We start from the raw sequence: 72,089 nt of genomic DNA on the forward strand, positions 1-72,089 counted from the left end.
GTGCTGGAAATGATACTTAAAAACAAAGACAAAATTAAACCTATTCCCAAGCATGTACCCATTAACTAATTCCATTTGTAGGTTCCTCAGTTGCCTTACTGACCAACAGGAAGAGGATTAGGTGAATGTGTGAACACCAAAACCAGGTTAAGATATCACTGTCATCACTAAGGAGTAGCGAAAGGAATTTACTCTTTAAAGTCATGTCTCAGTGATATTTAAGTTCCAGACATAAGTTAGTGCTGGAGATGGTTGTAGGAATTCAAAGGTTGCATGGACATGGTGCTGGATGTCTTGTTTGTCCCTCTAGATACTCTCTTCTCTTTTCTGTACCCTGTTGACCTGCATGGGTTACATCAGTGGGCTCCCTTGCCCTCTGGCTTCTGGTTGGGTTTGGGCCAATGCAAGAATAGGCAAGAGATTAGAAGGAGGAGGAGAGTGAGGTCAGGGCGTTTCCCTGGGCTCTCTCCTTGGGAGGTACCTCAGGCTGGGTGCACCCCTCTATTGAACATTACAGCTCCCATTAGACAGTCTTCTCCACATGGTGTTCTCTCTTTCTCTCTAGTTTCCTCTAACAGGTCCCCTTCAAGTTTAGGAATAGTAGGGGCTCCCGATGTTACTAGCAAGCCCTAGGGTATTGCTTTTATCCCTTGGGACTTCCCTACACCCTACTTACACTTTTGTAAATAGTTCCTCTGTTAAGCTCTCTTCAAATGACTCCTTTTCAATGTGCTATCTGCTTAATGCCAGTTCTGACACTTGTAGATCATCATCTTAAGTGAATCACTAAATTGTGGGCTTAAACTATTTCTTGCAACTAGGAAAAGATGATGATAGCATCTTGCTAAACGGAACACTTCTGGATTTCAAACTGAACGATTTCCTCCCTCCACTAATGAAAGGAAATGTACTTTTTGACTTACTTGGAACGTCTTCAGTGGTGACGCAGGACGCTCAGACCATAAAGGCTGCCTTAGAGTTGGAAACTTGGCTACAATATTGTGGTGATAGTGGACATACATATTTAAGTTTTAAAAATACAGAGAGTATTTAGAGTGAGACTAATAATACACATATTTTAATTGGAGCTGGGCTTCTTGACAATGCAGAAGATGAAAAAATAAAATATTTCAGTGCATGTGAATTCTTTTCTAGTATGTCCCAAGTTGTGCAACAGAGACCTTTGGAGGAGCAAGGATATAAAAATAAGTGAGGAAAAAAAGTAAAATTTTAAAAAAAGAAATGTTAGTGTGTTTAACAAATGACCTTCCCTTTGATATGCCTGAGAGCTTTTTTGCTAATCCACATTCCAAATAGCCAGAAGCAGAATATCTTACAGCTTGCAAAGCTCATTTGTTCAGGCCGCCATTTGTTTTGGGAGTATTGGTTAACATTTTCTTTTGAACACTGAGTTGGGAAACTGCTGCATCATAATGATCTAATCAATGGTTTTCAAGGTGACAGTTTAAAAAAATTCGGATTGCCTTCTCATTCTAGGCTCTGTCTCATTTGGGAGATAGAATATGCAACTTGGAGAGACCTCTTGGGGGGCTCTGTTCAAACTGAGAACTTCTGGCCTGTGGAATAGTAAATTGTTAATATTTAAATCTCACATTCAAAGTTTCTATTTTTCAAGACCAAATTCCATGGATCTAAGGAAAATATAAAGCTAAATAGGTACCGAGAATGATGATAGATCAATGTGCTTGTCAAATTTATCCAGCATAATTTGGCTACTTTTTAATTCATGAAAGGAGCACTCATACACATTTGTCACTCTGCTCTTCCTTGGGAAAGTGGACCTGGATTATTATAATGTGAAAAACAGATTTTGTGTGTTAAAATGTTTTGAAATTTTAACTTTTACCCTAAAATGATAGAAATCAGATACCAAAACTAGGTGATAAACAAAAATGCATATTTCAAAGTAAACGTCCACAAACCAATTAGACAATTGACCTAAAATAAAGACATAAAAGGGTTGACAGCATGGAGAAGGAATGGGCACACTTTTTCTGTAAAAAGCCAGATAGTAAGTATTTTAGATTTGCAGGCTATAGGGTCTCAGTTGCAACTACTCAACTCTGTTGTTGCAGTGCAAAAGCAGCCAAAGCCAATACTTAAACACATGAGCATGGTTGTGCCCCAATAAAACTTTATTTAAAAGACAGCCTAGATTTGGCCCACAGGCTGTAGTTTGCCTCCTGCTCGCATTGGGGAAGAGAGGGTTTATGAAAAAGTTCTTTCGGTGAAAGTTCTCCCAACCACCACGAGAATCTCATCTCGAGGCTAGAGGGAGAGGGGCTTGAAGTGGACCATCTGGACTGCTTGACCTGTGTCCTTCTGACTTTATGGGGCATGCTGTTCCCCAGACTGGAAATTAGCTGCACCCCCTACCAATGGCAGAACAAACATCCATGAGTGTTTCTTGTGCACCCAAGGAAGGTCATGGGGAGAGAGCATCTACTGAAGCTGGTCTAATTTGAGTTCAAAAGAATCACCCAGGAAGGCAAGAGGACTCCAACAGGGACAGTTCTGTATAAAGTAGACTGAAATCTGGGATAGTGGGAAGCAGGCCCAGAGAAAACTGTGACTAGACATTCTTATTTCTAAATTGACACTGTGTTTGACTAGAGCATTTTTATTTTTCTATTTTTTTTTAACCAAGAGTAAGCTGATAAGTTGTGAAGCTGAAATTTCATGGAGGAGCAAGGGAAAAACCTCCCTCAGTGAAAAAATTGGAATGAAATTGTGAAGATAAAAACAAATTGCACTTTTTATTTTACAAATGTTTTATAACAGAAAATTTCAAAAGCACAGTCCAAAGAAGAGAGGAGTATAATTAACTCTCATGCATTCATCATGACGTACTTGTTAACTCAGCTATCCTGCCCCTTCACTTTCCTTTCACTATCCCCATAACCCATACATGGAATTACTTAGGAGCATATCTAACATCTGTATTTCCTTTAAATTGGAAGCAAGATCCAGAGGCTTGATCAGATTCAGGTTCAATTATTTGGCAAGACTATCTCCAGGTGATGTGTGCACTCCTGTAGCACTTCGAGGCCCACAATGTCTGGCTGTCTCTCTGCAGTGTTAACATTGACCAGGATTTAGGACAGTCTGATTCGTCTGTTATAAAATTTTTTATCAGCTTTTATCAGTTTTGGCAACCATTGACAATTGCCCATATCCATAATTTTATTAGGGAAAATTACATTTTGATTACATCTCAGTGATTGTGCTCGTTCAGTGTGTAGGTTATATGTATACTTGCTAGTACGTTGGGATCTCCTGGATGGGTGACTCATTAGCCTTTTCACAGGAATCCTTTTTATTCATTAGCCTTGGAGCTTGGGTGTATTTTTGTTTGTAAGTCTATAAGCTCATTAGCTGCAGAGACAAATTTCACTTTTGCTCAACTGCCTCCTACTGCGTGAAAAGGTAGTCTAATTCTCCAGCTTATTATGGTAAGATCAGCTGACTTCTATGGGTGTGACCTTCAGAGAATTGGTTGGTTCTCTTCTTTGAAAGACCTGTGAGTGCCAAATACAAGTACATTTCTGTTCTGCCTGGAAGAATAAATGTTGCTCCTCGTTTGGAGAGGTTTTCACTTTTTTTGTGAAATAGTTTCTCACATGTTGTAATGTCTTGGAATGATAACTATTTTTTCCTGTTCTGAAAAATTTTCACCTTTGAGAAGAAAGTAGGCAATCTTCCTCAATCCATGCCTTGGTTGGGTAATTGGGGGAAGTGGTGGGGTTCTGTGTGGCTCAATTATTACATTCACCTCTCTTAATTCCATCCACAGCTCCTTCTTATCTTGTCTTCAATGGTGTTATCCAAACCAACGAAGATATTTGATACTTTCCACGTCTCTTACTTCTTCCTTTTTGACCACAGTCTGTGTAGGACTCATAACACACTTAAAAGGAAATATAAATATTGTATGTACAGGGCTGAAAAGCCAGGGACTATATCTATAAATTTGCCAATTTAAAGTATAGATCTTGGGTCTAAAAAAAATTAAGTGCTATTGAGATCATATTCCTGGAGAGAGAGGGTCAGGTTCTTAAATAATCTCAATGTCATAAGCAAGTGGGCCGCCAATGGAAAATCCCAGGTAAAAAGACACTTTTTCTATGCTTCTGCCACTTCTAAGTTGACCAAAGAAAGCAGGTGTGATGGGTATTGTGATTTTATCATTGACCCCATATTCTATGTACAAACAATTATTTTCAGCTCGTCCCTTTAAACGAAGCAAAAGTTCTTGCACATTTCTCTCCTTCCACACATCTCCACTCTGCCACAAGGAATTAATATCAGATGTATTTCTAAAGCATTGATCAATTTTTCCTTTGTGAACAAGTCTGGTCATATTGTTACCTTTCCCAAGAAAGAAATATGCAATTGGTTGCTTCGTGCGATACATATGTTTATATTGCCCCCTGAAAGAATTTTCCAATGACCGAGCATACTTTTCCATTTGTTTAGAATCTTGATCTAGGTGTTGGTTTTCTGGCCAGAATAAGAGGGAAGCCAGGAAATAAGGTTCTGAAAATCGATAAGTCAGCCCTATTTGTTGCAAGACTTCTCGAAGCTGATCTTTCAACTTTCTAATTGGCTTCACTATTTTGGAGGTAGGTTTAATACAGTAGAGAATGATGTTAGCCAAGATGAAATTTTGCTTTTCTTTTGGCTGGATTTTGACAGTGCCCTGTTCAAAGAGAAAAGTATATTTGTTCACTATATCGTCCATGGTCCTTATAGCATCTTCTTGATTTTTGATAAGATTTTCCAAGAGCCCAGAAAACTTGTCTGCTTTTAAAACTTCTAGGCTTTTCCGATACAGCTCTACTTGAAGTGGGATACTAAGCTTTGCTCCGAGATCTTTGTTTTGTGATTCCACTGAGGGACCAAATATATCTACATACTTCTTAAAATGTCCAGCCACCTTTCTCCGAGTTCTTGCCTCTTCATTTTGCTTAATGTTGTTCCTTGGTTTTAGAAGGACAAAGTAATCATCAAAAAAATCAAAGCACCTTTTCAAAGAACATTTCAAATTAGTTAGATAAGGAATAAAGTTCTTGAGGGCTAATTTAAATTCATTGCTTGAATCCCCAGGAATATCACTACTTCCTGATATAAAATTGATCATATCTCTTTTAGACAATTCATTTTTGCTGTCAAAAAAAGGAATTAATTGAAGAATCTGGATTGTATAGAGCCCAGCTTCTATCTCCCCTTGATAACCAGCTATATTGTAAGTGTCATACCGCCTTTTTGACTTCTGATAAAACCTCTCCTTCCCCTCGTACTGTCTGTCTTCACTTTGCTGTTGAGATTCTTTGAAGGCATTTGTGGCTTCTACTGCTAATTCCAAAAGATCAGTTAGATTATCAACTGAAATGTTCCTGTTTTTTCCATTATCCTCTATCCACCATCTTATTTTACTTTTGTAGACTTGGCCTAGTGTATCTGAAATATAAGAATTGTCTGGTTCTATCTTTTTTGCTTGATTTGCCCATTTTAGAGCACTGCTAAAGTCCTTCTCTTTAAGGTAGAAATGTCTTGCCAAGGCTTGGCAAATGAATGCATTTGAGTTAAACCGACGAATACCTTCAAGCAATACCTCTTTAACTGCCACATTCCCTTCATCTTTATGTAATGCTTCAATGAATGGGGAAAACAAAGTTCCTGTTTCACCTTCATGTTCATTGCGCTGCCTTGTGAGCAGCAGTGTTTGTATATGTTCTGAAAATCTGCTTTTTCCTAGACCAGTTTCATAGAACAAATTTTCTGTTAACATATCCAGCATAATTTGACTTTTATCCAGGTGATAGCTTGTCCTCAATTCTTCCAGTGAGCGATCGGCAATCAAAGGGTGAATAATGCGCACTCCACAGTACTTCCCGCATTCCACCACCTCTGTTCTTATCAGAATTGTAGAGTAGGTGCCCATCTTGTCTTCAAATTTTTCTACTCCCCAGAAAGCCTTCTTGTTTGTGATTCCTAAGAAATTTTCACACTGTGATAGTGAAATGGTGGTATCAGGCACATATGAATTAAGAAGAGCTAGAAAAGAAAAGAGTTTTGCTTCCTTGGTGGAAATATTTTGTCCTTTCAGGATATTCCTGACTACATTTTCTATGTACTTTTCATTAAAATTGGTTTTCATGATCATGAAGGAATAAAAATCTTTAAAGTTTTCATGTTGCTCTTCAATTTCTTTCAATTTAAACTCAAAAGCTCTCTGTTCTTTGGGAGATAGGTTTTGTATCAGGGCGATACCATCCAAATTCTTTGCACATTTTTCAGGATTCTGTGATCTCATGCAATTTAGGATGATCACGAGAGGTTTCTCATATCGAATGTACTTATTAGCTACAGCTGTTTGAATAGAGGACTGCAGAAGATAGACATTATCTTCTTCTTCAAAATCGTCAACAAGGAGCAGTAAAGGTAGGTATTCTTGCTGGTTTGTTGCCCCATAGGTGATTAAAGTAGCTACTTGTTCTCCAATTTCAGAAAAATCCATTGTCTTGTTTTTCAGCACAGCACACCTGAATTTCTTTCTTAGTTCCCAGAGAATATGCATAGCCAAGGTAGTCCCACCACAGCCTGGATGGTGATACAGATGAATAATTTTGACACATGTTGGTTTAGAAGAATCTGCCCAGTTTTGAATCATTTCTTCAAGTATTTCATATTTATCCCTTTTGACAAAAGGTAAAGAATAGCTTTTAGAAGAAAAGTAGAAGTTCCACCATGATACTTTACCACCTCGATAGAAGTCTTCCTCTTTTGATGTCTTGAAGTCAAGGAATTTTTTTTTATCCTTCTCTAAGAGAGTACCTTCACATTCATTTTCACAGAGAATTTCCAGAGAGGTCATGATATCTTCTTCCTTTTTCAGAAGGACAGTAGATGAACCAATAGATGGCAAAAATCTCTTTAAAGATTGAGTCACAGATTTTAGTTTAAGAATGGTTCCATTTATCTCTTCAAGACTTAAAGCAGAAATACATTGGTTTGATAATTCATCTTGCTGTTTTGTTAATCTTGCTTCAAGTAGATCTTTCCATCTCTGACATATGTGTGAGTGTACACAAATACACAATATATTTTCCATTCCTTTGAGATCTTGGTAGAAAGCACAGAAGGTCTCAATAAGAGGGTCTCTTGGGTCATCCACGGAGGAGAGTAATAGAAATACCACCAAAAACTTCCCTCTTGGCATTATATCTTCATGAGTAAGAAACGAAATCAGTTTCCTGACTTCAGATGCTTTTTCTCTTTGCCAGGAACTTGGGTCTAAGGGTTTATATTTTTCACTGTCAAGGTCTATCCTACCATTGCAGAAAATCCAGCTGGGTTGTTGATAAAGATTCAGACTAGTAATCTTCTCATTTGATGTGGTTTTCCCCTCCATGTATAAACTTGGAAAGTGAAGGTTTGTTATTCGGCTTTCTTTGTAAGCTTTGACTACCCCATTGCTCACAGATTCAGGATCAAACTCTAAGACAGCAAACCATTTAATTTCCTTTAGGAAATCTAAGTGTTTTATTTGATTTGGATGGCATTTATTTGTTACAAGAATATACCAGTCGTAGTATGAATTATCTAGCAAATCCTGATTTCCTGTCAACAATTTAACAAGCTTTGGTCCCTCATTCTCTTTTTTGCTTGTTTTTAGTCTGTATTTTTCTTCTGCCTCTTTTCTAGCCTCTGCCAGTGTTTTTAAATCTAATTTAAACTCTTTGAAATCTGCATTATTTTTCATGATATCCTTGGAGCTGGCCCCATCTCGCACAAAGATTGAGAATTTTGAACTCTGTTTCCATGTGTTGTTGTCGCAATTTTGTATTTTAATCCGGAAATAATCATCTTCACATTCAGAGTATTTTGGAATGACATCCACTTCAATAACAAATCTATCAGATGGAGTACTGTTTGGCAGTAAAACTTCTACAAATCTTGGTTCTCGAATGCACTTCTTTGCTTTTTGGACCTGATGGTCTTCAAAGTACTGCTGAATCATCAGATTGAAGTGGTCAATGAGGGTTTCCTTGGTGACTGTGGTGACTTTCACGCCAACAATTTTTCCATGGGGTTTATCTTTGACGCCAAAATGAATGGTGCCATTGGTACGTGAATTCATGCAAGCTGAAGCAAACCGGAAAACCTCATTGCTAAATTTCATCTTAATGTCCTCTTCTCTGGCTCGTTCTGTGTTCGTGAATGCTTTGAATTCATGTATTGGATCAATGAGATTGAGCGGTCCTGTTTCAGGCTGTAGACTAAAATTCAATTTGTAACGATATGGATCACTGAATTCATCAAAAGGGTATGATACACATGTTAGTTCTACGGATGGCTGCTTTTCTTTTGTGTCATCTATTTCATTTACCTTGAATTCATTTTTTAGTGACTTAGAATCTTTAGTAACTGTGCTCATTGTAGGGGCATTAGCCATATCTGATTTCTCTTTGTTCTTTTGTTTTTGTTTTGAAGTTTCCCCATTTTCCTCTTGCATCACCGTTTGTGTTTTAGGAACATTTTTACTGCCTTTTTTCTTCTTACTTGTCTGCAAAGAACCTTCAGAAGATGTTTTCTGCAATTCTTTGAATAGATTTTCTATTTGGATAGCTGGTCCATGTGTTATGCCCATTTCGATAAGGTTATTTTTAGTTAACCACTTCAAGATTGCTCCACTGACATCTTGTGCAATCAAGATTTCTCTGTGCTTTTGGTCAATTTTATGACTTTCTAACCACCGATTTACATCCTCTTTTGTCCAGTCATCTGTATTTTCTGGCAGGTTCAGTTGCGCTGCCATTCTGATACCTGTGTACAGAAAAAGAAAAATGATTTAGTATATTTATAAGTAAATTTTTAAAATAATCAATTAATTCTTCAATGGGTAATATATGCATGTCCTATAAAATTTAAAAAGATCAAAAGGATATGCACACCATCTAATTATCTTCCTGAGAGGAAATTACCATTACCAGTTTCCTCTGTATTCTTCCAGAGAAATACTACCAAATACAAATACATAACTTTTTCCCCTACACAAACGGCAACATACTATACACAATTCTCTTTACCTTATTTATTTACTAACTGTATCTTGGGGATGCTTCTAGTCAATGTATAGAGAGATGTTTCATCCTTCTTAATGAATGTTTGCTATAATGTGTATTAGTTGTATTGTTTAAAAATACTCAATTCTTCTATAAAAAATAAGAGAAACAAAGGAGGATATATAAAACTAAATAGAGAAAGATGTATGAAATAAGGAGAATATATAAAACTAAATAGAGAAAGATGTATGAAATAAGGAGGATATATGAAACTAAGTATAGAAGCAAGTAGTTTGTGAAAAATGCTAGATGTTGCTAAAGTAAATAGTGCACCTGAATGTTAAACATAGTTAGGAAGAAATAGAAGGGCCAAATTAATATTAAATATTCATGAGACACACTGAAGCACTTAATATTTTTGAAGTCTTAATTGGTCACCTATTGTGACACCCATTCTGATCCTTTGTGTCCTCTACTCAAGAAACATAAATAAAATCCAGATTAGTTTATCAGGCTAATTGATGAGCTATAGCTATGGTCAGGCATATGTGCCCCTCTGCATCTCTCTGATTAGAGCAAGTGTATGTCACTCACCCAGGGTGTCTTCTATCTGTTGATCCCCCTTGGACAGACCTCAACTCTGCTTCTCAAAATTACACAATCAGTGGAGAATGCTGATATAGCAGAGCAGGAGAGAAAGGACAGATGAGCTTGCATAACTCAGGTAGTGAGATCCTTCTACCCCTCTTGTACATCATTCAAAATATGTTACCCATCTCTTTTCCCTTGCTTTTTGTTGTGTATTTTAATTGATTTAATAATGCTTGTGCCTCAAGCATCTTAAATTGGTCTGTGAGCCATTTTGTTCCATGATTTCTATGAGAGCTTGCTGGTAGTAAACTTGGAGGCTACTATTATATCAAAGCAATTTTTCACATAATAATTGATAATAGCTGATTCTTGAGCAGTAACAAATGACATCACTATTTGGTCTACAAATGGGCAGACTACTATCTGGAAAATTAATGGCAATCTGGATTACAGAAATATAGCAATGGTCAGAAAAAACAAAATCCAAATAATAATAGTCCATTTTAAGTATGGTCCAAAAATGGCTCCCAAAATGTGAGCCATTCCAATGAATTCATCATGGGAGAAACCAAATTAACAGAAGAAGAGATAAGCCTGGGGAATTGTGGCAAATAGACTATATAGGCCCACTTCCAAGAACGAATACATAGGAATATTGCCTCCCAGTGGTAGATACAAACTCAAGATTAGGATTTACTTTCCCTTCTACACATAGAGAGGACAGAGCAATGGTCCAAGTTTAAAGCTAGTATTTTTTTGGTTAGTAGCTCCTATATGCATAGGAAGTGAATAAAAAACACACTTTACAGCTACATTAACATAAAAATAGGCAAAGAAATGCAAAATTGATGGAAATTGTACTCCCCTACAATACTGTAACTATCAGAAACATAGAAGATTTAATGCCATCTAAAAAGAAGTGAATTAGATGAAGTTTCTGTCAGTAATTTGGCTTATAGAGATTAAGAGGCTCAAATTTAAAATAAGCTGGAGAAAGAAAAAAGAGTGGTGGGGGGAGACTGCTTTAGGTGTACTAATCTTTAAAGTAAACCCCTTTTGTGAGACTACATCAAACTTAAAAATTGTGCATCAAAAGGCACAACATAATGAAAAAGCAAGCTATGGAATGGGAGAAAATATTTGCAAATCATATTATGATAAAGAGTTAATATCCAGAATATATATTTAAAAAGCTCCTACAAGTCAACAATAACAACAAAACAAATAACCCAATTAAAAAATTGGCAAAGGTTGGGGGCCAGGGTTAAGTTCGTGCACTCTGCTGCAGTGGCCCAGGGTTTTGCTGGTTCAGATCCTGGGCTCGGACGTGGCACCACTCATCAGGCCATGCTGAGGTGGTGTCCCACGTGCTACAACTAGAAGGACCCACAGCTAAAATATACAACTATGTACTGGGGGAATTTGGGGAGAAAAAGCAGAAAGAAAAAAAAAGATTGGCAACAGTTGTTAGCTCAGGTGCCAATCTTTAAAAAAAAAAAATCGGCAAAGGACTTGAACAGACATTTCTTCAAAGATGATATGCATGACCAACAAGCACATGAAAAGATGCTCAACGTCACTAATCATTAGAGAAATGCAAACCAAAACCACAATGATATATCATCGCACAACCATTATGATGACTACTATTAAAAACCCCAGAAAATAGCAAGTATTGCCAAGGATCTGGAGAAACTGGGAGGAGCCCTTGTGCACTACTAGTAGGAATGTAAGCCAGCCAACTCACCAATTGGGAGAAAACATTTGCAAATCATATATCTGACAATATATATATTTGTATATACATATATATATATATGTATATGTATAATATACAAGGAACTCACACAACTGAACAACAAAAAAACAGCCCAATCAAAAACTGGGCAGAGGATATAAACAGACATTTTTCCAATGAAGATATAGAGATGGCCAATAAACACATGAAAAGATGTTCGACATCACTAATCACCAGGGAAATGCAAATCAAAGCTACACTAAGATACAACCTAACACCCATTAAAATGGTTATAATCACTAAGACTAAAAATAACAAATGTTGGAAAGAGTGTGGAGAAAAGAGAAGCCTCATACACTGCTGGTGGGGATGCAAACTGATGCAGCCACTATGGAAAACAGTATGGAGATTCCTCAAAAAACTAAAAATAGAAATGCCATATGACCCAGCTATCCTATACTGGGTATCTACCCAAACAACTCGAAATCAACAATCCAAAGTGACATATGTAACCTTATGTTCACTGCATCACTATTCACAATAGCTAAGACATGGAAGCAATCCAAGTGCCCATTGACCGATGAATGGATAAAGATGTGGTATATATATAGAATGGAATACTACTCAGCCATAACAAAAGACAAATTCATCCCATTTGCAATAACATGGAAGGACCTGGAGGGAATTATGCTAAGTGAAATAAGCCAGACTGAGAAAGACACACACCATATGATTTCACTCATATGTGGAATATAAACAAACACATGGAAAAAGAATATAGTTCAGTGGTTACCAGGAGAAGGGTAGTGGGGCGTGGACACAGGGGGTGAAGGGGAGCACTTATGTGGTGATGGACAAGAAATTATGTACAACTGAAATTTCACAATGATGCAACCTATTTTGAACTCAATAAAAAAAGACAAAAAAAGTTACTATATAATGATAAAGGTGTCAACTCATCAAGATGATATAACAATTGCAAATATATAAAGCACTCAATTTCAGAGTACCTATAATATAGCAAATATTAACAAAACTAAATGGAGAAACAGACATATATGATAATAGTAGGTGACTGCAATATGCTGCGCTAAAAAATGGATAGATCATCCAGACAGAACATCAATAAGGAAACAGCAGACCTGAACAACACTATAGACCAAATGGACCTAACAGATATATACAGAACAGACCATCCAATAACAACAGAATACACATTCAAGTGCACAGGGAACATTTTCCAGGATAGATCATATATTAATCCACAAAACAAGTCTTAACAAATTTAAGAAGCTTGAAATCAAATCAAGTATGTTTTCTGACTACAATGATGTGAAACTAGAAATCAGTAATAGAAAAAAAATTGAAAATTCCTAAATAGGTGGAAACTGAATGACACTCTTCTGAATAACCAATGAGTCAAAGGAGAAATCAAAAGGGATATCAAAAAATATCTTGAAACAAAATTAAATGGAAATACAACATACTAAAATTTATGAGATGCAGCAAAAGCAGTTCTAACAGGAAGTTTATAGTGATAAATGCCTACATTAAGAGGACAGAAAGATTATAAATAAACAACATAGGGGTTGGCCCCATGGCCGAGTGGTTAAGTTCACGCACTCCGCTGCAGGCGGCCCAGTGTTTCGTTGATTCGAATCCTGGGTGCAGACATGGCACTGCTCATCAAACCACGCTGAGGCGGCGTCCCACATGCCACAACTAGAAGGACCCACAACGAAGAATATACAACTATGTACTGGGGGGCTTTGGGGAGAAAAAGGAAAAAATAAAATCTTTAAAAAAAAAATAAACAACATAACTTCATACCTCAAGGAACTAGAAAAAGAAGAACAAACTATACCCAAAATTAGCAGAAGACATGAAATAATAAAGATCAGAGCAGGAATAAATAAAATAGAAGCTAGAAAAACAATAGAAAAGATTAATGAAAGTAAGAGTTGGTTTTTTGAAAAGTAAACAAAATTGACAAAACTTTAGCTAGACTAATGGGGAAAAAAAGAGGGAAGACTCAAGTAAATAAAATTATAAATGAAAGAGGAGATACTACAACTGATACCACACAAATACAAAGGATCATAAGGGACTACTATAAGCAATTATACACCAACAAATTGGACAGCCAAGAAGAAGTGAATAAATTCCTAGAAACATACCAAGACTGATTCATGAAGAAATAAAGAGGGCCAGCCCTGTGGCACAGCAGTTAAGTTCACACATTTTACTTTGGTCACCTGGGGTTTGCCTGTTTGGATCCTGGGGGCAGACCTATGTACCACTTGTCAAGCCATGTTGTGGCAGGTGTCCCACATATAAAGCAGAGGATGATGGGCATGGATATTAGCTCAGGGCCAGTCTTCCTCAGCAAAAAGAGGAGGATTGGTGGTAGATGTTAGCTCATGGCTCATCTTCCTCACACACACACACACACAAATAAAAGAATCTGAATAGACAAATAATGAATGAGGAGATGGAATCAGTAATTGAAACCTCCCAAGAAAGAAAAATCCAGGACCTGATGGCTTCACTGGTGAATTCTGTGAAAGATTTAAAGAAAAATTAATGCCAATCCTTCTCAAACTCCTCCAAAAAATAGGGAGAAACACTTCTAAACTTATTTTACAAGGCCAGCATCACCCTGCAAGATACCAAAGCCAGAAAAGAACACTAGAAGAAAAGAAAGTTACAGGCCAATATCCCTGATAAGTATAGATGCAAAAATCCTTAACAACAAATACTAGTAGGGGCCTGCCCCTTGGCTGAGTGGTTAAGTTTGTGTGCTCTGCTTCAGCGGCCCAGGGTTTCACTGGTTTGGATCCTGGGCATGGACATGGCACCACTTGTCAGGCCATGTTGAGGCAGCATCCCACATACCACAACTAGAGGGACCTGAAACTAGAATATACAACTATTTACTAGGGGGCTTTGTGGAGAAGAAGAGAGGAAAAAAAGAAGATTGGAAATAGATGTTAGTTCAGGTGCCAATCTCTATGAAAAAACAAACACTAGCAAACCAAATTCAACAGCACATTAAAAGGATCATACACAATTATCAAATGGGATTTATCCCTGGGATGCAAGGATGGTTCAATGTACATAACTCAATAAATATGTTACACCACATTAAGAGAATGAAGGATAAATATCATGTGAGCATTCCAATAATCCAAAAAAAGCATTTGACAAAATTCAACACCATTACATGATAAGAACTCTTAACAATTAGGTATAAAAGGAATGTACCTCAATATAATAAAGGTCATATATGACAAGCCCACAGCTAACATCACATTCAATGGTGAAAAGCTAAATGCTTTCCTCTAAGAGCAAGAACAAGATAAGAATGCCCACTCTCACCACTTTTATTCAGTAGAGTACTGGAAGTCCTAGCCAGAGCAACTAGCAAGAAAAATAAATAAAAGCCATCCAAATTGGAAAAGGAAGAAGTAAAATTGTCTGTTTGCAATGATATTATACTCAGATAACCTTACAGACTCCACCAAAAAACTGTTAGAACTAATAAACAAATTCAGTAAAGGTACAGGATACAAAATCAATAAACAAAAATCAGTTGCATTTGTTTATATTAACAGCAAACTATCTGAAAAAGAAATTAAGAAATCAATCCCTTTTATAATAGCATCAAAAAAATACTCAGGGCGGGCCTGGTGGCGCAGTGGTTAAGTTTGCATGCTCTGCTTTAGTGGCCCAGAGTTTGCCAGTTCAGATCTTGGGTGTGGACCTAAGCACTGCTTGTCAAGCTGTGCTCTAGCAGACATCCCACATATAAAGTAGAGGAAGATGGATACAGATGTTAGCTCAGGGCTAATCTTTCTAAAAAAAAAAATATTCAGAATAAATTTAACTAAGGAGGTGAAAAATCTGTACACTGAACACTAGAAAATATTGATGAAAGAAACTGAAGAAGAGACAAATAAATGGAAAGATATCCTGTGTTATGGATTGGAATAATTAATATTGTTAAAATGTCCATATTATGCAAATTGATCTAGAGATTCAACATAATCACTATAAAAATTCCAATGGCATTTTTCACAGAAATAGAAAAAACAACTCTAAATTCATATAGAACCATAAAAGACCAGAAATAATCAAAGCAATTTTGAGCCAAAAAACCAAAGCTAGAAGAAAGGAGGTGACGTCAGCAACATGGCAGAGTGAACTGTTTCCTTTATCTCTTTTCCTTTGAAGTACAAGTAAATGGACACTTACTGACAATGGAGGAAACCCACACAGCACAACAGGACACTTGAGAGACCCATGCACCTATATATCTGAAGGTGGATTGACTGGCCCTCTGGGAAGTGGTGGAGATAGGTGAGCACTTTTAGCCCTTCCCTGGCAGCTCTGTGCATATGCAGAAGTGCTTTCCAGCCTGGCACAAGCACCTATAGTATTGCTGTGCCTCAAAAGTGGGAACACGCCCCAGGGTGACTCTAGGAAGAGGCAGTGGCAGCTTGTAGCCCGCTTGCAATAGCTTTCCTGGTCGTGGGGGAGCCCACCATATTCCTGTGGCCCCAAGGAGTGGCCCTGGTTTGGTTCCCATGAGGAAGTCCCACCCACCAAGCACAGCAGCCAGCAGGACCACAAGAAGAAGCAATGGCAGGTCTACGCTTGGGGCAAGTGCATTCCCAGCTCACATGGGTGCCTATAGTACTGCTGCATCCCAAAAGTGGGAATGTGTCCTAGGGCGACTGTAGGAAGAGATGGTGGCAGCCCTTAGCCCACTCATGATTGCTTTCCTGGCAGTGGGGGAGCCCACTATGCCCCTGCGGCCCCACAGAGTGCTCCCTGGCTCGCTCCCTGCAAGGGAGCCCTGTTCACCAAGCACAGTTGCCAGCAGGACTGCAAGAATAGGAGGCAGCAGATCTACACACCAGGCTGAGTGCATTCCTGGCCTGCACAAACACCTGCTGTGCCCTGGAAGTGGGAACGTGCCTTGGGGAGACCCGAGAAAAAGGTGGTGGCAGCTCTTAGCCTGCTGATGATAACTTTCCCAGTGGTGGGGGAGCCCACCATGCTGCTTTGACCCCAAGGAGTAGCCCAGGCTTGGAGCCCATGAGGAAAACCCACTCACCAAGCACTGTCTATACACATGCCCAAAAGCTCTCCAGGCTGGTGAAAGCACCCATAGTACCCCCACAACTTCCAGCCGATGGGATGGAATCAGAAACTCAGCACCTGCTTACCCCTAGAGGTAGCAGGTGGAATCTGCCACCTAATACTACCACAAAGGTGCTGAAAAAAGATTAGTTCACCAAACACCATGAGAAACTATAGCAACAATTCAGCCCAGAAAAAAAACGACAATTCTCCAGAAACCAACCCTGAATGCACAGAAATTTACAATCTAAATGTCAGAGAATTCAAAATAGCTGTCATAAAGAAACTCAACAAGTTACAAGGAAACTCAGAAAGACAGTTCAATAGGTCAGGGATAAAATTAATGAGAAGAAGGAATACTTCATTGAAGAGATTGAAGCTATTAACAAAACAAGCAGAAATTCTGGATTTGAAGAAGACAATTAATGAAATAAAAAATAATCTAGAATCCTTAAGCAGTAGAGCTGACTTTATGGAGGAAAGAATTAGAGAGTTAGAGGATAGAAATACAGAAATGCTATAGGTGGAGAAAGAGAGAGAAATAGATTAAAAAAAATGAAGGAATTCTTTGAGAAATATCTGACTCAATTAGGAAAAGCAACATAAGGATTACAGGTATTATTAGAGGGAGAAGGGAGAAGGAGCAGAGAGCTTGTTCAAAGAAATACTAGCTGAGAACTTCCCAAGCCTGGGGAAGGAACTGGACTTAGAAATACATGAAGCTAATAAAACTCCTAATTACATTAATGCTAAAAGATCTTCTCCAAGGCATATAATAGTAACAATGGCAAAAGTCAATGACAAAGAAAAAATATTAAGAGCAGCAAGGCAGAAGAAAATAATCTACAAAGGAACCCCTTTCATGCTTTCAGTGGATTTCTTGGCAGAAACCTTACAGGTTAGGAGGGAATGGACTGATATATTCAAAATACTGAAAGACAAAAACTTTTAGCCAAGAATACTCTATCCAGCAAACTTCCCTTCAGATATGATGGAAAAATAAAAGCTTTCCCAGATAAACAAATGCTGACGGAGTTCTTTGCCACTAGACCTCTCTGACAGGAAATTATTAAAGATGCCATCACACCAGAAACAAAAAAGCAAAGGCCTATCAAACTTTGAGCAAGGAAATAAACAGACAGACAAAAATCAGAAAACTGCAGCATTCTATCAGAACAGGGAAGCAAATACTCAATGATAACTTAAAAGATAAAGGGAAGGAAAGCATTGACAGTAACTAGAAACACTTAAACTTAGTCACAAACTCACAACACAAAACAGAATGATTTGTGACAATAACTCAGAAGGGGAAGAGGAATGGGATGGAACCTGCTTAGGCTAATAGAGATAATAGGCTATGAGAAAATGGACTATTTCATCTATAAGATCTCTTACACAAACATCATGGTAACTATTAAACAAAAAATCAGAGCAGAGACACAGTTCATAAAAAAGAGAAAACTGAGAAAATCTCCACAGAAAACCACCAAAATGAAATGGGAGTCAGGAATACAAAGGAAGAGAAACAATGGAAACACAGAACAAATGGAAAACAAGAAATAAAATGGCAGTATTAAGCCCTCATATATCAATAATCACTCTAAATGTAAATAGATTGAATTCTCCAATCAAAAGACACAGAGTAGCTGGATGGATTAAAAAACAAGACCCAACAATAAGCTGCCTCCAGGAAACATATCTCAGCTCTAAAGACAAACAGGCTCAGAGTGAAGGGATGGAAGACAATACTCCAAGCAAACAGCAAACAAAAGAAAGCAGGTGTTGCCTGCTATATCACACAAAGCAGACTTCAAGTTAAAAAAGACAATGAGAGACAAAGAGGGGCGGTATATAATGCTAAAAGGGACATTCCACTAAGAGGACATAACACTTCTGAATATAGATGCACCTAACACAGGAGCACCAAAGTACATAAAGCAACTATTAACAGACCTAAAGGGAGAAATTAACAGCAACACAATAATAGTAAGGGACCTCAACAGCCCACTTACATCAATGGACAGATCATCCAGACAGAAAAGCAACAAGGAAATAGTGGATTTAAATGAAACACTTGATCAGATGAACTTAATAGATATACAGAGAGCAATCCATCCAAAACTAGCTGAATACACATTCTTCTCAAGTGCATATGGGCCATTCCCAAAGATGGACCATACGTTGGGACACAAGGCAAGCAACAATAAATTTAAGAAGATTGAAACCATCTCAAACATCTTTTCCAACCCAGTGTTATGATATTAGAAATCCACTACAAGAGAAAAACTGGGAAAGTCAGAAACATGTGGAGACTAAACAAGATGCTACAGAACAACAACTGGATCAATGAAGAAATCAAAGAAGAAATTTAAAAATACTTGGAGACAAATGACAATGAAAATACAACATAATAATTCTTAGGAGATGCAGCAAAAGTGGTTTTAAGAGGGAAATTCATAGCAATACGGGCCCACCTGAACAAACAAGAAAAATCTCAACTAAGTAATCTTAAACTGTGCCTAAAAGAACTAGAAAAAGAAGAATAAACAAAGCCCAAAGTCAGCAGAAGGATGGAAATAATAAAAATTAGAGCAGAAATAAATGAAATAGAGACTAAAAAAAACAGTAGAAAGGATTGATGAAAGTAAGAGCTGGTTCTCTGAGAAGATAAACAAAATTGACAAAACTTTAGCCTGACTCACCATGAAAAAAACAGAGAAGGCTCAACTAAAATTAGAACCGAAAAAGCAGAAATTATGATGGATACCACAGAAATATGAAAGATTATAAGAAAATACTGTGAAAAACTATATGTCCACAAATTGGATAACCTAGAAGAAATGGATAAATTCTTAGACTCATACAACCTCCCAAAACTGAATCAAGAAGAAATAGAGAATCTAAAGGCGAATCACAAGAGATCGAAACAGTAATCAAAACCCTCCAAACACACAAAAGTCCAGGACTAGACGGCTTCTCTGGAGAATTCTACAAAACATTCAAAGAAGATTCAATACCTATCCTTCTCAAACTATTACAAAAAATTGAAGAAGATGGAATGCTTCCTAACTCATTGTATGAGGCCAACTTCACCCTCATACCAAAACCAGACAAGGACAACACAAAGAACGAAAAGTACAGGCCAACATTACTGATGAACATAGATGCAAAAATCCTCAACAAAATACTGGCAAACTGAATACAGCAATACATTAAAAGGATCATACACCATGATCAAGTGGGATTGATTCCATGGACTCAGGGATGGTTCAACATCTGCAAATCAATCAATGTGATACACCACATTAACAAAATGAGGAATAAGAATTACAGGATCATCTCAATAGACGCTGAGAAAGCAATTGACAAGATCCAACATCCATTTATGATAAAAACTCTCAATAAAATGAGTATAGAAGGAACGTACCCCAACATAATAAAAGCCTTATATTGCAAACCCATAGCCAACATCATACTTAATGGTGAAAAGCTGAAAGCCATCCTTCTGAGAACAGGAACAAGACAAGGGTGTCCACTCTCACCACTCTTATTCAACATAGTACTGGAGGTTTGGGCCAGAGCAATTTATAAACCATTATGATCTCAATAAAATTACTAAAAAAAAAAACCAACCAAATAAAGCTAGAGGTATCACACTACCTGATTTCAAAATATACCACAAAGCTATAGTAATCAAACAGCATGATGCTGGCATAAAAACAGACATATTGCCCAATGGAACAGAATAGATAGTTCAGAAACAAATCCACAACTTTAGGGTCAATTGATTTTGAACAAACGTGTCAAGAACATATATGTGGAAAGGACTAGTATCTTCTTTAGATGGTTTTCGGAAAACTGTTTTTTCACAAGCAGAAGAATAAAATTGGACCCTTATCTCACTCCCTATACAAAAATCAATCCAAAATGGATTGAAGACTTAAATCTAAGACCTGAAACCATAAAACTATTACAATAAAACATAGAGAAAAATCTTCTTGACATTGGTCTGGGCAATGATTTCTGGATATGACTCCAAAAGCACGTGTAATAAAAGTAAAAATAGACAAATGGAATTGCATCAAACTAAAAAGCTCCTTCATAGCAAAGGAAACAGTCCACAAAATGAAAAGGCTACCTACTGAATGGGAGAAAATATTGCCAAACTATATATCTGATAAGGGGTTAATATCCAAAATGTATAAGGAACTGCAACTACTCAATAGCAAGAAAACAACCTGATTAAAAAGTGGGCAAGGGACCTGAATAGACATTTCTCAAAAGGAAACAAACAAATGACCAACAGATATACAAAAAATGTTCAACATCATTTATCATCAGGGAAATGCACGTCAAATCACAATGAAATATCACCTCACACTTGTTAGAAGACTATTGTCCCAAAGACAAGTGATAAATTTTGGCAGGGATATGGAGAAAAGGGAACACTTGTACACTTATGGTAGGAATGTAAATTGATATAGCCATTATGGAATACACTATGGAGGTTCCTCAAAAAATTAAAAATAGAACTACCATATGATCCAGCAATTCCATTTCTGGGCATATATCAGAAGGAAACAAAATCAGTATCTTGAAGACACAGCTGTACTCCCGTGTTTATGTAGCATTATTCACAATAGCCAAGATATGGAAATGATGTAACTGTCCATCAACGGATGAATGGATAAAGAAGATGTGGTATATATACAAAATGGAATACTATTCAGCCACGAGAAAGAAGGAAATTCTGCTATTTGAGACAACATGGATGAACCTGGAGGACATTACGCTAAGGGAAATAAGCCAGAAAGCAAAAGACAAATATTGTATGATCTCACCTACATATGGAAAAAAAAGAAGTTGAACTCATAGAACAGTGGTTACCAGGGGCTGGAGTGTGGAGGGGAGATGGGCAGATGTAGGTCAAAGGCTATGCAGGATGAAAAGTCAAGAGGTCTAATGCACAAGCATGATGACTATATTTAATAATACTGTATTGAACACTGGAAATATGCTAAGAGGGTAGATTTTAGGTGCACTCATTACAAAAAAAAAACTATATGAGGAGATTATATGTTAATCAGCTTGACTATAATAGTTATTTCATTATGTATGTGCACATATATTAAATTATCAAGTTGTACACCTAAAGTATATACCATTTTTATTAAAAATATTGCATTCGAAAACTTGTAAGATACAATGTCAACAATACTTGGAGAGACATTTATAGCCTTATGTGCTTTTATAAAACTAGAAAAATGACTGAAAAGCATAAACTAAATATCAATTTAAAAAGTTCAAAGAACAACAGAATAAACCTAAAGTAAGTAAAAGGAAGGACAAAATAAAGAGCAGGAATCTATAATATGGAAAACAAAGCTACAATAGAGAGAATCGAGAAAGCCCAAAAGTTGTTCTTGATAAAGAGTAAAATAATTGACGTATCTGTGGAAAAAGTAACCAAGAAATGAAAGAGATGGCACAAGTAAACAATATCAGATGCTGTAAAAATTAAAAGGATTAGAGATATTTTAACCGACTTTCCATGAATACATTTGAAGACTGAGGTGAACTGAACAAATTCCTTGGAAAATGTACGCACCAAAACCGACCCAAGAAGAGGTGGAAAGAGCTCCACTTCCCAGTATGATGTACTAGATCACAGCAGGCCAACGCTCTCACCGCAACAACTAGAAAAAAATCAGATACGTTACAAAACACATTTTCGAAGTTATCACAGAGTTGTAGGTGGACTTGCTGACAAGGACTGGATGAACGAAAATTCCAGGGAGGGAAAGTCCCTCCTACGTAAGCTTTGGGGCACTGGCTGATTCTGGGCTGGGGTTGAGGCCCCTACGTGGCCTACTGCGAGGAAGAGAAACCAGTGGCTTTTGACAGGCATGTGGGTGATGTGATGGATTGGAATCCAGAAGTGCTCCAAAATCTTTAATCATTATGAAAACGCAAAGTGAAACCACAGTGCGATGATACTACATACCCAGCAGAATAGCTAAAATTAAAGATTGGCCTTAGGAAATGTTGGCAAAGATGTGGAGTCAATGGAACTGTCATACATAGCTAGTGGGAAGGTAAAATGTTTCAGCCACTGTGAGAAACTACTTGTCAGTTTTTATAAAGTTAAATGTAGACCTACCCTATGATTCGGCAATTCTAATGAAAAAGATTAAAGTGCTGATATAGATGATAATATGGATGAATGTCACATATGTAATGTTGAGTAAAAGAAGCCAGTAACAATAGAAAATATACTGTAGGATTCCATTTATATGAAGTTCAAGAACAGGCAAAATCAATCCATTGTGGTAGAAGTCAGAATAGTGGTTACCTTTTCGCAGGGAGATATTTTCTGGGAAGAGGCTCAAGGAAATCTTCTGGTGTGATAAAAATATTTTATATCTTGATCTGGTTAGTAATTACACTAATGAATACATGTAAAAATTTCATAGAGCTGTACCCTTTAAATTTGTTCATTTCATATGTTACACTTTAAAAAACCAATGATGTACCCAAAACACATGATAAAATAATCAGAGTAATAAAATAAAAGAGGTGCTTGCATAGAAAAACATGATGATGTGTTACCAATCAAGGATAATGATTAATTCAATTCTGGACATCTGAGTTTTGCAAGTTTTACTAGGGATTTATTATGGCAGCCTTGGATTATGGGATTAGCTTTTGGTTTTCACATCCCAGTGTTGATTCATACTATAGTTTTATAGTTTTACAGTTTTATAGTTACTAAAACCTGATCCCACTCTCCTCTAGTAACTCTGCTGTCTAAGCCATTTTCGTGTGTCCATCTGCTCAGTCCCATCTACTCCACCCTGTAAATAGCACAGCTCACTTCTGTTGCACCCACACTGCTGTAACACCTAAAGCCAGAGGCACCCTGATCATTCTGCTGCCAGCTGTGCTCAGGCTCCTGAGTCCTCATATCAAGGGTTCTCATGTCCCATCTCTTGACCCATCCTACCAGTATGCTTCTCCTGGAGTCTCCCTGACTTCCTCATCAGCCAGGGCCTTTCACAGCTTTACAAACTTGGACCTTGCCCCCTAAGTGATAAATCATAACCCAGTTTATGAGGCTGAGCAGTGATTTGATGGATTATTTGGTTTACACATGAGCTGCATACTGTATACGTACAAAAACATAAAGCCAAGTTCTCATATATGGGTTGGGGGATAGGGAGCTGGGCCCGAATGTTTGGCTTGGAAGGTGAACAAATAAAAAAGCAATGACTTCTGACTATGTTCTCTACCAGATTATGGATCTTTAAGTCATGATTGAACAGGTTTCACTCTTTCCCTAAAGCCTGTGTTAGAGTCTTGATAGCTGAGCCTTTCAATAACTTACTTTTAAAAAATTACTGAAGATGCCACTTTTGGAGATTATGCACTAGATGAATGACTGCATCTAACATCTGTGTTTTCTCCATTTATGCCACTGTTCATAGGTATTTCACATATCAATGATTTTTTTATACCTGTTCCAAGACAGTTTTTAGGTAATTTGGAAAGTGACACAAGATCACACATATATGAAAACCCTTGGGTAAAGAAATCAGAGAGAAGGCTAGATACGGGTAGGAGGGGAAAAGAGGTGAAGCCATGGAGTAAAGTTAGTGCCTAAAATAACTGTTTTTAACTCTATATACTTTACTAGCAGTGGCCTGAAAATTTGTTTCTGAGCTTCTTAGCAATCACTATAGAAGAGGAAACAATTTGTTACGTAATTGAACCCACATACATTTAGTAACTGTAGGTTTCATTAGCTTTTCTTAAGGAAGTTGAAGATCAGGCCTTTATTCAGTAATGTAGGGGCCAGCCCAGTGGTGTGGTGGTTAAGTTTGTGCATTTTGGCAGCCTGGCTTCCAAGTTTGGATCCCCAGTGGGGACCTAGCGCAGCTTGTCAAGCCACGCTGTGGTGGCATCCCGCATAAGGTGGAGGAAGATTGGCACAGAAGTTAGCTCAGCGACAGTCTTGGCCCTGAGCTGTCTGTTGCTGAACTCCCTCACAAAAACAAAAAAAAGAAAGAAATGTAATTCCTCCCCACCCCTTTGTATTACCTTGATCTTCGCTTTGGGGGAAATCAGACATAAATCTAGGGTTTTTACCAAGAAATAAAATTAATAAAGCTGCCATAGTGCGGAGGACTTCCTGTAGCAGTCTCTCTGTCTCTGTTTCTCCCTGTCTCTCTGTCTGTCTCTCATATGTGTCGTCTGCCACTAATATCTGAGAAGCAGTTGGGGAGTTTTATTTTCCGGCAGCTCCTTAGAGTAGATGGTGGGAGGTATCTTTGATTAACGTAAAGTATATTTTTAAGTTTTCATTATATGATCTTTCTGAAAATGCTATTAACGCCTTGAGGGATTTCATCAATAAAAGTGCCTCTAGTTTTCAACTGCATCTTTTATGGAATGTTATGACTCCTGTTTCAACTAATATAAAGCAGACTGCTGTCACAGAAACGAATAGTCTAGAAGTTCTAGGCTTAAATATTTTTTGGTTTGGAGTACATTTTAATTTTCTAATTGAAAAGTAGATTCCTTCCTATTCAATAAAATGCTATAGATGGTAATAATATTAATAGTAGCGACTGTACTTACCCAGATTTTCTTGCAAATTTCTTCTACATAAATGAGAAAACCATGTATTTCGGTGCAGAAAACATCTGACGTCTCTGTTTTCTTCCTCTTATGATATTAGAGAAAAATACCTTTTGCATTCTGGTTTTTACGAAAGTGTACCGTCTGCTTCTGCTTCCATCCGAGGTCTAATTGGCTCAGAAACAGCAGGGCGTTTCTCAGAAACGGGTGTGCCGACACTGGCAAGCCTGCAGATTTGAGTTTAGTTTCGTTTTCCTAGACCTGAGTTTACGGATGTAGCTTTTCTCTCTGAAATGCTTTTTGTGGTAAGACACTACTCTGCCATCTTCTGGTCTTTTTGGTTAGAATCCAAAGGTTTAAAATTTATTCTTTGCTTGCTTAAGTTCCGAGGGCTGCCAGGAGCCCTGGTGTCTCAGCTACAAAGCCTCTCCGTTATTTTCTGAATGCGTCTCTTGGGAACACCGGTTTTCATTGCCCTGCGGAGCCTTGTGGAGCTCTGGGCAGGCAACAGTTTATATTGCTATCTCTCCGGCCTTCCAGGGTGGACTAACCCTCCATCTCTGTTTTCCTAAAGTCTAAAGGAATGGCTTTTAGGGAATTTTTGAGCTCCCTATAAATGCTAAAGGCCTTTGGGTTAGTGCTGTGGGGCAGACCAGGCTCAGGGGCCGACGGCCACACGGCAGGGATTCATCTTTTCCAACGTCAGGGTCAGGGTCGGGCAGAGAACTGCCTGAGTGAGAGTGACAAAAGAGTTAACATTTAAAAGATTAACAGCAAGCGCTAACATTTATTGTGTGTACTCAATTAGCTTTTGGTTGCCACTTTCCACTGATGATTCACACTTGTTTTATATATATATTTTTTATTGAAGTATAGTTGACATACAATATTATATACACATGTATGTTTACGTGTGTGTGTTTCTACTTGTCTGGAGAACCCTAATACAAACAGCTTATAAAAATTAACTTCTGCTCTGCTTTCCATACTCAGTTTTATTCCACTAGCTTATCTAGTTGCTCTGACTGTGAGGCTGGTATGAATAATCCTTCTCTTCTGTCCCGTGTCGCTCTCCTCATGCTGTCTCTCTGCCCAGACCAGTGTTTCTCCATTTTAAAAATTCCATTATTGCCCCCTTAAGGAGGGACATTTTTAACCTAGCTGTCTCCCTTCCCTTAAAATTTTAATACCACAAATATATCTGTGCTTTATACATTAAAAAACCCCAACATTATATGTTGTTAGGGAACTGCAAATTAAAACAATAATGAGATACCACTATGCATCTATTAGAATGGACAAAATTTGGAACACCGACAAACCCAAAGGCTGGTTAGGATGTGGAGCAACAGAAACTCTCATTTATTGCTGATGGGAATGCAAAATGGTAGAGACACTTTGGAAGACAGTTTGGTGGTTTCTTACAAAAGTAGTCCTACACTTAACCGTATGATCCAGCAATCACACTCCTGGGTGTTTACCCAAAGGAGTGGAAAACTTACGTCCACACAAAAACCTGCACACAGATGTTTATAGTAGCTTTATTCAAAACTGCCCCAAACTGGAAGCAACCAAGATGTCCTTCACTAGGTGAATGGATAAATAGACTGTGGTATATCCAGACAATAGAATATTTATTCAGTGCTAGAAAGAATTGAGCTGTCAAGCCATGAAAGACATGGAGGAAACTTAAATGTATATTACTGAGAGAAGTGAAGTGAAGAAGCCGATCTGAAAAGACTAAACACTGCATGATTCCAATTATACAACATTCTGGAAAAGGCAAAACTGTGGCAACAGCAAAAGGATCAGTCGTACCAGGAGTTAGGAGGGGAAGGAGGAAAGAATTGGCGGAGCTAAGACGATTTTTAATACAATGAAATTATTCTGTATGATACAGATATACATATATATTTGCCAAAACCCATAGAATATACAACACCACGTGTGAACCATAATGTAAACTACGGACTTTGGGTGATAATGATGTGTTCAGGTAGCTTCATCATTGTGACACATGTGCTACTCTGGTGCAGGATGTTGATGGTAGGGGAGGTTGTGTGTACGAAGGGGCAGAAGGTGTACAGGAAATCTCTGAAACTTCTGCTTATTTTGCTGGTAACCTAAAACTGCTCTTAAAATAAAGTCTATTTTAAAAAAGGTATGATTTTTTTTGCTCCCAAGAATCGATTTCCACCTCCTTGTGGTGATAGCACCTCCGTTGAGAATGCATGATCTAGCCTTGCACGTATTGTCTGTCTGGAGCTCTCATTACTTCACCCACCACGTTGGCTCAGGCCTGCTATTGCAGATAAACTTCCTGGGCCAATTCTTTCCTGAAATGGTTGTGTAGAAAATGGAAATCAGTTATGCCTTGCCACCTGAGGGACTGGATTCTGCTTTTGAATTCTGATGTTGTCCAGCACTCCCTTTCTCCTGCTATCTAAGACCCATCAGCCCTCTCCTGCTTTGAGTAAGCCTCTGACTAATCCTGGGATGTGGCTTTTCTCACTAGAGGACATGCTCAATGTTTGAGGGGAATCCTTTGCTAAAGATCAGGGAAAGTTCCTTCTCTTTTCCAGGTCTTCTTTTTTTTTATTTTTAAATTTTATTTTATTGAGGTCATAATAGTTTATAACATTGTGAAATTTCAGTTGTACATAATTACTTGTCTGCCACCATATAAATGTACTCCTTTACCCCTTATGCACACCCCCCAACCTCCTTCCCCTCTAATAACCACTGATCTGTTCTCTTTATCCATGTATTTGTTTATCTTCCACGTATGAGTGAAATCATATGGTTTTTGTCTTTCTCTATCTGGCTTATTTCACTTAACATAATACCCTCAAGATCCATCCATGTTGCGGTGAATGGGATAATTTTGACTTTTTATGGCTGAGTAGTATTCCGTTGAATATGTATACCATATTTGCTTTATCCATTCATCAGTTGATGGGCACTTGGGTTGCTTCCATGTCTTGGCTATTGTAAATAATGCTGCAGTGAACATAGGGAGCATAAGTCTCTTTGAATTGTTGATTTCAAGTTCTTTGGATAAATACCCAGTAGTGGGATAGCTGGGTGGTATGGTATTTCTATTTTTAATTTTTTGAGAAATCTCCATACTGTTTTCCATAGTGTCTGTACCAGTTTGCATTCCCACTAGCAGTGTATGAGAGTTCCCTTTTCTCCACATCCTCTCCAACACTTGTTATTTTCTGTCTTGGTGATTATAGCCATTCTGACATGTGTGGTGTGATATCTTAGTGTAGTTTTGGTTTGCAATTCCCTGATGATCAGTGATGCTGAACATCTTTTCATGTGCTTGTTGGCCATCTGTATATCTTCTTTGGAAAAACGTCTGTTCATATCCTGTGCCCATTTTTTGATTGGGTTATTTGTTGTTGAGTTGTATGAGTTCTTTATATATTTTGGAGATTAACCCCATTGGATATATGATTTACAAATATTTTCTCCTTGTTGGTGGGTTGTCTTTCGTTTTGCTCCTGGTTTCCTTTACCAGGCCTTCTTTTAAGCTCTTTGTTGGAGTAAGGTTTAGTTAACTTTAAAAATTATTTCAATAATCCAATTAGTAAGGATCCCTTTCTTAAGAGAAGATTGTTGAAAATTAAGCTCCCTGGATGCCATATGGTCAATGTTTCTCTTCTAAACCATTAGGATCTGTGGGGTGCGGGGAGGTGTTTCTTCTGTTCTCTAATAAAATTATTATGATGTTATTATAATGCAAGCACAGAAAAATTTGTCAGGACTTAGAAAAACTTTGTAGAATATCCTATACTTTCATTCCTTTCTCTTGTTTTTATAGAAGATTTTTCTTAGGAACAAAATCAAAAGTTTTACATATTACCATATCTCTCTTTCTTGCAGATAAAGGAACTGTTGCCAAATTACAGTGCCAAGAAGCCTCTGAGCCTATAGGACAGGTTTTTTGCAAGAGTCCTGGGCACATTTCCATTCTTCTTAGTGATTCAGAGTGGTTAGGACCAGTATGCTCTTTTTTGGGGCTGTTATCCTTGGTTATTTTTTAAAAAGTAACATTTAAGGTATATTGTTCTAATAAAAAACAAATATGTATTCAATTTAAAAAGTCAGAAGCAAATAGATAAGAAAAAACATACCTGGATCCCATCCACCACTCACAATGGTTAACATTTTTGGCATATAATCTCCTAGTCTTTTATGAATAGGTAAATATTTGTGCAACAATAGATGCATGTGCCATGTAATATTTTGTTTTCTTCTTAGCAAAATATAGCTTGTCTTTTCTCACATCACTAGATAGACTTTTATAGCATAATTTTTAAAACTTTTGCTTTGGAAAATTTCACATATAAATGAAGTAAAGAGAACAGCGTAATCACCAGAAAGAAAGGTGTGCAGTCCTTTGGTGAAGAGACTCATGGATAGGCTCTGGGTGCATCTCAGTGAGAGGTGAGACCTCTCCAGGGACTGAGACATTGGCAGCAGCCATTAGTGTGACCCAGTACAGGCATGCTGACAACAGAGGCTGGCAGACTCCACTGGAGTTCTTCCCCTGGCCTGGTAGCCCAGGGGTCTTTCTATTTTTCCATGGGTAGAACACGAATTCACCTTTGAAGAAAGACGAAGCATTTGTTTTGGGAAAAGCATTTTAGTGGGCTCTTTGATTCTAGAAGAGTAAAGCAAAGAATCTCTTCTGGAATTCTGCTATTCTAGCTCTCTTTTTTACATTTTGTACTCTTGTTTTAGTTATACCTGCCCTGAGGTAAAATTGGAGTATATATATATTAAATGTTAAATTTGACAAATGGTTTGACAAACTGGAGTAACTCGCATACAAATCTAGATGTAGAACATTTCTGTTACCCCATGTCCTTTCCTAGTTACTCCTAACCCCCTCCAGAGGAAACCACTTTTCTGATTGTTTTTTCACTATAGATTAGTTTTACCTGATCCAAGCGTTCATACACATCGAATCATGTAGTATATGCTCTTCTGTGACTGGCTTCTTTTATTCAACATAGTGTCATTGAGATAGGTCCTGGTGTTGTATGTATCAGTAGCTTGTTCCTTTTTATTGCTGAGTAGTATTCTGTTTTATTGATATACCATGACTTTTTAAATCTAATTTCCTTTAAGTAAACGTCTGAGTTATTTCAATTTTTGGCAGCCATGCATAAAGCAGCTATGACTCTTTTTGTACAAGTGTTTTGTTGAAATATGTCTTCATTTTTCTTAGGTAAATACCTTGGCATGGAATTGCTAGATCAAATAGGTGTGTGTTTTACTTTATAAGAAACTTTCAAGCCTTTGTCCAAATTCATACTAGAAGCAACACTTTTTAAGGCATGGTGAGTCGTTGTGTCAGGCCACTGTATAACTCAAAGTGAAATAAGGAACTGGTGTCATGTCATCTGTCAAGTTTAGGAATAAAAAAATAATGATACTCAGCATATCAGTATCAAGAGTCTGAGGCTGTCAGGCACCACAATTGTATTTCACCATATCTGCGGGTAACAGGTGTTTTAGTTTACTTGGTACCCATGATAGCTGGCCTGATTTTAGAATTTTCTAATATGTTCTCACCATCTTAGGAGCGGTCAGATGTGGCACCCACTAGTGAATGTTTATATATTTTTTTTTTTTTAAAGATTTTTATTTTTTCCTTTTTCTCCCCAAAGCCCCCTGGTACATAGTTGTGTATTCTTCGTTGTGGGTTCCTCTAGTTGTGGCATGTGGGACGCTGCCTCAGCGTGGTCTGACGAGCAGTGCCATGTCCGCGCCCAGGATTCGAACCGACGAAACACTGGGCCGCCTGCAGCGGAGCGCGCGAACTTAACCACTCGGCCACGGGGCCAGCCCCTGAATGTTTATATTTTTACAGTATCTGTAATGAACATCATTTCAGAGCTCCCAAGATGAGCCCACAAAATGAATCTGCTTTATATGTATTGAATGGGCAGTTAGAAATTTAATACAATTGGTTGAAAGAACAGGTAAAGTGACATGAAGGTCACAGATTCTGCTCCTTGGCACACAATTGATACACTTTTGTTGTTTTTTCAATTTGCAAGTATTTGTTTATTTATTTTTTATTGTGGTAACATAGGTTTATAACGTTACATAAATTTCAGGTGTACATCATTATCTTTTGATTCCTGTGTAGATTACAACATGTTCACCACTCAAAGACTAATTACAATCCATCACCAGACACATGCGCCTAATTACTCCTTTCGTTCTCCTCCCTCCCCCCTTCCCCTCTGGTAACTACCAGTCCAATCTCTGTCTCTATGTGATTGTTGTTTTTATCTTCTACTTATGAGTGAGATCGTACAGTATTTGACTTTCTCCCTGCTACTTATTTTGCTTAGCATAATACCCTCAAGTTCCATCCATGTAGTCACAAATGGTCACATTTCATCATTTCTTATGGCTGAGTAGTATTCTACTTTGTGTATATACCGCATCTTCTTTATCCATTCGTCCCTTGATGGGCAGTTAGGTTGCTTCCAAGTCCTGGCTATTGTGGATAATGCTGCAATGAACATAGGGGTGCATGTATCTTTACTCATTCGTGTTTTCATGTTCTCTGGATAAATACCCAGCAGTGAATAGATGGATCGTATGGTATTCTATTCTTAATTTTTTGAGGAATTTCCACACTGTTTTCCATAGTGGTTGCACCAGTTTTCACTCCCACCAGCAAAGTATGGGGATTCCCTTCTCTCCACATCCTCTCCAACACTTCTTATTTCCTGTCCTGTTAATTATAGTCATTCTGATGGGAGTGAGGTGATATCTCATTGTAGTTTTGATTTGCATTTCCCTGATAGTTTAATGATGTAAAGCATCCTTTCATGTGCCTGTTGGCCATCCATAAATCTTCTTTGGAGAAATCTCTGTTGAGATCTTTTGCCCATTTTTTAATTGGGTGGTTAGTTTTTTTGTTGTTGAGATGTATGGGTTCTTTACATATTTTGGCTATTAACCCCTTATCAAATATATGGTTTGCAAATATCTTCTCCCAATTGTTAGGTCATCTTTTCATTTTGTTGATGGCTGCCTTTGCTATGCAGAAGCTTTTTAGTTTGATGTAGTCCCATTTGTTTATTTCTTCTATTGCTTCTCTTGCTCAGTCCGATGTGGTACTTGAAAATATGCTGCTAAGACCGATATCAAAGAGTGTTCTGTCTCTGTTTTCTTCTAGAAGTTTCATGGCTTCAGGTCTTACATTCGAGTCTTTAATTCATTTTGAGTTAACTATTGTGCTTGGTGTAAGATAATGGTCTACTTGCATTCTTTTTGCATGTGACTTTCCAGTTTCCCCCAAACCATTTATTGAAGAAACTTTCCTTTCTCCATTGTATGTTCTTGGCTCTCTTGTTGAAAATTAGCTGTCCATAGATGTGTGGATTTATGTCTGGGCTCTTGATTCTGTTCCATGGATCTGTGTGTCTGTTCTTGTGCTAGTACCATGCTGTTTTGGCTACTATAGCTTTGTAGTATATTTTGAAATTAGGTAGTGTAATACTGCCAGCTTTGTTATTTTTTCTCAGGATTGATTTGGCTATTTGGGATCTTTTGTTGTTCCATATAAATTTTAGGATTCTTTGTCCTATTTCTGTGAAGAGTGTCATTGGAACTTTGATAGGGATTGGGTTGAATCTGTAGATTGCTTTAGGAAGTATGGACATTTTAACTATGTTAGTTTTTTCCAATCCAAGAGCATGGAATATCTTTCCATTTATTTCAACAATGTTCTATAGTTTTCAGTCTACAGATCTTTCACCTCTTTGGTTAAATTTATTTGTAGGTATTTTATTCTTTTTGTTGCAATTGTAAATGGGATTGTATTCTTAATTTCTCTTTCTTCTACTTCATTGTTAGTGTATAGAAACACGACTGATTTTTGTATGTTTATTTTCTATCCTGCAACTTTACCATATTCATTTATTATCACTAAAAGTTTTTTGGCAGATTCTTTAGGGTTTTCTCTATATAAAATCATGTCATCTGCAAATAGTGACAGTTTCACTTCTTCCTTTACAATTTGGATCCTTTTTATTTCTTTTTCTTGCCTGATTGATCTGGCTAGGGTTTCCAATACTACATTAAATAAGAGTGGTGACAGTGGGCATTCTTGTCTGGTTCCTGTTCTTAGAGAGATAGCTTTCAGTTTTTCTCTATTGAGAATGATATTAGCTGTGGGTTTGTCATATGTGGTCTTTATTATCTTGAGGTGTTTTCCTTCAATACTCATTTTATTCAGAGTTTTTTTTTATTGTAAATGGATGCTGTATCTTATCAAAAGCTTTCTCTGCATCTATTGAGATGATCATGTGATTTTTATTCTTCATTTTGCTAATGTGATGAACCATATTGATTGACTTGCAGATTTTAACCATCCCTGCACCCCTGGAATAAATCCCACTTGATCATGATGTATGATCTTTCTAATGTATTGTTGTATTCGATTTGCTAGTATTTTGTTGAGGATTTTTACATTGATGTTCATCGTGATATTGGCCTGTAATTTTCTTTTTTGTGTTTTCCTTGTCTGGCTTTTCTATCAGGGTAATGTTGGCTTCATAGAATGAATTAGAAAGCTTCCCCTCCTCTTCAATTTCTCGGAAGAGTTTGAGAAGGATAGGTATTAAGTTGTCTTTGAATGTTTAGTAGAATTCCCAAGGAAAGACATCTTGTCCTAGACTCTTATTATTTGGGAGGTTTTTGATTACTGTTTCAATCTCCTTACTAGTGATTGGTCTATTCAAATTCTCTATTTCTTCTTTTTTTTTTTTAAAGATTTTATTTTTCCTTTTTCTCCCCAAATACCCCCAGTACATAGTTGTATATTTTAGTTGTGGGTTCTTCTAGTTGTGGTACATGGGACACCACCTCGGCATGGCCTGATGAGTGGTACCATGTCTGCGCCCGGGATCCGAACTGGCGAAACCCTGAGCCACTGAAGCAGAGTGCGTGAACTTAACCACTCTGCCATGGGGCTGGCCCCTCTGTTTCTTCTTGATTCAGTTTTGGAAGGTTGTATGATTCTACGAATTTATCTATTTCATCTGGATTATCCAATTTGTTGGCATATAGCTTTTCATAGTATTCTCTTATAATCTTTTGTATTTCGGAGGAGTCTGTTGTGATTTCTCCACTTTCTTTTCTGATTTTATTTATTTGAGCCTTCTCTCTTTTTTCTTGGTGAGTCTAGTTAAAGGTTTGTCAATTTTGTTTATCTTTTCAAAGAACCAGCTCTTGGTTTCATTGATTTTTTCTATTGCTTTTTTAGTCTCTATTTCATTTATTTCTGCTCTGGTTTTTATTATTTCCTTCCTTCTACTAATTTTAGGCTTTGTTTGTTCTTCTTTTTCCAGTTCCTTTAGGTACACTGTTAGATTATTTGAGATTTTTCTTGTTTGTTGAGGTAGGCCTGTATTTCTATAAACTTCCTTCTTAGAAGTGTTCTTGCTGTATCTCATAAATTTTGCCATGTCGTATTTTCATTTCCATTTGTCTCCAGGCACTTTTTTCTTTCTCCTTGATTTCCTCATTGACTCAATTATTGTTGAGTAGCATTTTGTTTAATCTCCACATATTTGTGGCTTTTCCGATTTTCTTCCTGTAGTTGATTTCTAGTTTCATACCTTTGTAGTCAGAAAAGATGCTTGGTATTATTTCAGTCTTCTTACATTTGTGGAGACTTGTTTTGTGGCCTAATATATGATCAATCCTGGAGAATGTTTCATGTGCAGTTTTTGAATGGAATGGTCTGTTTATATCTCCAAAGCCCATCTGGTGTAATGTGTCGTTTACAGCCAATGTTTCTTGATTGATCTTCTGTTTGGATGATCTATCCATTGGTATAAGTAGAGTGTTAAAGTCCCCCAACTAGTATTGTGTTACTGTCTATTTCTCCTTTTATATCTGTTAATAATTGCCTTATATATTTGGGTCCTCCTGTGTTGGGTGCATAGATATTTACAAGTTTTATATCCTCTTGTTGGATTGTTCCCTTTATCATTACATAGTGTCCTTTGTCTCTTGTTACAGTTTTTGTTTTAAACTCTATTTTGTCTGATATAAGTATTGCTATTGCAGCTTTCTTTTCTTTGCCATTTGCGGGGAGTATCTTTTTCCATCCTTTCACTTTCAGTTTGTGAGTGTCTGTAAGTCTGAAGTGTGTCTCTTGTATGCACATATATATGAGTCTTATTTTTCTATCCACTCATCCACCCTATGCCTTTTGATGGGAGCGTTTAGTCCATTGACCTTTAAAGTAGCTATTGATAAGTATGTGCTTCTTGCCATTTTGTTACTTTTTTTCTGGGTGTTTTATAGTTCTTCACTGTTCCTTTCTTCTTCTCTTGCTGTCTTCCCTTGTGGTTTGATGGCTTTCTTCAGTATTATGTTTGGGTTCCTTTCTCTTAATTTTTTGTGCATTTATTATAGGTTTCCAGCTTGTGGTTACCATGAGGTTCATATATAATAACCTACGTATAAGCAGTCTCTATTAAGTTGATGCTCCCTTAATTTGACCTCTTTCTAAAAGCTCTACTCTTTTACTCCCCTCCTCCCACATTTTATGTTCTTGATATCATATCTAACCTGTTTTTTCTGTGTATCTGTTACTATCTTATTACTGAAATAGGTGATTTTAGTACTTTTGTCTTTTGATCTTTGTATTAGCTTTGTAGGTGGTTGACCTGCTACTTTTACTATATCTTCACCTTTACCAGTGATTTTATTGCCTTGCTTTGGGATAATTTTCTGATTCCTGTTTGTGGTCTTTTCTTTTCCTCTTAAATATGTCCCTTTAGCATTTCTTATAAGGCTGGTTTCTTGGTGATAAACTCTATTAATTTTTGCTTGCCTGGAAAACTCTTTCTCTCTCCTTCCATTCTGAATGATAAACTTGCCAGGTAGAGTATTCTTGGCTGTGGGTTTTTTCCTTTCAGCACTTCAAATATATCATGCCACTCCCTTCTAGCCTGTAAGGTTTCTACTGAGAAGTCAGCTATCAGCTTTATGGGGTTTCCTTTCTATGTAACTGGTTGCCTTTCTTTTGCAGCTTTTAGGATTCTCCCTTTGTCTTTAATTTTTGACAGTTTAATTATAATGTGTCTTGGTGTGGGCATCTTTGGGTTTATCTTGTTTGGTGCTCTCTGTGCTTCCTGTGCTTCAATGTCTGTTTCTTTCCTTAGGTCAGGAAAGTTTTCAGCAATTATTTCTTAAGATAGATTCTCTGCCCCTTTGTCCCTCTCTTCTCTTTCTGGGACACCTATAATATGAATGTTTGTGTATTTCATATCCCAGAGGTCGCTTAGACTGTTCTCATTCTTTTTAATTCCTTTTTCTTTCATCTGTTCAACTTGAGTGCTTTCCTCTAGTCTTTTGTCCAGCTCACTGATCCATTCTTCTGTAACATCTAGTCTGCTATTGAGTCCCTCTAGTGAATTTTTCATTTCAAGTATTGTATTCTTCACTTCTGATTGGTTCTTTTTTATATTTTCCAATTCTTTGTTGAAATTCTCAGAGTTTATCCATTCTTCTTCCAAGATCAGTGAGCATCCTTATGAGTTTTTGTTTGAACTCTTTGTCAGGGATATTGTTTATTTCTGTTTCATTTAGTTCTTTTTCTGGGGTTTTGTCCTATTCCCTCACTTGGAATATATTCCTTTGCCTCCTCATCTTACTTCTTTCTCTGTGCTTGTCTCTATGTATTAGGTGAGTCAGCTATGTATTCTGGTCTTGGAGAGGAGGCCTTATGTAAGAGATGTCTCATGAGGTCCAGCAGTGTGCTTTCCTCTCGTCAATAGTTCCAAATGTTTGAGGAGTGACTCCTATGTGGAGTCACTATGTGTGTACTTCTGATGTGGCAGGGTTGCTTTTGCTGCAGGTGCCCAGGCAGGCTAGGCTGTCCCCCTGGCTAGCTGATTGTGAGTCTCAGCTGGGTGTGGCTACCATGGACCTTTCAGTCACTTTATCAGGTGTGGAGAGACCCAGCAAAGTTGGTTGCAAGGTCCAATAGCACATTCCTATTGCAGTTTTTCTGTTAGGTCGGTAGACCACCCGCATGCCTGGTTGCCAGGCTCAGGGGCTTACAATCGCTGTAGGCCTCTGGCCTGCAAGGCATTGTCAGCTCTCTCATGATTGCAGCTGATTGTGGCTGGCCCCAGTCACAGAAGCACCCAATTGTTTCAGCCTTTGGAAGGTGGGATCAGCCCCCTATGTGGCTGTTTGAGAAGTTCAAGTCTTCTGCAGCTGACAAGTCCATTGCCCACAGGGCCACACACACTGTCAACACAGTCCTGCCCTGTGCACACATCCTGACCCCGTGAAGCAGACCCAGTCACCCCCTTTTAGTGGACCCACATGGTCCACCAATGCCCCACACACTCCACCCACTCCTTGTGTATGCCTTGCCCCACAGAGGCAGACCCATTTGGCTACAGAGGATCCAGGCACCCAGCCTATTCTGGCCCACAAGTTCCCTAAGGGCTTGTTGTTGTGTGGGGCCATTCCCTAGGGTGGGCTGCCTGCCTGGCTGAGCTGGGTTAAATTGGTGCTCTAGTGGGTGGGACAGGCCCCTGGGCTAACAGGCCAGGGGAAGAACTCCAATGGAGTCTGCCAGCATCTGTGTCAGCATGCCTGTACTAGGTGACACTAATGGCTGCTGCCAATGTCTCAGTCCCTGGAGAGGTCTCACCTCTCACTGAGACGCACCCAGAGCCTATCAGGTGAGTCTCTTCACCAAAGGACTGTGCACCTTTCTTTCTGGTGATTTTAGGTTGCTTTCCAAAACAGGTAAATTTTGAATTGGGCCCTTTAAGAGCTGGCTTTATTTCCCTTATGTCCAATAGCTTTTCTAGGGGTATTCCCCATTGTTGTTAGTAGCCAGTGAAACCAGATCTTATGAGGCTCACCTCAATTGTGCTGAGTCCAAAGGATGCTTATAGTGGTAACGTTCCTCTCAGGTCCCCCACTTCTCCAGGGAAAGCTGTATACCTTAGGATTGCTCCTGGCTGGACATGAAGCACCACAGCTTGTGAAAGTGGCTTTTTTTCCTCTCCAGAAAGGAATTTCTGTCTCTTCCACCTCAGTCAGGACTGTCTCTTGTTGCGGGGGTTCTTTTTATCCAGTTTTCAGTTCTCCCTCAGGGGTAAATGTTCCCAGAGTAGTTGTAAATTGGTTGTCCATGGGAGGAAGTGAGTTCAGAGTCCACCCATGCTGCCATCTTGTCACCTCTCCCCCCGATATGCTTTTTAATTAACAACAGACTACATGGATATTTCCTACTAACTCTCCCACTCTTACTAATTTTTCTTTCTGGATGGACCAATATAAATTGGTCTGGATGGGCCATGACTCATTTTGAACACTACTTTCCACTTTTCTAAGACTGTAAGAATAAGTTGAATCTTCCTGCGGCTATTTATACCCAATACACATCTTCAGTATTTTTGGACACATGAGGAACTGTTTTGTGCCCTATGAGCATTAGATACAGCATTGCCAACTGTCCATTCTGGAAGGCCCACCTTTCCCACAGGGACTAGGTATGTTTGGACAACAGAGTCTGTATTCTACAGAATGTTAAAAAAAAGTTGGGTAGACTCAGAACATATAGGTATGTTTTATTTACTCAAGCATTATTTGGCTTTAAGCAGATCTTCGATGTTTGACTCCTCTTAAACATTTTCTTCCATCCTATTACATTTCTCTTTGTTAAGAGTCTGGTAAGTGTAAGTACTATTCACATGATTATAAATTCCATATTGGGTATGTATTTCACATCATAGGTATTTCCAAACTGACATGCCAGTTCTCTCTCCAGGGTGATACCAAGCTTAATGTAAGTCCCATTTTCTCTAATCCAGTCTCTTTGTTTATATATTCATGTGTTTTCAGAAAATATTGAGAATATTGTTAATATGGGAAAATAGAATGATTGTTCCCCAAGGGATTTGCTGATCTGAAGGGTCTGTATTTATCCACTTCTCATGAGATACTGTAATGTGGCTTCACAGTGCTCAGTAGAAGCCAACCATGTTTAAAGATATTCTGGTTCTTAGATCACTCATGCATATTTGATATTCAGGAATAAGATTTCCTTTCTCAAATAAGAATGGAAAAATAAAACATTTAAAATTGTGTGAAGAAACATCCTGGGGTATAATTATTTTTCAGTTCATACTTGACTTGGGCATGAGTAACAAATTAAAAAAATCTATGGGGACTGGGCTGGTTGTGTAGTGGTTAAATTCACACTCTCTGCTTCAGTGACCCAAGCATCACTGGTTTGGAGCCCAGGCATGGACCTACATCACTTGTTAGCAGCCATGCTGTGGTGGCATCCCACATACAAAATAGAGGAGATTGGCACAGATGTTGGCTCAGGGAAAATCTCCCTCAAGCAAAAAGAGGAAGATTGGCAACAGATGTTAGTTCAGGGACAATCTTCCTCACCAAAAAAAAAAAAGAAAGAAAAAAACTCTATTGGTTTGTTTTTTGTTTTGTTTTCACCCAACTGTCCATTTTCCTTTTCCCAATGTGATAGTTTTCCAAATATTAAGGAAATATTATTTTTATTTAAAATCATATAAACTGATTTACTCCAACATGTCTACGTATGAAGATGAGTATTGGAAAAAGGGTAAACAACATAGCATGAGAAAACTAAGGTTGGGGAGTGGCTTGAATTTGAGTATCAGTGAATAAGTTCCATTAACCAAAGACTGAAATGGAGTGACAAAGAGAGCTAGCATTTAAATTCAAGAAGGCCTAAGCAAACTTGGTAAAATACACCCATCTTAGATCAATAAAACCATATTCATTTAGTGCTTCATAAAAATAAATTGCCTTTCATGACTGGATAAACAAAATGTGGTATATCTATACAATGGAATTTTATTCAACAATAAAAAAGAAAGATGTCCTGATACATGACACCACATGAATGAACTTTGAAAACATTATGCTAAGTGAAAGAAGCTATTCAAAAGATCACATATGGTATAACTCCAATCAGAATTATGTGGGGCCAGCCCGGTGGTGTACCAGTTAAGTTCACTGCTCTGCTTCAGCATCCCGGGGCTTACTGGTTTGGATTCAGAAGAGGTAAATCCATAGAGACAGAGAGAAGATGAGTGGTTGCCAGGGGCTGGGGGAAGAGATAAATGGTGTTTGACTGCTAATGGGTACAGGGTTTCTTTTGGGGTGATGAGAATGTTCTAAAGTTGATTGTGCTGATGGTTGCACAACGAGGATATACTAAAAACCATTGAATTGTGTACTTTAAATGGGAGAATTTTATGGTATATGAATTGTCTCAACAAAGATGTTTAAATTTCCCTCCTAATGAGAGCCTACTGAGTGCCAGACATGTAATTTATGCTATCCAATTTAATCCTCATCAGATGTTAGCAAACAACGTTTATTTTCCTCATTTTGCAAATGAGGAAGCCAGCGTTCTAACTCAGCTGTGTACACTAACTCGATGAAAGACTGGCATGGTTAAGCTTGCATTATAAGCCTGTCTATTTTCTAGGTATGAGCTTTTTCTACTACTTGTCTCAGTTCTCCCTGTTTCCAAATGGCTACCGGGGTAACCATTAGTTGTGCTGTTATCAGTTGTGACTTAGTTTACCTATGTGGGTAGGACTGGTTATTTATGGACCAGGTGGAGTCCTGAACAGACTGCAGATAATATGAGGGCATTGCGTCCTCATGACTAGGGAGTTGAGGAAAGAGGTAGTAGATTTAACATGTAGAGTCACAAACTAGTAAATACTCAATCCAACAATGTTTTTTTACTCTCAGTTTTCCCTCATGGCAACTGGAAAAAAGACAAAAGGGAGGGAGTTTGAAGAAAAGAATCAGTTAAAAATTATTGTTTTTCTATTTTAATGGACTTCTTTGAGCAAAGATTGGATCCCAATATTTTGAATCATAGATGGCAGAAATGGGATAAACTGGAATTTAAGGCCACTATAAGTTTCCTATTTTTCCACGGGTAGAACACGAATTCACCTTTGAAGGAAGACTAAGCATTTGTTTTTGGAAAAGCATTTTAGTGGGCTCTTTGATTCTAGAAGAGTAAAGCAAAGAATCTCTTCTGGAATGGAGAGTTGAACTTTTCTGCATAATAATGTAAAACCTTGTCCTCATTGTGGGTGGGGTGACATCACTGCATACCATATGTCTTTTCAGAAAAAGCATAATTCTTTCTGGGGACCTCAGAGGGTTTGTAGCTCAATCTCTGAGTCAAGGATTCATGTTCAACTGTTCTCTCATCTGGGAGAGTTGAGCAAGGGCCACCCTGCAACATAGCTATTGCGAGGGGGGGCTGAGGAGAGAGAAGCTCCCTAGAAAACCTGTAGAAGAGCAGGGCCTATGCACTCTGAGGATAGTCAGGGATAGCAGGAACAATTAACAGCTTTGCCTCCTTCTTTTATAACTTTTTTCTCTTATGTCAAGCCTTTAATTAAGTCTTGCTAAATATTGTAGCCCGGTCTTAGCTGAGCTGTGTAGGATTAAGGGACATGCCCATGCGCACAGGCCTATGAGCACTTTCAGGAGTACAGCCACTTGGGAGAGCCTGCTGCCGGATGGACAGGTGGACTGTGGAAGATGGAAGCAGCAGTTTGGAGCAGGATCAGCGGCAGATGTGGCTTCTAGCAACAGGGATATGTTCGTGGATCAAGTGAGCATTCCCCAGAGATTCATAGAAATACTGACGAAACGAACCCTGATAGGAAACAGACATCTTGACAACAAGAGGAATTGGGTTTGAGGCCTGGAATATCTAAGTTACATTATAAGGCGATATAAAGAAGTGGATAAATAAACATATATTTGTTAAGTATTCAATTTAATCTATATTAGCATGTGCTTCACTTGAGAGGCAATGGATATCTCTTAAAATCCAGTATGAGTCTGCGAGCAAGCTTCTGGGATAGCATTCTTGGAGCTGGAAAGTTGAGAGCACATATTGCTATGAGGAAGTCATCCAATCAGGCAGGGGTTACAGTGGTCAGGGAAGACTTCCTGGTGGAGTTGACTCAGACTGAGTTGTGACGGACAAATCAGAATAGCCATATGGAAAATATCGGATGAAAATAAAGGAGTATTTGACAGAGAGAACAGCATGCATGTAGCACAGATTGAGAAATAAAGAGAGCAAAGAGGGTAGTGAATGGAAAAAAGAAGCCAGGGGAGATGGGACTAAAGAAAACGTGGAGATAAGACTTGACAGGAGGCAAGAAGGGCCAAAGAAACAGATTCATCTATAATGGGAGCAAGAGGATGGAGAGAGTTCAAGCTTGTGACTACGTTGTTTCCTGCTCTCTTTTACCTTCTGAACCAGTAATTTGGGCAAAGGGCAAGGGTTACAAAGAATTGTGTGTGTGGAGGGGTAGAAGGAGGATGGGAACAAAATATTTACCTTCCACATATGTTTTTATTGATACCAAGATGAGGTAAGTGGCACTCTGGTGTGAATCTCTGGGCTTGAGTTCAATAAACTAAGGAGGGGCTTTCTCTTCCATATTCATCTTATTAAATCTCTGCTTTAACAATGAAGAAATAATTCATATTTCAGAAAATTCATGAGTGATACAATTAAAACAGATTTTATTGACTTACAACCAGATATGATGTGAACAGTGGATACCAATTGAAACTTTTTAATTAAATGTTAGTCTGAAAATGCATACTTAAAACATTCAACAATTGACTCTACTGTGTTCCAAGCTCTGTGTGTGGAGACATTTCCTGCCCTAAAAAGGCTTATAATTCATCTGGGGAAACAAAAGCAAAATCTGGGATTAGAGGTAAGCCAATAACGTTATCAAAATGCCATAGGAATAGAGAGAGGGAACAAAATCAGAGAGAGATATGAATAAACATATTTGCGTTAATCTCTCTTCTTAAATTACTTCTATATCATATGCCAGAGGGCCTTCCATGGAGAATCCTAGATAGAAGGATACTCTTTCTATGTTTCTACCACTTTGGAGTGGACCTGAATAAACAGATATCACTGGTATTTTTATTTTTTCCTTTGTTCCATATTCTATAGAGATTCGCTTGCCTTCAGCTTGACCAGTTAGACGGCACAGGAGGTCTTTCACTTCTTTTTTTTCCCACACATCTCCATTTTGCCAGAGGGAATTTGTATTTTGTACTTTACCAAAGTATTGCTCTATCTCGGCCTTGTGAACAAGCCTGTGGAGACCCTTCTTCTTCCCCAGATAGAAAAGAGTGCTTGCCTGCCTGGACCTGCACATGTTGCTGTACTGTCTCTTGAAGGATCGATTTAAAGATGAAACATACTTTTCCATTAGTTGGGAATCTTCATCTAGCTCTTGATTTTCCGGCCAGAACAAGAGGCAGGCCAAGAAATAAGGGTCTGGATATTGATGATGTGGTCCTTCAATATGCAACACTTCTTGGAGCTGTTTTTTTAGCTTGCTAAGTGGTTGAATGGACTTGGAGGTGGGTTTTAGACAATTGAGAATAATGTTGGCCAAAATGAAATTTTGTTTCTCCCTTGTCAGCTGTTTATTTGGGTTTTGCTGCAATAGGAAGGTGTATTTGTTCACGACATTTTCCATAGTGGTTGCAACCTCTTTGTGATTTGAATTAAGATATTCCAGGAGTCCAGAAAACCTATCTGCTCTCAATGCTTCTAGAGCTTTCCTGCAATTCTCCTCATTGAGTAACTGACTCTCTCTGCTTTGTAACACACCCAAATCCAAATGGCAGAAAAGTTCCATGTATTTCCTAAAACAACGACTGATTTTCTTGTTTAATGAGAGTTCTGCTGTCTCTTTTTGGGTATTCTTCATTTCCAAAAGAACCATATAATCAGCAAAAAATTTAAAGCACCTTTTCAAATCTGATTGTAAATTTTGTAAGTAAGATGTGAACTTCCTAAGAACCAAATAATATTCACTTTTTGAATTCGTAGGGATATTCCCCTTTCCTGATAAAAATTCTACCATAGATTTTTTAGATAATTCATTTTCTTTGTGGAAACAAGGAGTGAGCTGAAGAATCTGAATAGCATAAAGACCAACTTCTATTTCACCCAAGAAGCCAGCTGTATTATACATGACATATTTTCTTTGGGACTTCTGTGGCAACCAGGCCTCTGTTTCATAGTTTTTCCTATCAGTTTGCTCTTGGGAATTTTTGAAAGCTCTTGAGGCTTTTTCAGCAGCTTCTAGGAAATGTGTTAGATCATTGACAGTAATATCCTTACAGTTTTTGTTTTCACCCAACCACCATTTGATTTTACTTTTGTGGACTTGACCAAGTGTATCTGAGATATAGGAATTTTTAGGTGCTCTCTTTTGGGCCCGTTCTGCCCATTCCAGAGCAATGTTAAACTTCTTCTCTTTAATGTAAAAATGTCTTGCTAAAGCCTGACAAATGAATGCATTTTGTGGGAATCGAATACTTCCTTCAACTAAAACCTTTTCAATTTCTTCGTTCTGTAAAGCTTCAATTAATGGAGAAAACAAAGTGTCTGTTTCATCTCCATGCTCCTTGCGCTGTCTTGTAAGCAGAAGAGTTTGCACGTCTTGTTGAAATTTGTCTCTTCCTATTCCAGAATCATAGAATAAATTCTCTTTCAATATCTTCAGTGCAATTTTACACTTATCTAAGTCATAGCTTTTTTCCAGTTCTTTTAGACAGGAAATGGCAATCAGAGGATGAATGATGCGCACACCTGTGTATCTCCTATATTCTGTGACTTCTGTGTTTATTAGAAGTGTAGAATAGGCTCCCATCTTGTTTTCTAGGCTTTCAGGTTCCCAGGGTATACTAGTGTACATGATTCCTAAAAATATTTCACACTGTGATACTGAAATTGTAGAATCAATAACATAAGAGTTGAGTAGAGCAAGGAAAGAAATGAGTTGTGTTTCCTTGCTGTCAGCATCTTGTCCTTTTAGGATATTCCTGACTACATTTTTTATATAGATTTCATCAAAATTACTTTTCATGATCATGAAGGAATAAAAGTTTTCACAGTTCTTGTGTTGCTTTTCAATTTCCTTTAGTTTGTCCCCAAAAGCTCTTTGTTCCTTGGGAGAAAGTCGGTGCATTAGTGCAATACTGTATGCTGATTTTGCACTTTCATCAGGATTCTGTGATCTCATGCAGTTTAAGATAATTACAAGTGTTTTTTTGTATCGCAAATCTTTTTCTGCGAAAATGGTCTGGATGGCATTCTGTAGAACACAGACGTTTTCCGGTTCTTCAAAATCATCTACAAGGAGAAGTACAGGAATGTAATCCTGATGGCTGGTTGCCTTATAGGTAATCAAACTGGTCACTTGTTCACCAATTTCTGCAAAATCTGTTGCTTTGTTTTTTAACACAGCACATCTGAAGTTTTTCTTTAGGTCCCAGAGAACATTCATAGCCAATGTGGTACCGCCGCAGCCTGGGTGATGATAAAGATTGACGATTTTTGCAAATGGTGGCTTAGGGGACTGCGCCCTGCACAGTATCAGATCTTTAAGTTTTTCATAACTGTCCCTTTTCACAAATGCCGAAGAATAATTTTCAGAAGAAAAATAGAAGTTCCACCAGGATACTTTGCCACCTCGATAAAAGTACTCTTCTTTTGATTTCTTAAATTCTTGGAATTTAAATTCATCTTTCTCTATGTCTGTGTCCCTACACTCATTTTCACAGAGGATTTCCAGTGCAGTCAAGATATCTTCTTCCTTCTTCTCTAAGATAACAGAAGAAAGCCCACTGGAGGGCAAAAACCTTCTTGATGACTCAGTCACTGGTTTTAGTTTAAGAATAGTACTGTTGATCAATTCTAAATTTAAAGTGGAAATGCTATGGTTTGCTAATTCGTCTGCCACTGTCAATCTTGTTTGCAGTAGAGCTTTCCATCGTTGATAAATCTGTGAGTTTATACAGATGCACAATATGTTTTCCATTCCTTTGAGAGCTTGGTAGAAAGCACAGAAGCTTTCAATGAGGGGATCTCCTGGGCTTTCCACTGCAGAGAGTAATAGAAACACTACCAAAAATCTCCCTCTTGTCATTACATTTTCGTCTGTGAGAAACTGAATCAGCTTCCTGATTTCAGAAGCTCTTTCTCTCTGCCATAAATGTGGTTCTAAAGGCTTATGCCGCTCATCTTTTAGGTCTGTTCTGCCGTTGCAGAAAATCCAGCTGGGCTGCTGGTAGAGATTCAGACTAGAAATTTTCTCCCTCATGGGAGTTGACTTTTCTTCATACTGATTTGGAAAGTGAAGGTTTGCTACTCGGCTTTTTTTGTAAGCTTTGGCGACCCCCTTGCTCTGAGATTCAGGATCAAACTCCAACACAGCAAACCATTTAATTTCCTTTAGAAAATCTAAGTTCTTTGTTTGGTTTGGATGGCACTTATTTATCACAAGAATGTACCAGTTGTAGTATGAATTATCCAGGGAGTCTCGGTTTCCTATGAGAAGTTTAACCAGCTTTTGTCCTTCACTCTCCTTCTTATTTGCCTTCACCTCATATTCTTCTTCAGCCTCTTTTCTAGATGTTACTAGTGACTTTAAATTTTGCATAAATGCTTTGAAATCTATATCCCGTTGCTTGCCATTGGCCAGGATATCCTTAGAGCTAGCCCCGTCTCTCACAAACAGTGAATGATCTTCGTTTTGTTTCCATTTTTCATTTTTACAGTTTTGCATCTTAATATAGAAATACTTTTCTTTACATATAGAGTGTTTTGGAATAACATCTACCTCAATGACAAATCTGTCAGATGGTGTATTGTTCTGCAGTAGGACTTCCACAAACCTTGGCTCCCGAATGCACTTCTTGGCTACCTTGATCTCACTTTCTTCAAAATACTGTTTGATCATTACATTGAAGTGCTCAATGAAGGAATCTTTACTGGTGACTTTTACACCGACAATTTCTCCGTGGGGTTTGTTTTTGACTCCAAAATGAATGGTGCCGTTGGTGCGTGAATTCATACAAGCTGATGCAAATCGGAAGGCTTCATTGCTAAATTTCATCTTAATGTCCTTTTCTGTGGCTGTTTCTGTATTTGTGAGTGCTTTGAACTCATGTATTGGGTCTATGAGATTGAGTGGTCCTGTTTCAGGTTGTAGAATATAATGTTCTATATAGCGTTGGCTGTCGTGAAATTGATCAAAGGATATGGCATACAAGTCAACTGTTCAGCTTGTAGCTTATTCTTTTGTTTGTCTTTAGTCACTACTTCATTTAATGCATTTTCTTTCATAAGAATTGATTCTTGTTCTTTGGTATCTCTGGTCTCTCTGAGATTGTGATCAATATTGGATGATGTTGATTTTTCCTTTTCCTTTTTTGTCTGTTGTGGCTTTTCTTTGTGTTCTTCTTTGGAGGATTTTGTATGATCTAATTGTCCAGAATCCTGATTGTTACTTTCAGGGGAACTATTATTCAATCTGTTATATGCACGTTTTATCAAAATTGCTGGACCCCGTGGTAACCCCATTTCTATAAGGTCTTTCTCGGTTAACTCTTGCAGGACTAACCCTGTCACTTCTTCATTAAGCAGAATCTGCCCATATTTCTCACCAATCTTAAGGTCTTTGGTTACCCATTGTTTCACATGCTCTTTGGTCCAGTCTTTGGTCATTTCAGGTAGATTTACTTGTTCGTTCATATCAAAGCTGCAACTTTCTTCCCTGGAAAAAGTAATACAATACGTATTTTAGTATTATACTTTATCATTGAAGTCACATAGTCAATTATGTATATAATTTCATATAAATAACATATATAAAATATTCTTCTAGGCTGACTCTTAAGTTGCTTGTTATTTATTTTAACTGTTTTATAGTGTCCTTGTTTTGTTTCCTAGGTGATTATATTTGTGATTATGAAATAAGCAGTAGCTGCTAACTATGGTGACACACCCCCTTTATCTTTATAATAATTTTAGGCTTAACTTGGTGAAAGTTGGGTTTTTATAAGTTAAAATAAGAATCTTAAGTAACACAGAAAATGGTTCCCATAACCAAATATTGCAAATAAACTTCAAAATATGCAACTAGGTAAGTGTAGGTGGGTTGGGGAACAGGAAACTCCATGCACAGCTAGAAAGCTGGCCATGTTTGTTACATAGTAACAAAGCAATTAGTTAACTCATCACCTTTTGTCTTTTGGAACTCAAGCTGTTAGGCCACTAGAGCTGGAACTCTGGGGGATATGGTAGCAAAATGTTAGGATACTTGGTTTGGTTGGGTAATTCTTGTGGCTCTCAGAGGTACCAAAAGAGTTAACTGTAGTTCAAACTGGCCTGGTCTGCCTGAAATTAGATAAGGAAAACATATGTTTTTAACTTTGTTAAAACCATTTCAGCCTAAATTACTGGTATGAGACTAATGAAGGTCCTACAATCATATACTTTGCTGAATCGCAAGAGATGAATATCCTAGAACACCATAGAACAGGGGTTCTCAACTTTGGCTAAACATTAGAATCACTGGGGGCTCCACATTCTGAGACTGATTTAATTGGTTGAGGGACTGGGAGGCAGTTCAGGCATTACTACTTTTAAAAATTTGTCTGGGTTATTCTATTGTGCAGATAAGGTTCAGAACAGTTCTCAAAATCAGTCTCAAGATCAGCAGCATCTGCATCACTTGGAAACCTGCTAGAAATGTAAATTCTTAGGCCCCACCCTAGACCTACTGAATCAGAATTAAAAAGATGAATCAATAAAGTGATTTAAATAAGGGAAACAAGAAAGTGAAAGTATTATTAAAATAGACTAAAAGCATTAAGGATCAAACAAAACAAAAATATTAAAATAAACCACAAAAAAAGAAAATACAAACATTTAAAAAGATTTGTAAATTTTTAAATCAAAGATTTAAGGAACGTAGGTTTTTAAAAAATTTAATGTATGACAAGTCACAAAGTCTAGCTAAACTGCAAAGTCGACCCATCTGTGTTTGGAGTTTCTTGTAAAATCTTTTCCGAAGCTCTCCTTGAGGTCAAATGTGAAGGAGGAGCTAAACTGAGGCCTCAGCCTGCAGCCCTGTGACTGGCCAGAGAGTAAACCCGTGTTAGTCATTTATAGTGTGAATACCATAAGCATACCAGAATGATTTACCCTGTCTATAGGCATGCAACCACTGGCACAGCAGCTTCTACCTGCCTGGATAAACCCTTTGGTGCGTTAGAGTCTAGAATCCTCTTAGTCACTCAGGCTTCAGTCTGTAGGACACATCTAGTCCTGAGCTAATTAGCAGAACCATGAGCAACTGGCACTATGAATATTACAAGCATATGTCAGATGATCAATTCTGTTCACTCACAGGCTAGATGGAAGAAGTCTTAGAGGTTCCACAAGAATTAGTGCACATACTGTAACCAGAGATAAGTATTATTTTATCTTAAATGGTATCATTTGTTTACTTAACAAATATTTGTTGAGCACCTATTAGGCATCATACTTAAGAAAAATAGTGTTAAGCAAAAGAGATGTGAAATCCTTTTGTGGTACTTAGAGTCCAATGGAGGAAATTACAAAAAAACAAAACTCATACACATACACTCAAAAAAGTTTGTAATGACAAATTGTGATAAGTGTTTTGTGCAAGACACAGTGAGGAGCAAAGGACTGAGACCTGTGAGGAGGAGGGAATACCACCAGAAGTGTGGGGACATTGGATTGGGCAGGTGACATTAAAGGGGGCTGCTGGCGTAGGTGGGAGGCAGTTGGAGGGAGAAAGTCTGGGGGGGCAGAGTTAAGGGAATAAGGGATAGTCTACCTGGTGGACCTTCCAGAGGTCTATCTAGTGGGTCTAAGGAGTATGAGTGTGATGGTGCTCCAGCAGTGGGCTGTACCTGCTCCTGCTCCTGGAGCCAGGGACTGGTCTTGCCAAAGAGAATTCCTGGGCAAAGGGAATTACAGACCAGTAGATGACTCCTCAAACCTGGGGGCCAGGGAAGCTCATCCTTGATCCTCCTGTCTCCTCTGAAGAGGCCTTATATGTCATCTCAGGTAAGACTGAAGGGAGGAACTCTGCCTTACAAGCACTATATGGAGCCAAGAGCATAAACAGTTGTTAATAAACATATTCCTAATGAAAGATTATTTTGAAGTCACTTTGGAGAAAACACTGAATCAAAAAATATGAATACCCACTTTATTTTAAACTTTAGTTCTAAAATATTTCATACTTTGAGAATTTGCCGAATACTTGCTTTTTATACCTTTAAATATATTTTGACCTCCTTTCTGTAGGCAGCTGAAGGGAAGAGGCACTCATGCCTTCAGACACTATTCCTGTCATAATTTTTGGTGACTCAATAGACACATAGTTGATCCTTCCAATACATTGGCCTTTCACCCTCTTGACTGCCTCTTGTCTAACGATCTTGACTCCACCCATCTCCACTCTCATGATCACACTATTGACCTTATCATAATTGTTATACAAGTTGAATTGTGTTTCCTTCCCCACCCCACCAAAGTTCATGTCTTGAAGTTCTAGCCCCAGTACCTCAGAATGTGACCTTGTTTGGAGCTAGGGTCGTTGCAGATGTAAGTGGTTAACATGAGGGAGTTAGAGTGGGCGCCAATTCAAGATGACTGATATCTTTATAAGAAGGGGAAATTTGGACAGGGAGGCACACAGAGAGGCAGAACACCATGTGAAGATGCAGGCAGAGATTGAAGTGATGCTTCCACAAACCAAGGAATGCCAGAGATTGCTGGCAAACCACCAGAAGCTAGGGGAGAGGCAAGAAACACATTCTTCCTCACAGCCCTCAGAAGGAACCACCCCTGCCAATACCTTGATCTTGAAGACTTCCAGCCTCCAGAACCGTGAGAACGTACATTTCTGTTGTTTAAGGCACTCAGTTTGTGGTACTTTGTTACAGTAGGCCTAGCAAACTGATAGAGTCACCAGCCGCTACAAGCCTTTCATCATCTCAGATTCAAACACCTCACTCTCACTACCATCTCCTGCCCCTCAGACTCACTACCTTTAGTGCTCCAACTCTAATATTTCTTTAACACCAAGACCTATAATCCACCCATCTCATTACTTTCTCTCTTTTCCTTACCTCCCCCTTATGTTCTCACCCCCCGCCCCCGCACTGCCCCATGACTAGCTTGATTTTTTTTGTTCATTCATTATAATCACTCGCTTTCTCCTCCTTCCTCTTATACCACAATCCATTGCTCTGCCTATGTCAGCTCAGTGGAACATGGCTGGACAATGACCCTCCACACCCTGACTGGTCTCACTTTAAAGTCATGACCACTATCCGTCAGTGGGCTGTTCATGCTTTCAGCTATCATGCTCTATTTCTCTATTTATTCACTCTCTCACTGTCCTAAACGACTATTTCACATTCTCCTCTCTCATCAAATCTCCAATGGGTCCTCAACATTGTCACTTTCACCTGTAATCTTACTTCCTGTTGAAACTAGGAAAATAGAAGCAATCAGAAGAGAGCTTCCCTGAGCTCCTAAAATTACATCTACCACCAACCTGCTTCTTGACTTTTCTCCTGTTACTGGGTCCATATATTCTTAGTTTCTGCTCTCTGAATGGACTGTCCACGCTCCTAGTGAGATCATCCTCTCCACTGGTGTGCTAGCCCTTTCATCCCTCTTTTCTATTCAAGGAAGTTTCTCCAGCAATTCTCTTCTCTCTCTCTGGCTTCCTCAGTCTTTCCTTGGCCACCAGATCTTCCCCTTCAGCACAAAAATATGTTATTTTTTTCATGTTAAACAAGACTCTTTCGACTCTTCTCCTGCCTTATATTTCTCTTTTTCTTCCCACAGTACTGTCTGTACTCCCATTTCTTGTTTTTCTTCTTTCATTCCTTTTAGAACTCACTCCCATCAGGTTTTGGTCTCACCACTCCACTGAAACTGCGCTTTGCTTTGCTAAAAAATAATTCTTGACTTGTCAGCAGCTTTTGAAAGAAGTGATTGCTCTTTTTTTCTTGAAATCTCTTCCCAGGCTTTTGGGACATCAAGCCTTCCTAATTTTTCTCCTCCCTTTCTGTTGAATCCTTCTCAGTTTCCTCTGCTCTTTCCTTCTTAACTCTCCATTTCTAAATGTTGGAGTGCCTCTCAGACTTAACACCTGGAAGTCTCTTTTCTATCTAAAGTTTCTCCCTATGGATTTCCTCCATCTTGTATTTAAATAAAATCTGTATGCCCATGAATCCCAAATTAATATCATCAGCCCTGGCCTCTTCTGTGATCGCCAGATTCATATATCTAACCACTTTTGCCACATGTCCACCTGAATGTCTAATGGTCCTTTTAAAATTGACGTGGCAAAAAATGATCTCTTGATATCTGCCCCTTCTACCCCCAAACTGCTCCTCCTACAGTCTTATCAGTTAATGGGACTTGCTAATTGTTCAAGGCAAAAACCTTGGCAGCATCTTTGACTCCTCCTTTTGCACATAGCTTGCATTCACTATATTTGCAAATGCTTTTAAGCCCACCTTCACAGTATATCCAGAATCCCACCATTTCTCGCTACTCCTACTGCCACCACCTGAGTCTAAGCCATCATCTCCTCCTGGATTGTTTTAGTAGTTTGTTGCCTGTTCTCTCTGACTCTGGCTTTGCCCCAAGCCCCGACCCATTCACTTTATTTTCAATACAGCAGCCAACACGATTCTGTTGAAATGTAAGTGTAATCACGTCACTTTGCTCAAGACCCTCCAATGACTTCCCATCTCAGAGCAAAAGCCAAAGTCCTTACATAAGGTCCTACGGGATATGCCCACTCCTCTATCTTTTTGACTTTATAACCTCCACTCACTCCACTCCAGACACCTGGAGTGCCTTGCCACCACATGCCCAGAGACACTGTGTGTGCGCGCATACATGCACGTGGATGGTGGGAGGTTTTGTCTTCGTGCCATCTCACAGGTAGACAGCTTCCCCTCACTTTCTCCTTTATTGTCTTAATTCTGCCAGGAACCACCAGAGAGATGGAAGCACCCTTCTCAAATAGGGTGACTGACATCTGTCCTCCACAAGCCTGTCGTTTTATCTCTACCTTATCTCAGAGGTTCTCCCATTGTTCAAAGATGAAGACAATTTATAACATCAAAAAATTTTTTAGCTGCCCACCCCTATGATGTGAGCTGAGAAGATATATAGCTATTTGAAGCTACTATATATTTGATAACACTTTCACATGAATTTTGCACTTTGTCAAGTATAAGAGCATCTTATATGGCCTATGATCCATATTTGGCTGGAGTTATGTATTTTAATTCAAGTCGACAATGATTTGGGCAGAAAGGTTTTAATAGTGCTTCGACAGAACTCCTTGGCCCAATCAGTGTCTTCAACCTTGTTTTGGGTGACAGTTTGTTAATATACGTATAACTTTAATATACTTCACTGTTCTAAGGCTTATAAAGTCCTTTCATGAACGTTATCTGATTGGATTTACATCCTGGAGTGTTGGCATATTTTTTAAACATGAGGGACCTTTATGTTTGGCAAGAAGCCACACAGTGTAGACAAAGGGGGAGGAACTGTGATTAAACTATGTCTCTCTCAGCCACCCTGTTTTCCCATTCAGAGGACAGGGGAATTAGGCCCGAACCAGTGTTGTCTTGGTTGGTTGTTTTTGTTCTGCTTCTTCAAAAGAAAAGTACATGAAACTTCTATGTCAAAAACGGATAAAGGTGTTGCTCTGGTTGGAGCTGGGGAGAAGACCTCCATCTTATCTCCTTTATTGTGTTCTGGGAAAATTTTGAACCTCAGAGTTCTCCTTATGAGTACTTAATTTCAGGATCCATTCCCTATGGACTTTTATTTTCTCTCTTTGTGGGCTGAGCAGGAAACCAGAAACTTTCAGGGCAAGCACCTGTACCCACCCCAACCTCTAGGAGGCTGGACCTCAGCAGCCTGCAGGTATCGTTGCCTCCAGGAAAGCTCACAATCTTGGCAGGAGACCAGCAGGCCCACGCCCTGCTCTGAAGTTCTTCAGAACTGAAACTACAAAGCAAGTTAGTTTCATTTTCCGGGAGTGTACACTAAAATTATATATTTCTCCCTATAGTCTCTGTACAAGCTAGTTGTGAAGGAAAGCCTTAAATAAAATAAAAATTGAACTTTGGAGGTTTTAATCTTTAATTAGATGTAAACTTTCGATATCATCCTGAACTCTCCAGGACAGAATTTGGCATAGCTGCACATGGCTACAATTTTCTACAGAGTTTGGTGTGCTTCCATTCCTGACCATCTTATCTACATTATACTTAGGTCTTCTAGCCTCGTCCCAAGAGCCGTCCACCTCCAACCGAAACGCTCTCTGCACGCTGCTTCTTGGAAGGTTTCTCTTTAAAAGAATTCTGCCATCAGCGCAGGTTACTTCTAGCGACACGTGTATAAAAGCAGTGAGAGTTCTCACTCCTTTTAGAATCATTTTGTTTGGAACAGCTTATGTACACTTGAAAGTATATTCATTTTCAAAGTTCTGCTTTTACATTTTAGAGTTAGTATTTAAAAGTAGCTTTTAAAGACAGTTGACAAAACATATCTTTAATGATTAGAAACTTACCAGGGCTTTTCTGAAAACTCCCACTTTTTATATCAGCAACTTGAAATAAGTCTTCAGGAGGTTCTTTGATCTCAGGCTGTTAGATTAGCTGCCTTTTCTTGAGAACTTGCAAGAGTCAGTCCTCGAAAGCAGCCACAAGGAAGTAGAGATGTGGGGAGACCAGACCTGTTCCTTTTCCAGTTTCGCCTGAGGTATATTTGTTGAGAATCTGTTACATCAAAAAAATATCGCAGCAAATTAAAATGCAAATGATTGGACTGTTGCTTAGAAACTACTCATGGGACAGATTTTCCCCCTAACTTTCTACTATGAAAATTTTCAAACATAGAAGATTTGAAAGAGTAGTGAAAAGAATATCTTTCACCTAAATGGCACCTCTTCCTGTATTTAAATACTTTTAGTAAAACAAATAAACACCCAAAAGTATGCTGCAGACCTCCTTTCTCTTTCACTTCTCCCACATTCCACATTCAATGTGGAACAAATCCTATAGGTTGTACTTTCAAAACATGTCCAGCATCTGACCACTGGCCATTACCTCCACCACTGCCACCTGGTCCAAGCCCCCATCTTCTCTCTCTTGGATTACAGGAGTAGCTTCCTCACTAGTTTTCCCTCTTACTGCCATTGAGTCCTTTGGGGATTTCTCAAAATAGCAGCCAGAGTGACTGTGTTCAAAGGTAACATCATGCCAATATTCTGTTCACTACCTCCAGTGGCTTTCCATCTGACTCGGAGTGAAAGCCCAACTCTTTATGAACTACTCAGCCTCACATGACCTGATATCCTGTTACCCCTCTGATCCTACATCTTAATTTTATTTCTTTCTCTAAATCTGCTCCAGCTCCCTGACTTTCTTATTACTCCTTGTAGGTGGCACCTGCCTCTGCTTCTGGCTCTGTGCTCGTTTCCTCTCCTGGGACTGTCCTTGGATACCTGCAGGGCTCACTCCCACCCTTACCCTGGGTCTTCTATCGAATGTCACCTCACTGAGGCGCTGCTTGGCCAGCCTCCTGAAAACTTTATCCCACCTCTCAACATTTCCTATCCCTCTACTGGCTTTTTTTTTTTTTTAAATCTACTTAGGACTTATCACAATCAAATATTCCATATATTTCTACCTATGTATCTTGTGTTTCTTTCTGTCCCACCCATTATTCTACACACTTCATGAGGACAAGGATTTGTATATTTTGTTCACAATTTTACAGTGCCTCACACATAGTAGCTTCTTAACAAAAATTTGTTGAATGAATAACATCTTTTCTGAGAGTAGTTAAAAAAATAATGAATTTTTGAAAATCCTTGAGTTAGCAATGTCTGTAGGTCAAATGTCTTTGCTCGTTCCTCTAGGGCAAATATTTCACTTGGCTTGAATCCCAGACAGAAATCTGGGGAAATCTCTTTATTGTGCTACCAGTTAGGCCAGAATGAATTCTAGCTTCAATTATCTGGTCACAGAGAGTAAAAAGTTTTATCAAAAGGAAAAGAAAATTTAAAAGTATGTTTTTTCCTCCAGTCCTTCCAGGTACCCCAGTTTCATAATATCTGCGTCAGTTTTCTGCTATGTCACTCACAGTCCCCAAATGAGGCCATTTCTCATAGCAGGTTTTCCCCTCTGGAGGTCCCTTTCTACTCCGGGTCTTCAGGGTCAGGACCTCAGCACTTCTTGTGTTTTTGTCTGCTGCCTTTGCTCTGGGAAACTGATCTGGTGAGGCGCTTACCCCTTGCCAAAGACACCCTCTGTTCAGGTCTGTGTAATACTGTCTCTTAGCCAGAGTCCTCTTTCAGTAATTTCACCATCTATACTCCGTCTCTGGATATCCTGAAGACTGAGAGGACAGCCTCCCGATTCTCTCTTTTCGTTTAGCCAGTGATTACAAAATTTCAATAGGGCTTAGCATTCTAGAAACAAAGCAGCACATCAAGAATTTCCCTCTGCAGGGGCCAGCCTGGTGGCACAACGGTTAAGTGCGCAAGTTCTGCTTTGGCAGCTCGGGGTTCGCAGGTTCAGATCCTGGGTGTGGACATGGCACCGCTTGGCAAGCCATGCTGTGGTAGGCGTCCCACATATAAAGTAGAGGAAGATGGGCACGGATGTTAGCTCAGGGCCAGTCTTCCTCAACAAAAAGGAAGATTGGCAGCAGTTAGCTCAGGGCTAATCTTCCTCAAAAAAGAAAAAAAAAAAGAATTTCCCTCTGCAGCCCATTTCTTGTTCTTATAATTCTTTGGCCTCTCACAGCCAGCAACTCACCATGTGTAGGGGATGTGGCAAAGGGCACTTTGTGCCACCTAACGAGCAACAGCTTTCTCTCACTTCCTTTTGTTCAGATTCTGCCAATAGATACCAGGGAGGTAGAAATACTCCTCTCAAATAAGGTCACTGACATTTATTTCCCAAATCTGGAGTCTCTTCTGTTGAATGGAAAAATTGACAATACCTTGTCTCCATATGATGTACTAAAAACTTCAATAATATCCTTGGACCTATTACAACGTCAAAAGTTTATCATTCTCTCCCCCGACATGATAGCAGTTGTGAACATATCGTGATTTGAACTTGTTACATTCAGTAATGCTTTTTTAAAAAATAGTTTGCACTTTTTCGATTTTAAGCATCTGCATATATATTGTTGGAGCTAAGTAAAGATCAAAATGACTGATGCGGGCAAATTTTGAGAACGCCTTGACGTAACTCTTGGCTTCCTAGACTTCCTTCTCTCATCTTCATGTTTGAAACAACTGTGAATACAAATCTTATTAGTAGCGACATTAATTATTGGCAAAGGAGCTACAGGATGCCATTCTCGAGTGACTGCTCCAATTTTCTCTTTAGGTTTTGAACAAGAGGCACCAAGACAGCAGAGCTCTTAGGGATAAGCACTGGTGCCCACCCTTCTCATCTTAGGGGGCGGTCCTCAGCAGCGCCCCAGATATCCAAGCCCTGAGAATTTATTCTGCTCTGCAAGGCTCTTCGAGCTGATAGTGGGGGAAAGACACTTCAGAATCTTGGCTCTAGCCCAGGAGGGCTGAACACAGCTTCCTCTGATGGTCTGACGAACTGAAACCTAAACAAGCAAGCTAAGTTGCATTTTCCTGAAGTTAAGTTTCACTTTCCTGCAGTTTTAACCAGGTTACTGTATGAGATAGATGTGAGGGAAACATCATAGAAAAATAGCTAGTCTCTGGAGGGTGCTAACTTTGATTAAATGTAAAACTTCTAAGAACATCTTAAGATTTGGAAGACAGAATTTTGCAAAATTGCACACGGTCATAGGATCCTTTACAATCTTTTATGCTTAAATTCCTGGACTTCTTGGCATTGTTTCTCTGTCATCTTTCCCACCGCCCTGCACAACCAGACCCGTTCTCACCACTCGAAGTACACTTAACCTACGTTTCTTTACAGAAGAGCATTTAAAAAGTTAGCCTCAGTTAAATATATTGAAACTTATTTAATCCATTGATATCTGTAATTACTTTCAATATTTTTGCAAGTAAGAGTTTATGTACAAACACATGTATTTCCATAAAAAGCACAGCAAGAGGTTTTAAAAATAGCCATCCCCTCATAGGCATAAAAAATAAAGAAAAGTTTAATGATTCAGTAACTTACCAGGATTTTCCTGAAAACTTCCTCTTTTTATGTCAGAAACTTGAAACAGTTGATTTTAACCTTTGCTTTCTTATTCTTCTACTGATGGCTAGGAGACGTACGATTGTAGGATCCTTTTTAAAAATGAAGCCTTTAAGTTGTGCAGTGTTCTGCTCTCCCTATACTCCGACCCTTCTTGAGAGGGTGTGAGATGTGAAGTGCAAAAGCAGAGGAGGAAGTAGAAACTCAGTAAGTTTCAGTTTTGCGTGATAACATATTTATTTGGATCTGGAAGGTTGTCAAATATTAGCATCACAGGAAGTTACAAATAAAGTTGAACCATTGCTTAGAGAAAGCTCACCAATCAGAGTTTTAAGTCATAAGAGTTAAGAAATCCCTGGGTGTGTGTTGGCGGGAGCCCCAGAGAAAAAAATGAAATAGAAATGCTAGGGAGAACAGTAAAATCTCTGTGTGATGTAAGTGCCTGTTGTGGGCTGAATTGTGCTCCTCCAAAACTCACTTGAAGTCCTAACCCTCAGTACCTCAGAATGTGGCTGTATTTGGAGAGGGGGTCTTTAAGAGGTAATTAAGTTAAGATGAGGTCACTAGGGTGGGTCTTAATCCTATATGACTGTTGTCCTTGTAAGCAGAGAGGAGCACACAGACACACACACAGAAGACCATGAGAGGACACATGGAGAAGACAACCATCTGTAAGCCGAGGATAGAGGCTTCGTTCAGCAGAAACCAATCCTGCTAACACCTTGATCTCAGACTTCTCGCCTCCAGAGCTCTGAGGAAATATATTTCTGATTGTTAAGCCACCCAGACTTTGGAAGTTTGTTATGGCAACTCCAGCAAACTTTTGTGTGTTGGGTCACCATTTATTTCATTACATTTTGAAAACTAAAACATTTTTTCCATTATCAATATAATAAAAGTTCATTTTCAAACTTAAGAAGTATAAAATATACAAAGAAGGAGGAAAAAAAACCCATGTTATCCAAGCACAATCTCTCACAATTTCTTTCCATTGTTTACTTCCTTTCATTTTTTTCTATACATACCTTTAAAAATATAAATTTAATATTTGAGAAATTTTACCAGGCCCTGAAACATACAACTTCAAATAGTCAATGTACACTGCCCAGTAGTCTATGCTTCTTTGTTAAGCTTTGTCCCTCTCTCTCAATAATCATTGTTTCATATTCTCCACTTCCCTTCCCCTGACAGGTTTGAACCCCATCACTCTCACCTGATGACATCTCTTCCTACCTCATGGACAAATTTGAAGCCATCAGATGGGCTTTCCCACATGCTCTATTCTCCATATCTTCAAAGCCACCTGCACCCCTAAATCTTCTGCTATTCATCCCTAATGGAGCAGTGGTTCTCAACCAAGACTCCACATTAGCGTCATCTGGGGAGCTTTGAAAAAAGCAGATGCTCAGGACCACTACTGGACAATCATATATCTCTAGGGGTAGGGCCAAGCACCAGTAATTTTTAAAAGCTCCCTAAGTGGTTTTAATAGAGAGCCAGGGAAAGAACATCTGGAATAAAGTGAATGAACTCTTTCTCCTCCTCCTCACCTTTCTTTCCTTCACCTTCTCTTTCTTTCTCTTCCATTTTCAAACAATTGAGTCCTAAAACCATTATATGCACTGAGAAATGTGTAGGTGTCTGTGGTGGGAGATGGGGGAGTCCAGGTGGCCCAGAGCAGGCAGTCAGGGCCCAGGAAGAGGCTCTTCAGAGGGATGACCTGGGGTGGGGAGTCAGAACCCGGATAGTGTGAAGAGTATCCACCTGCAGGGGTGACCCAGTGTGAGGACTCAGCCTGAGGGAGGTGTGGAGGGCGTTCAGGTGGAAGCCTGGTGAGGGGTGTCACAGTGCAAGCAGAATGAGAAAGTGTCCCTCTGGGATAGAATCCTGAAGTGAAGGGTGTTAGCAAAAATTGCACTGGACAAAGTTAAACAGGCAAGGAAGACTTTATACGAGACTATGGCAATGGAGGGAGAGAGACTGAACTCAGCGCTACTGAAGCAAAAGCTGGGAAGGTCTTTAAGCCCTGGGTGAGCTCGTGGGAAAGTACTGGAGTACTAGAGGGGAGGCTGGTGGAAGAGATGTGTGGAGCACATCGAGCTACTCCTGAGTTCACAAATGTTTTTCTCTGTGATTAGGCCATCTGGGTTTGCTAGTTGGCACCCTTCTAAGTTAGTCTTCCACCCTCCCACAGAGACTGGGAGAGAGGGGTGCTCTCTCCCTTGATGTTTGCACTTCAAAGACATGGTTCCCTGGAGCTTGAAAAAGACAATCTTGGGTTGCAAAACTGGCAACAGGCTGGGAGAAGATTTACGTACATTTTAAAGGGGCAGGCAGAGAAAGAACTTGCAATTATGAGTTTTCTAAAGTTAACGCTCTAAGAAGTGAGAGACCTTTAGTCAGGGGCTTATAGTTAGGCAGAAGCCTGTCCAAAGCTTAGTCAAGCTGAGGGGATCATTAAGGCCATATTGGTCCAGATTCATAGCTGAGTAAGGGGAGGACAGCATCTGTGCCGGGCAGGGAACAGCAGCACTGAGATAGGACGTTGATTGGATAAAGGAATTGATTAAATAAGAAAAATATATAAAGAAATGAAAGCTGGATTTCTCACATTGGAGAAGTGAGTTACAAGTAGGAAAGAGAGTAACTTGTGCTGTGGAACTACAATTGGAGATATCTGTGTGAACTCAAGGTGTTCAATATATTTAGATATAGAAATAAATATAGCTGGGAATGTATCGTCTGGGATTACTCATGAAAGGGGAGGAGAGACACCTCACTAGCACCCGGATCTTGGCTTCTAAATGCTGTTTTTCTCTGTAAAGGACCGGGAAACCTTGTCAAGACGGCTGAGTCTAGGGACAGGGAAAATATAAGCTTGGAACGTGTTTTGTGCCAGAAAGCAAAGAAGAGCTCAGAGAAAGATGAGGATTTGTCAAAAAATCTGAAAGACCAACTTGAATAGGCTCCTACTAGCCAAATCTAGGACAATTCGAGCATCAAAATAGATAGTTTTACAACAGATTTTAATTTACTGAATGAAATAGAAAACTAAGAAGAGTCCACACAGATATAAACAAATAAATGAATAAATGAGAAGTTCAGTGAGAAATAGTACATTCAGCCCGTTTCTAATTACCTCCCCACAAAATACTTACTAATGAAAAGGTGGGGGAAAACTAACATTACTGTGGAGAAGCTTGGTCAGTTTGCTGTTTTTCAGTGATATTTTCAAATCAAAGTGAACATCATCAAAATGAGACAAATGAGAATCATGTGCCACCTGATATGATCCAATGAAAACAAAGCATCACTTCTGTGATATTCCTGCCAAGATGCATGGCTTAAGTCTAATAATCTTGAAACATCATACAAACTTAAATTGAGGAACATTCTACAAAATAACTGGCCTGTAATCTTAAAAAGTACCAATGTCATAAATGTCACAGAAGAATTGAGAAATTGTTCCAGACTGGAGACTGAATGCAAAATGTGATTCCAAATTGGGTCTTTTTGCTATAAAAGACATGATTGAAACAACTGGTGAAACCTGAATGAAGTATGAGGATTAGATAAAAGTAATCAATGTTAGCATCTAAGTTAACATCAGTGTTAACCTCCTTTGATAGTTGTGTTGTGGTTCTGTGTCCTTGTATCGTGATAAGAATTTCCTCATTTATTGAACTACACACTCAGATATTGGGGGACGATTAGACATCTTACTCAAATTGTTCATTTAAAATTTTTGTCTTTGCACTTCCTACTAATCTGTAAGTTTGTGATTAATGGGTTACAAGTTTGTAATTATTAAAAATAAAAAAGGAATCATACAATTAACACCTGTATAACAACACTCCCAACCCCAAATAAAAAAAAAAAGAAGTAATCTTCTGAAATCCATCCTCTTCTTTACTCTCAGGGACTTAACTCCAACAGTTTCTCCTCTTATATTTACACTTTCAATTTCCCACTCTAAATGTCATATTTTCCATCAGTATACAAACAAATAGGTTTAGAGTTCCTGGATTTTCTTTGGAGATTTTACCACTCATGTGTGGGGGACTGGAATTGGCTACCCCAAGATATATCTATTTGGCATGAGGATTTTTTTGGGGGCTGGTTACTTTTAATAAAAGCAACTCTTAGGAGCGAGTTTGCTTACCCTTTGTTAGGAGACATTTACATTGTAAAGGAAATCTCCATCTGTAAATGTGCCTCCCTCTGTACCAGGAAGAAGAAAGGGGATGACCTTATCTCTAGAAACTCTTAATCAATGCGAAAGGCAAGGACTTAAATCTGCATAATAATCTTATTCCTGTTTCTGGTAACCTCCTGTAACTGACTCCCCCCACTCCCAACATCCTCCTTTGTCTTTAGCTGGATATGGTATTTAAGGTGGCAGCTTCAGCCATTTTGGCTAGTTGCTCAGTTTGCCTGAGCCTCTCCCATGTATACATGTTATAAAGCTTTGTTTAATTTTCTCCTGTTATTCTGTCTCATGTGAATTTAATTCATTCTCCGGCCAGATGAACCCAGAGAGGGTAGAGGAAATGTCTTCCTCCCCAACACATGAATGTATCCATAAGCTATATATTGCTTAGTTCTGTCTGTTAGAACTGGGTTTTATGTATTCACACACTTAGCATTGTTTCTGAGAATCATTCATGTTGATGTAACTGTAGTTAATTTTTTTCATTGCTATGTAATGTTCCATTGTATGAATCTGACTTATCCATGCTTCTGTTGATGAGGATTTGGCATAATGCAGTTCTGAACATTCTTGTCCATGTCTTCTGATGTACATGAGCAAGAACTATTCTAGAAAATATTGCTTGGAGGGGAAGTGAGGGTTGTAGAGTATGCAAATGATCAACATTCCTAAATAATGCTAGGTGTTTCCCAACGTTGTACTAGTTTACACTCCTATCAGTAGTTCATTAAGAGTTCTCCTTACTCTACATCCTTGCCAACTCTTGGTATTAGGAGACTTTCTAATTTTTGCCATGCAGGTGGGTGTGAAATTGTATCTGGTTGTGGTTTTAATTTCCTTTTCCCTCATTACTAATGAGGTTGAAAATCTTTTCATATGTTTAGGGATTTTTGTGCTTTCTCTTCTATGAAATTCTTGTTCATTTCTCTTGCACATTTTTCTATCAGATTGTGCGTGTTTTTCTTATTTGTTTTAGAATGTTTTAATATGCTCTGGATTCTAATCCTTTATCCACTGTATGTATTGCAAATTAATTCTAGTTTTTAGTTCCTTTTGCTTACTTTGTGGCAATAAACAGAAGTTCTTAATTTGAATGTGGTTAAATTTTTGTGTCTTTTCCTTGTTGTTTATGCTTTTAGTGTCTTATTTGGAATATCTTCTCTATTTTGAGGTCATAAGATATTCTTGCATATGGTTTTGTAAATTCTTTAGGCTTTGCCTTATACTGGGAGTTGATTTATGTGTAGGGTATGAGATAAGCGGTCCAATTTTATTTATTTCCACATGGCTGACAAATTTTCCCAGCACCATATCTTCAAAAATCTATCCTTTTCCTACTGATCTGAAAAATCACACAATATTTCAAGTATAGAAATATTCTTGGGACTATTTCTGGGTTCCATAGTTTGTTCCATTGTGTATTTGCTCTCCCTGCAAGAAAAGCACACTGACTTGATTGTGACAGTGTTACGTCTTTCTTTTTTTTTTAAAGATTGGTACCTGAGCTAACAACTGTTGCCAATCTTATTTCTTTTTTCTGCTTTATCTCCCCAAACCCCCCCGTACATAGTTGTATATCCTAGTTGCAGGTCCTTCTAGTTGTGGGATGTGGGACACCGCCTCAACGTGGCCTGACGAGTGGTGCCATGTCCGTGCCCAGGATCCGAACCCTGGGCCTCTGCAGCAGAGTGCATGAACTTAACCACGCAGCCATGGAGCCGGCCCCACGTTGTAAGTCTGGATGTCAGGTAAGGGAAGTCCTCCCAGCTTTTTCTTTTTAAATTGTCTTGGCTATTCTTGGGCTTTTATTCTTTTGTATATAGAAGTATTAAACCAAATTAAAGAATTTTTTTCTCTGAAACTTAGTAAAATGAATAGAAGAGAAAATAAAAATCAGAAGAAAAAGCCTCCAGCCACATTCAAACAAAGAAAGTGGTACGAGCTTATGCCATACACTTAAAGTGTTAATCATGAAAAGAGACACAATAATCCAAGAATTGACATGTGACATCTACTTTCAAAATTCAAAATGAGGGAAAAGTGAGTAAGCAAAATCCTGGAAAATTTCAAATACTCGTAGCTGTGGAGAAACCACTCAAATGGCTCGGCAGGCAACCAAGAGGAAAGAAGAAAAAACTCTTGAGAATAGAAACTCTTTCCTATCATCTTAGTGTCTCCATCCTCACCCCAATCAGGGGAAAGTAGTAGACAGATGGTATAAAAATCAGATTTTCCTAAAGTGAAATATCTCCAGCAATGAAAGCCAGAAAATAGAAAATGAATAGATAAGATCCAAGGAAGGGATGACAGGCCAGAGAGCACGAGACATGGAGAGCTTCTGCTTAAGTATATTTTTTCACACTAGTTCAGATCAGTAATTATAACCTGCAGGTTCCAGCTCTTTTTCCCTCTCTATCTGTGAAGGGATTGGGAATGGTTGTTAAAGAGGCAAGTGGAAAAAAAATTAGGTCACCACTTTAAAGGTGACCTAATTCTCTGGAAAAAAGAAATGTATATATACTTGACACACAATAACTATGGAATCTAACTCAGGGTAGATGGGGGCTTGTGGCCTCTCTTGGAATCAATGTTTCTGGGCTTAACGTGATTGGGAGAATGATGCTAATGGTATGTCTTCCACATGGTGTTCATTACATAGCATGCTCCCTGCTGTGGGGCCAAATAAAATTAAATCACTTAAGTCTCCTCCTATTAAATTAAGTACCAGATGACTCAATGTTTTAAATGTAGTAAGTAAATTCATTAATACACTCTCCAAAAATATGACGTTTTCAAAATATTAAAATGGGGAAGGAATAATGTAAACCCTAAAAGGCATACAGAGAAAAAACTAATAAATTTGAGTTGCATAAACATGTAAATGACTTTGCAAACTATAACATAAAATAAGCCAAAAGAGCACTTGGTCAACCAGGATAACTACCTGCAATACTTACAAAGAATTAATTTTCTTTTTTAAAAAAATTATTTTATTTTATTTTTTATTGCGGTAACGTTGGTTTATAACATTAGATAAATTTCAGGTGTGCATTATTATATTTTGATTTCTGTGTAGATTACATCATGTTCTCCACCCAAAGACTAATTGCAATCCATCACCACACTCATGTGCCTAATCACCCCTTTCATCCTCCTCCCTCCCCGCTTTCCCTCTAGTACCACCAATCCAATCTCTGTCTCTATATGATTGTTGTTGTTCTATCTTCTTCTTATGAGTGAGATCATGTGGTATTTGACTTTCTCCCTCTGACTTATTTCGCTTAGCATAATGCCCTCAAGGTCTATCCATGTTAACAAATGGCCGTTTCTAATGGCTGAGTAATATTTCATTGTGTATATATACTACATCTTCTTTATCCATTCGTCCCTTGATGGGCACTTAGGTTGCGTCCAAGTCTTGGCTATTGTGAATAATGCTGCAATGAACATAGGGGTGCATGCATCTTTACTCATTCGTGTTTTCATGTTCTCTGTGTTTTCGTGTTCTTTGGATAAATACCCAGCACTGGGATAGCTGGATCATATGGTAGTTCTCTTGTTAATTTTTTGAGGAATCTCCATACTATTTTCTATAGTGGCTGCATGAGTTTGCACTCCTCCCAGCAGTGTATGAGAGCTCCCTTCTCTCCACATCCTCTCCAACACTTATTAATTCCTGTCTTGTTAATTATAGCCATTCTGAAGGGAAGTGATATCTCATTGTAGTTTTGATTTGCATTTCCCTGATAGTTAATGATGTTGAACATCCTTTCATATGTCTGTTGGCCATCTGTATATCTTCTTTGGAGAAACGTCTGTTCAGATCTTTTGTCCACTTTTTAAGTGGATTGTTAGTCTTTCTGTTGTTGAGATGCGTAAGTTCTTTATGTATTTTGGCTATTCACCTCTTATCAGATATATAGTTTGCAAATATCTTCTCCCAATTGTTAGATCTTTTCATTTTGTTGATGGTTTCCTTTGCTGTGCAGAAGCTTTTTAGTCTGATGTAGTCCCATGTGCTTATTTTTTCTATTGTTTCCCTTGCCGGGTCAGACATGGTACTTGAAAATGTGTTGCTAAGAGCAATGTCAAAGAGCGTAGAGCCTATACTTTCTTCTAGAAGTTTCATGACTTCAGGTCTTACCTACAAGTCTGTAATCGATTTTGAGTTGATTTTTGTGCATGGTGTAAGATAATGGTCTACTTTCCTACTTTTGCATGTGGATGTCCAGTTTTCCCAAAACCATTTATTGAAAGGACTTTCCTTTTTCCATTGTATGTTCTTGGCTTCCTTGTCAAAAATTAGCTGTCCATAGATGTGTGGGTTTATTTCTGGGCTCTTGCTTCTGTTCCATTGAGCTGTGTGTCTGTTTTTGTGCCAGTACTATGCTGTTTTAGTTCTTATAGCTTTGTAGTATATTTTGAAATCAGAGAGTGTGATACCTCCAGCTTTGTTCTTGTTTCTCAAGGTTCCTTGGGCCATTCAGGGTCTTTTCCTGTTCCACATAGATTTTATGATTCTTTTTTCTGTTTCTGTGAAAAATGTTGTTGGAACTTTGATAAGGATTGCATTGAATCTGTAGATTGCTTTAGGGAGTATGGACATTTAACTATGTTAATTCTCCCAGTCCAAGAGCACGGAATATCTTTTCACTTCTTTGTGTCTTCTTCAATTTCTTTCAACAATGTTTTATAGTTTTCAGTGTAGAGATCTTTCACCTCTTGGTTAAGTTTATTCTTAGATATTTTATTCTTTTTGTTGCAATTGTAAATAAGATTGTATTCTTAATTTCTCTTTCTGCTACTTCATTGTTAGTGTATAGAAATGCAACTGATTTTTGTATGTTGATTTTGTATCTTGCAACTTTGCCATATTCATTTATTATTCTAAAAGTTTTTTGGTGGATTCTGTAGGGTTTTCTGTATATAAAATCATGTCATCTGCAAATAGTGACAGTTTCACTTCTTCTTTTCCAATTTGGATCCCTTTTATTTCTTTTTCTTGTCTGATAGCTCTGGCTAGGACTTCCAATACTATGTTAAATAAGAGTGGTGAACGTGGGGTGTCTTTGTCTGGTTCCTGTTCTTAGAGGGATAGCTTTCAGTTTTTCTCCATTGAGAATGATATTAGCTGTGGGTTTGTCATATATGGTCTTTATTATGTTGAGGTACTTTCCTGCAATACGCACTTTATTCAGAGTTTTTGTCATAGATGGATGCTGTGTCTTGTCAAATGCTTTCTCTGCATCTATTGAGATGATCATGTGATTTTTATTCTTCATTTTGTTGATGTGGTGTACCACGTTGATTGATTTGCAAATGCTGAACAATCCCTACATCTGGGGAATAAATCCCACTTGATCATGGTGTATGATCTTTTTAATGTATTGTTGTATTCGATTTGCTAGTATTTTCTTGAGGATTTTTGCATCGATGTTCATCAGTGATATTGGCCTGTAATTTTCTTTTTTTGTGTTGTCCTTATCTGGTTTTGGTATCAGGGTAATGTTGGCTTCGCAGAGTGAGTTAGGAAGCTTCTCTTCCTCTTTTATTTTTTGGAAGAGTTTGAGAAGGATAGGTATTAAGTCTCCTTTGAATGTTTGCTGGAATTCCCCAGGGAAGCCGTCTGGTCCTGGACTCTTATTTTTTGGGAGGTTTTCGGTTACTGTTTTGATCTCTTACTGGTGATTGGTCTGTTCAAATTTTCTATTTCTTATTGATTCAGTTTTGGAAGGTTTATGATTCTACGAATTTATCTATTGCATCTAGATTATCCAATTTGTTGGCATATAGCTTTTCATAGTATTCTCTTATAATCCTTTGTATTTCAGAGGAGTCTGTTGTAATTTCTCCACTTTGTTTTCTGATTTTATTTATTTGAGCCTTTTCTCTTTTTTTCTTGGTGAGTCTAGTTCAAGGTTTGTCAATTTTGTTTATCTTTTCAAAGAACCAGCTCTTGGTTTCATTGATTTTTTCTATTGCTTTTTTAGTCTCTATTTCATTTATTTCTGCTCGGGTTTTTATTACTTCTTTCTTTCTACTAATTTTAGGCTTTGTTCTTCTTTTTTCAGTTTCTTTAGGTGCGCTGTTAGATTGTTTCTTTGAGATTTTTCTTGTTTGTTGAGGTAGGCCTGTATTGCTATAAACTTCCTCTTAGAACTGTTCTTGCTGTATCCCCTAAATTTTGTCATGTTGTATATTCATTTTCATTTGTCTCCAGGTATTTTTTGATTTCTCCTTTGATTTCTTCATTGACCCAATCGTTGTTCAGTAGCATTTTGTTTAATCTCCACATTTTTGTGGTTTTTCCGATTTTCTTCCTGCAGTTGATTTCTAGGTTCATACCTTTGTAGTCAGAAAAGATGCTTGGTATTATTTCAGTCTTCTTACATTTGCAGAGACTTGTTTTGTGGCCTAATATGTGATCAATCCTGGAGAATGTTCCATGGGCATTTGAAAAAAAAATGTGTATTCTGTAGTTTTTGGTTGGAATGTTCTGTATGTATCTATTAAGTTCATCTGGGCTGGTGTGTTATTTAAGGCCAATGTTTCCTTATTGATCTTCTGTTTGGATGATCTATCCATTGGTGTAAGTGGATTGTTAAAATCCCCTACTATTATTGTGTTAATGTCTATTTCTCTTTTTATTATGTCTGCTAATAATTGCTTTATATATTTAGGTGTTCCTGTATTGGGTGCATAGATATTTACAAGTGTTATATTTTCTTGTTGGATTGTTCCCTTTATCACCACATAGTGCCCTTCTTTGTCTCTTGTTAGAGTTTTTATTTTAAACTTTGTTTTGGCTGATGTAAATATTGCTGCTGCAGCTTTCTTTTCCTTGCCATTTGCATGGAGTATCTTCTTGTATCCCTTCACTTGCGGTTTGTGAGTGTCTTTAAGTCTGAAGTGTGTCTCTTGTCTGCAGTATATATATACGGGTCTTGTTTGTTTATCCACTCATCCACTCTACGCCTTTTGATTGGAGCATTTAGTCCATTGACATTTAAAGTGGCTATTGATAAGTATGTACTTTTTGCCATTTTGCTACTTTTTTTCTGTGTGTTTTAGTAATTCTTCTCTGTTACTTTCTTCTTCTCTTGCTGTCTTCCCTTGTGGTTTGATGGCTTTCTTCAGTATTATGTTTGGGTTCCTTTCTCTTGATTTTTTGTGTATTAATTATAGGTTTCTGGCTTGTGATTACCATGAGGTTCATATATAATAACCTACGTATAAGCAGTCTGTATTGACGCTCCCGTAATTTGACCTCTTTCTAAAAGCTCTACTCTTTTACTCCCCTCCTCCCAGATTTTGCGTTTTTTGGATCATATCTAACCTCTTTTTGTATGTGTGTGTATCCATTCCCTCTTATTATTGAAATAGGTAATTTTAGTACTTTTGTCTTTTGACCCTTATATTATCTTCTTAGGTGGTTGATGCTACCTTTACTGTATTTTTGCCTTTGCCAGTGATTTTATTGTCTTTTTTTGTGTGATAATTTTCTTATTCCTATTTGTGGTCTTCCTTTTCCCACTTAAATAAGTCTCTTTAGCATTTCTTGTAAAACTGGTTTCTTGGTGATAAACTCCTTTAATTTTTGGTTGTTTGGGAAACTCTTTATCTCTCCTTCCATCTGAATGATAACATTGCTGGATAGAGTATTCTTGGCTATAGGTTTTTTTCCTTTCAGCAATTTAAATATATCATGCCTCTCCCTTCTAGCCTGTCTGTAAGGTTTTTGCTGAGAAGTCAGCTGATAGCCTTATGGGGTTTCCTTTGTATGTAACTTGTTGCCTTTCTCTTGTGGCTTTTAGGATTCTCTCTTTATCCTTAAACATTGACATTTTAATTATAATGTGTCTTGGTGTGGACCTCTTTGGGTTTAGCTTGTTTGGTGCTCTCTGTGATTCCTGTGCCTGGATGTCTGTTTCTTTCCTTAGGTTAGGAAAGTTTTCAGCTATTATTTCTTCAAATAGATTCTCTGCCCCTTTGTCTTTCGCTTCTCCTTCTGGGACTCTTCTAATACGAATGTTATCATGCTTGATATTGTCCCAGAGGTCCCTTAGACTCTTCTCTATCTTTTTAGTTCTTTTTTCTTTTAGCTGTAAAGAACTAATTTACTTAACCTATAAAGACTCTGTACAAATCAGTAAGGAAAAACAAAGCAGCTCAATTTAAAATAAATAGATAAATAAATGAGCAAAGATATGAAAAGAATTTTCAAGAAAAAAATCAATAAACACAAGAATATTCTCAACCTCACTCATAGTCAAATGCTTTATAACAAAACAATATACAATAATATTTTCTCATATCTTGTTGCCAAAAAGAAAAAGTTTAATAATACCTGGTATTGGGGATGGTATGCAGAAGCAAGATAATTCATACACTGTAGGTAGAAATGTAAATGAGAATAATCTTGAGAGAAATTCAGCAGTATCTCTGACAACTATAAATGCTCAAAACCAAAGCAAAGCTTGAAGAAAAAAAAATCATAGGAGAATATAAATGTAGGCAAAGATTTCTTAAATGGGACCTAAAAGTGCTAACACTAAAGAAAAAATTGATAAATTAGATTACATATATTAAGATCAAGCAACTGGAACGCTCATACACTGATTGTGGGAGTATAAATGCATACATCCACCTTGGAAAACTGTTTGGATTTATCTACAAATGCTGAACATTCTAGGTATATCCAAGAAAGATGAATGCATGTCTTCACCAAAAGACATGTCCAAGAAAGTTCATAGCAGCTTTATTCATGCTATGTCCATCAAGAGTAGAAGGGAGAAATAGTGGTAGAATTATATGATGAAATACTATATTGTGATGAGAATGAACGAACCATTGTCACCTGAAGCAATATAATGTTGAGTGAAAGGAGCCATACAGGAAAGAATACAAATGGTATTATGCACTATTTGCACAAACGTCAAAAGCAGATAAAATTAATCTATGGTGGGAGAATTCATGATAGTTGTTGCCCTTGAGAAATGAGTAGGGACTTGGAGGGAGGCACAAGGATATATTCTGGGATGTTGACAGTGTTCTGTTTATTAATCTAGCTGCTGGCAACATAGCTGTGGTCACTTAGTGAAAGTTCGTCAAGCTGTACACTTTTGATATGTGCATTTTTTGTATATATCGTATACTTGTATAAAAAGTTTACTTAAAATACTCAATTTATACTAGAAAATGTCCAATTATTTCCCTGCTAAGACTTTATTTTATGAAAAATTTCTGAAACACATCAAAGTATTTATACAAAGATATTTCCTGAAGCACTTTGGTAATCCTAAAGAAAAGCCAGCAACAACCTTACTGACCACAAACAGGAATTGGTAGCATATTCGTACAACTGAAATATAGCCATTAAAAATAATTTTAGTACACCCCTATTGAAATGGAATCATTTCCAGAATCCAAGATTTATAATTCA

At 38.2% G+C, this 72,089-nt stretch overlaps 2 protein-coding genes across 3 annotated transcripts; both read right to left on the minus strand.

Annotated features, from left to right (window-relative positions):
- Positions 1-2,749: 2,749 nt before the first annotated feature.
- On the minus strand, positions 2,750-25,634 carry SAMD9 (sterile alpha motif domain containing 9). 2 transcript variants are annotated; one of them, XM_014842960.3, is made up of 3 exons: positions 25,201-25,634; positions 22,172-22,259; positions 2,750-8,850 (listed from the first exon to the last, which is right to left on the minus strand). In XM_014842960.3, exon 3 carries the CDS (start codon positions 8,840-8,842, stop codon positions 4,076-4,078), a length of 4,767 nt encoding a protein of 1,588 aa, XP_014698446.3. In that variant the 5' UTR covers positions 8,843-8,850; positions 22,172-22,259; positions 25,201-25,634; the 3' UTR covers positions 2,750-4,075. The 2 variants fall into 2 exon arrangements, with proteins under 2 accessions (XP_014698446.3, XP_044623187.2); XM_044767252.2 differs by lacking the exon at positions 22,172-22,259 and having other exon boundaries at positions 25,201-25,612.
- Positions 25,635-42,818: 17,184 nt separating this feature from the next.
- Positions 42,819-55,008, minus strand: SAMD9L (sterile alpha motif domain containing 9 like). The gene is given in 4 exon segments (XM_070508442.1): positions 42,819-47,398; positions 47,401-47,918; positions 48,386-48,541; positions 54,801-55,008. Coding segments are annotated over 2 exon segments (4,752 nt in total). The 5' UTR covers positions 47,897-47,918; positions 48,386-48,541; positions 54,801-55,008; the 3' UTR covers positions 42,819-43,142.
- Between the last annotated feature and the right edge of the window lie 17,081 nt (positions 55,009-72,089).

The sequence above is a fragment of the Equus asinus genome, chromosome 1, assembly GCF_041296235.1.
Source record: "Equus asinus isolate D_3611 breed Donkey chromosome 1, EquAss-T2T_v2, whole genome shotgun sequence".
Lineage (NCBI taxonomy): Eukaryota > Metazoa > Chordata > Mammalia > Perissodactyla > Equidae > Equus > Equus asinus.

What these genes read in the sequence shown, in the direction of transcription:
- SAMD9 (XM_014842960.3), bottom strand. Translation starts at nt 8,842, where the DNA reads ATGGCAGCGCAACTGAACCTGCCAGAAAATACAGATGACTGGACAAAA.